At 35.3% G+C, this 61,410-nt stretch overlaps 1 pseudogene; it reads right to left on the reverse strand.

Moving 5' to 3' along the window:
- Positions 1–27,173: 27,173 nt before the first annotated feature.
- Positions 27,174–36,987, reverse strand: LOC140956122 (uncharacterized; annotated as a pseudogene).
- Between the last annotated feature and the right edge of the window lie 24,423 nt (positions 36,988–61,410).

Genomic DNA, 61,410 nt, shown 5'->3' on the forward strand with positions numbered 1-61,410 from the left:
GAAGCTTAATGACTTCATTTTTCACTACTTTCATATTAGGATTAAGTATTCGTTGCATTTCTCTAAAGGGTTTAGCATTTTCCTCCAAATAAATCTTGTGTGTGCAACTCAAAGGGCTAATTCCTTTTATGTCAGCTATGGTCCATCCTAATGCATTTTTGTACATTTTCAGAGTCTGTAATAACTTACCTTCTTAATGTGCTTTCAGTTTGGAAGAGATTATTACCGGAAAAGTTTCATTTTCTCCAAAAAATGAGTATTTGAGATTGAATGGTAACGGCTTCAAATCAGGTTTTCGTGGTTGAACACTTGAAGGTATGGACTCAATTGATCATGGTGGCAATTCTTCAATTTGTGGTCTTCAATTCTTTGACTTTGATTCTTCCTAAAAATAGACCATTTGCAAATCGTCAGGTTCATCAATCTTAGTTTCACTGAAAGTGGTTTGAAATTGATCATGAACTAATTTTTCAATAAAGTCCATTTCCTGTAAATCATTATCATCTCCAAGTTGCTTGCAAATGTTGACAATATTCATCTTCAATGTCATGTTTTCAAATGATAGCTTCATCAGTCCATTCCTATAATTAATCAATGCATTAGCAGTGACAAGAAATGGACGTCCTAAAATGACAGGAATTGAATTACATGCTTCAACAAGTTGTATATCCAATACAACAAAATCTACAAGGTAAATGAATTTATCAACTTGTAATAACACATCCTCAACTATTCCTCTAGGCACTTTTATAGATCTATCAGCAAGTAAAAGAGTTACAGAAGAAGGTAAAGTTGGACAGTCATTGGTTGTATATTCATTTGTTTCACAGATTTGACACACAATGTTTTGAACAGATTTTAATTTACCACTATTTTTCAATTCTAGTGCCTCGACTTTTCTAGCTAATGATGCAAACTTGGTTTGGAGGTCATGATCTTCTCTAAGGTTATACATACCTCCACTAGATGTATAAGGTTTGGTTTTACTTGGTGCCTCATAAGTGCCTGTAGTGTCCCAATTTTGCGCATTTTCAGCTAGCAAGTCTAGGTACTTCATTGCTTCATTAGGGTCTTTATCTTCAAAAGTTCCATTGCACATCAATTCAACCATTTGCCTATCTTTAGGTGTTAACCTTTTATAAAATTGTGAAACCAATCTCCATATTTCAAAACCATAATGAGGGCAAGTATTAAGTAAGTTTCGATACCTATCCCAACATTGGTAAAATGTTTCACCTGGTTTTTAAGTGAAAGCGCTGATTTGTCTTTTGAAAGAGTTGGTTCTGTTAGATGGAAAAAACTTCTTTAAAAATTGTTGTTAAATTTCATCCCAAGCAAGAATGGATCTTGATCTAAGATTTTGGAACCATGTTTTAGCTTTATTTTTTAATGAAAAAGGAAAAAGCTTTAATCTAATGGTATTCATGCTACAATTTAAGTCATTATAGGTGTTATAAACTTCTTCAAATTCTCTCAAATGCAAGTATGGATTTTCTAGATCTAAGCCATGAAAAGAAGGTAAAAGTTGAATAATGCCTAGCTTAAAATTAAAATGAGATGCATCAAGAGGGAAAACTATTTATGAGGGTGCACTTGTTCTTGTGGGATTCATGTGGTCTCTAAGTGTTCTAACACGGTTATTCTCATTATTTAGTGACTGGTTATCTTATTTGGCTATATTTTCTGAAAATGATGAGGATACCTTACAAAGTCTACCACTTAATGTACATGACCAAACACTCATACACACGTAGAAAGAGAATAAAAGGAAGAAAAAAACAAAACAAAAGAAACAAAGTTAGATACAAGAAAAGTGAAAGGTGAAAATAAAATAAATACTATAATTTGTACAAGAATTTACCTCCTCGGCAACGGCCCCAAAAACTTGACATTACCAAAAGCTTGATGTCTTCTTCCAAGTGTAGGAGTGTCAAAGTAATAAATAACCCAGCAAGACCGGGGTCGAATCCCAATGAGGTGAATTATATAAATTATAGACAACAAGAATACAACAAAAACAACAACAACAACAACAACAACAATAATAAAGAAGTTGATGAGAACTTTGAGATGGAAGATTAATGTAAGGAGTAAACAATAATAAAAACAAATGTCAAGGTTAGAGGATCCACTAATGGTATTTCAAACAAGTATAATATAAACTCTTATTATTCAAATGGAAACCACACACAAAAGAGGTTCCAATTGAATGATTTGTCATTAATAGCTCATTATAAATTGTTAACATGATCATATTAATTATCTTATTTAAGTAACACCGAACTTTTAAATATTGTCAAGAATTCAAGATGCTAACTTATGTTAACAACAAATCAAGTTCCTTTCATAGAACAAGTGTAGGTAATACCATATGGTTGGGCTATGAGAGTGCCAAGCATTTGTTGTACCAAGTGTTATACAACACAAATCTAGATTAACCATTTAACAAGAAAGGTATTAAGAATTAGTAAGATAAAAAGATAAGACATGTTAATATTAAACATTAAGGTCCATGTTGAGTTTACACCATACTTATTTTTACACCATTAGTGTAACCTTTTCACCTTGACATAATAAACTTAGCTAAACATAATGAATAAGAGAAACATAAATAAACAAAACAAGAACATAAATAAGATACAAGTTAACTAAGTAAAGGAAAGGAAATGAAAAGCATAAACAAGATATTAATGAAAGCAAAACTTAAGAATTATAAAACAAATATAAAGAGAGAGAGCAAGAGCAAGCTCTTGATCTAAACAACCAAGCCCCTAAATACATGGCAAATGCCTTTTTTTATAGGTCAAAATTTAGAACTATTGATTTGATGAGTAATTGTTAAGTGGGTGGCCAACTCTTGACTTGGTGAAAATCCTTACTTCTTATCTGAATAAAATGTCATTGCTAGCATCAGAAATGGAACCACTTGTACCCATGAAAGATATAGGAAATTGTCTTATCTTTCCAGAGAAAAAAAAATAAAGTCATTTGGACTTCTAGAACTCAAGTATGGGCTGAACACTGAACAGTGTCTGAGTTTCAGGACAGATTCAGACTTCTCCATTGTTGCTATAATTTGGACTTAAAAATGGCCTTTTTAAATCTTAGACTCCACATAAAAGTTGTAGGACTATGTCTTACCAATTTTTTTCAAAAATGTGAGGTCATTTGGACATCTAGAACTCGAGATATGACCCAATTATCGAACAGTGTTCCAGTTTGGACTGCACCAACATCTCTTTTCTAAGTTTGGCCCTCTCTTTGTCCTTTCAATTTCAATACTTAAACTCATCAATCAATCCTTTCATTTATATGATAGACCTGCATTTAAGATGAACATTTACCATAAATTAAAGGTATCTTAAATTATTAGGTATGTTATTATAAAACATGATTTAGTTAAGGAGTTATTGATACTTCAAGTGCAAAATGATGATATAAAATCTTGATAAAAATGCACTTTTAAGTACTAATCAGCTTCCTTTCTTTTTCCTCTCAGTGTTGACAGTGATTATCAATAACACCTAAAGAAAAAACCCACACACAAAGCAGTTGATTTTATCCACAAATATACTTTTCTCTTTTACTCTTCATATAGATATATCAAGCTAGAACTAGGTTTCATTATTGTTGGTGGAGGCTGTTGGTTCATGCTGATGTGAAGAGGACCTACTAGGGGTTGTTGAAAGGAGGTGTTGTATGATGGAAACCGAGATTTAAAAAAAAAAAAAAAGTTACTAGAGGCACTAACGTTAATGGCGACCAATAATGGGTTTGTTGGTTTTGGTTGCCATTGTGTTGAGAAGGGCAACTGCTTCCATAGTGAATAAGGGTGTTGACTATATGGGTGGTGGAAGCTAAAAGAGAGGGTTGTCATTTTGGTTGAAAACGAAAAGAGGCAATAGTTGTATCGAGAAACCTTAAAGGTTGATTTGGGGTTGGTGGCTAATGTTGATTATAGTTGGAGGGGGCAACCTTGGGTATGAAGGAAGGCATTGATGTGGTGATTCAAGTGGATGGTGTGAAAAATAAAAGATGAAGTTATAAGGGTCCAAATGAGCTGAAGGGGCTATTGGTTGAAAAGAAGGAAAGCGATGCCTCAGTTGCTACAATAATAGTGGTTTCGTCATAAACATTTGTGATGGTTACTACTACTTTTCTACTGACATTTTGGATAAAAAAAGATAAAGGTCACAGGTTGAAGCTGTTATAAGTGTGTTGGTAATTACTTATGAAAGAATTGAGGCTAAGGTCGATGCTTATTTGTGGGGAAAAAATAAGAGAGGGATGAAGGATATTAAAGCTATAAACTTGGTATGTGAGGGATCTACTAAGGTTGAAAATGGTGGCTTTGGGTGCACTAGAATGGTGGCGATTAGGTTAAGATGTAAATGTGGGTCAATGTCTTCTACTTTATGAGTGACGATTGGTTGTAAAGATTGGGACTATGTTTTTTTTTTTTTTTCTAGGGAGAGAATGTGGGAACAACTTTTTTTTATTATTATTATTATTTACAGGTCTCCCCCCTCTTTTTTATTGTAAGATTACCATCTATTTAATGGTGGAAAATTTTATCTTTTTCTCCAATTGCTTGGTCCCTAAACAACAAAAATACATTGGTCCCTCATTTTTTTTCCTTTGCATTTTGGTCCCTTTGTTCAAATATTTTTTATTTCTTATTTGTCTTATTTTTTTATTTTTTTAAAAAGGCTTGAAAAAGACAATGTTAACTCTATAAGAAAAATCAATAATTTTAAAAATAGCATGTTAAAAGCTGAAAAGAAATTTGAAATAGTAGTAGTAGTGAAAATAACAACAACAACAATAATAATAATACTTATTAATAACAGTATTAATAGTAATGATGATGATTATGATAATAGTGATAATTTATCATTCAGTGTTAGGTCTTTTTAAGGATTGAGTTTCATTGTTTTTCCATGTATAGTACTCCGAATATAATGTCCCGGGTTATGAGTTTGAAAAGTTAGTATGGTCCAACGTCCTTTTTTTTCTTTGCCTTATTGTTTTTTTTTTTTTTTTCATTTCATTGTTCAACATTAATTTTTCAAATAAAAAAAGGCATTATGATTTTTTTATTTTTTTTTATCAAGTTAAAAAATTATATTAAAAAATTAATATAAGATAGCTTAAGCTGTGGGTTTTATAGGTTAATACAAGTTAGCTAGCACCTTATTACATAGCTTACATCTCTATCACGCTATTTTATATTAACTCAATCTTTTTTTTTATCCAATTACATACTTCTAGAGAGTTTTTTTTTTCAAGTTATTCTGGTGTTTTTTTTATGTGTTTTCTATTGTTGTCAATTTTTTTTTATCTTTTAATAAAAGTAAAATCAATTCATTAAGCCCTATCAAGATATAATTTGAGTAATTTATTTTAATTTTTTTTATTTAAGATGTTCTCGCAACGTCTGAAACATTTTTTTTTTTTTTTACATATAAAAATACAAAATCTATGCTTATCATGGAGCATATCTAGTTTTACCTATATTCTTTGAAATAACATATTCATTCTCCTAAAGGAGAGTTTGTGGGAATGTTATAATTCGTGATGGCAACTTCATTAAAATATTATGTGATTCAAATGAAAAAAATTATGTATGAAAAAACTATTAAATAGTATTATCATGTTAAATAAACAAAAGAAGTGAGTTCAATTTGAAAACATTTTTACATAAAGACGTATATGCATGATATTTTAGATTTCGCTTTTTCACTCAAAAATAAAATACAAAGACAAGGAATCTTTAGGTCGCTTATAGGTCTTTAAGACCAAATAATATAGATTAATGTATTTTCAGCACTTGTTTTCAGCTTGAATTTATTTAACTTAAGCTCATAATTGTTAGTAAATTATGAGTGGGCTTTAGAGCCCACACACATTATAATATTTCGCACATTTTCTACAAGTAAAATATGTCTAGAAACAAAAACAAGGAGAAGAAAAACGAAAATATTCTTTGATGTGTCAACCAAGCACTCTCCCTGTTCATGCATGAAATTCTTCACGCTGAGCATCAAAACTTTAAAGGCGTCATGGTTCACAGTTCACATGTAAGCAAAATGTAAGGTTCTCCCATCGATATATTCCAGAATAAGCAACATTTGGAATCCAAGCTTCCTCGAAATACAAAATTCGATTCGGAAAGGAACGTCACAGAAAATCTCAGGTGCATGAGAAAAGAATAAAGTATGTTACATCTATTATCGAACCACGATCGCAAGAATATGGCAGCTATATGATAAGCCACGCAGATCAACCAGGGCCATTAGGCCAAATTCCAAGTATATATGATGAAGGACAGTAATTACATAAGCCATGCAGCAGCAAGGAACGTGAACAATATTTACATGGACATGCAATTATACAGAAAGAAGAGGAGCGGTTTCAATACAAGACTGGGTCTTGTAATTTATCAGTTATTGCTTTTATTTTAGTTGTTACAGTTGTTGCGATTAATATTCAGTACGTTACAAACTTTTCCTTAATTATAGACGTTATCTGTAACGGCTTTGCTTACTTAAAGCAGCCGGCTTTGCTTATTTAAGGCAGCAAGAATTATGAAGAGGGACAAGAATTTGATATTAAACAATTTGTGGTTCTTTCTCACCCGAAGAGAAACAAACAGTTTCAGCAATTACTTGATAGATAATTGTTGAATCTATCATTGGTATCAGAGCACGCAAAGGATCTAATGGGCACTAATAAGGAACGCATTGAGCAATTGGAGGCGGGGCTGCACCGAATGGAGCTGGGCATGGCTGATAAGCTGCAACATCTGGAGGACACGCTTAACCGACTTTCTGATGTATTGCTTACAAATCAGGAGCCTCCAAACCAAACCAACCAGCAACGTGAAGGACAAGAAGGGGGACGATTAATTGTCTCATCCAAGACAGCAAGGCTTGAGTTTCCTAGATTCTCAGGAGATGATCCCACTGAGTGGTTTAATCGTGTGAATCAATTTTTTTCATTTCAAAACACTCCAGAACTGCAGAAGGTTTCCCTGGCTTCTTACCATTTGGAAGGGGAAGCCAACCAGTGGTGGCAATGGGTTCGACGATTGACTGAAGAAGAAGGAAGAGTTTTATCATGGGCAAACTTTGAAGAAGAACTCGGGGCGCGTTTTGGTCCTTCAGAATGTGAGGACTTTGATGAGAGTCTTTCCAGAATAAGGCAAGGAGGTTCACTGCGAGATTATCAACGTGAATTTGAGCGCCTGGGCAACCGAGTACGCGGATGGACGCAAAAGGCTCTTGTAGGTACATTTATGGGTGGTTTAAAAACAGATATTTCAGATGGAATACGCATGTTTAAGCCACGGACACTGAAGGAGGCCATCAGTCTGGCACGAATGAAGGATGATCAGCTTAACCGACAGCGGAGGTTCATCAGACCAGCACCATCACCACCAATGAGATCCATCATTTCTCCTCCCAGTTTCAATCGAGCTGCCCCACCGGTTCCTACTACACCTATTCGGTGCCTCACTTGGGAAGAAATGCAGAGACGACGAGCTCAGAATTTATGTTTCAATTGCAATGATAGATTTACTGCAGGACATAAGTGTCGTGAGCCTCGCATCTTAATGTTAGAAGGGTACGATGACAGTAATACTCTGTTATGTGATAAGGAAGGTGACGACCAAGCATTTCAGGAGAATGCTGAAACAATAACCGAACCAGAAATTACACTACATGCATTGACAGGTTGGGCTGCACCTAAGACCATGCGCATCACTGCAAGAATTGGATCGAGCGATGTCATTGCACTTATCGACAGTGGATCAACTCATAACTTTATTAGCGAAAGATTGGCCAATGCATTACGTATACCAGTCATGCCTACTGCATCTTTCACCGTGCGGGTTGCAAATGGTGAAAAGTTGAAATGCCAGGGACGTTTTGAAGAAGTCAGAGTGGACCTGCAAGGCACCCATTTTTCATTAACTCTTTATTCTCTTCCACTTATAGGGCTGGATTTGGTGCTGGGCATCCAATGGCTAGAAATGCTAGGTTCTGTGGTCTGTAATTGGAAACAGTTAACCATGGAATTTCAGTGGAAGAACCAACTCAGGCTGTTACGTGGAATGGGTGATGAAGGCATACAACTTGCGTCTATCTCTGAATTAACCAAAGCAATTCACCAGCACAATGCCATTTTTGCAATCTGTTTACAGATTAGTCCTACGAAATCAAAAGTACAGCCAACGCATCCGGATATGGAGGCCATATTGCATGAGTTTGCAGACATTCTTAAAGAACCAACAGGTTTACCACCGGCCAGAGGGGTTGATCACTGCATTTCTCTCAAAGACGGCACAAAACCTATTAATGTTCGGCCATACCGTTATGCATACTATCAAAAGGAAGAGATTGAGAAGCAAGTTCAGGAAATGCTTAATTCCGGCCTTATCAGACACAGTACCAGTCCTTTTTCATCGCCGGTGCTGTTGGTGAAGAAAAAAGATGGAACCTGGCGTTTTTGCACAGATTATAGGGCTCTTAATGCTGCAACCGTGAAGGACCGTTTCCCTATCCCTACAGTTGACGATATGTTAGATGAGCTCTATGGTGCTTCATATTTCACCAAGCTTGATCTTCGAGCTGGATATCATCAGGTACGGGTTAATTCTATGGATATACCAAAAACTGCTTTCCGCACTCACAACGGACACTACGAATATTTGGTTATGCCTTTTGGGTTGTGTAATGCGCCCTCGACATTTCAAGCTATCATGAATTCTATATTTCAACCTCATCTTCGAAAATTTATATTGGTTTTCTTCGATGATATATTAGTCTATAGTCCTATGTGGGACATGCATTTGATGCATGTACGGCAGACTTTTGACATATTACAGCAACATCAATTCTTTGTCAAGGCTAATAAGTGTGCCTTTGGAAAGCAAGAGCTGGAGTACTTAGGGCACATAATCACCAACCATGGCATGAAGGTAGATGAAAATAAAATTGAAGCAATGGTGGCATGGCCACGACCTACTAACATTTCAGAGCTTCGTGGTTTTTTAGGTTTGACAGGGTATTACAGGAAGTTTGTTAAAAATTATAGCATTGTGGCGCGGGCTCTCAACAATCTCCTTAAAAAGGGCCAATTTGGGTGGCATGAGGAAGCTGAAACTGCCTTTCTCGCGCTCAAACAAGCCATGACAACGACACCAACGTTAGCAATGCCTAATTTCAAAGATGTCTTCACTGTAGAGACCGATGCCTCAGGTGATGGTATTGGCGCCATCTTATCCCAGCAAGGCAAACCAATTGCATTTATGAGTAAGGCACTTGGAGTGGCAAAGAAATCTTGGTCTACTTATGCTAAAGAGATGCTGGCTATTCTTGAAGCAATAAGATTTTGGCGACCATACCTATTGGGCCGAAAGTTCTATATTCAGACGGATCAACGCAGTCTGAAATTTTTTCTTGAGCAACGGATCATCACACCAGAGCAACAAAAATGGGTAGTCAAACTCTTAGGCTATGACTATGAGATCAAATACCGGCCTGGTTGAGAAAATGCTGCAGCTGATGCTCTCTCTCGTAAACAAGGAAGTCTTATTCTTCATCATCTTGTGGTGTCTCAGGTTACTTTGTGGGAGGACATAAAACAGGCGGCAAAGACAGATTTATATATACAATCCATGAGTCAGCTCACCGCGGATCAGTCGCACAGCAACTTCGTGTGGCGGAATGGTTTGCTTCGTTACAAGGAACGGGTCATCATTCCTGCAGACCCTTCTCTACGTGCAAAGCTGCTGCACGAAATGCATGATACAAAAGTTGGTGGCCACTCTGGTGTTCTGCGCACTTACAAGAAATTTGGGCAACAATTCTATTGGCCAGGAATGCGTAAATCAGTCGAAGACTATATCAAGAATTGTGTCGTCTGCCAGAAAACCAAATCAGATACATTGGCTCCTGCAGGTCTGCTCCAACCACTGCCCATTCCTTGCCAGGTATGGGAGGACATTACACTTGATTTCATCGAACGTTTACCCGCTTCTCAGGGCAAGGATACCATCCTGGTTGTCGTCGATAGACTCAGCAAATCAGCTCATTTCCTGCCATTAAAACATCCATTTACAGCTAAAAGTGTTGCAGAGAAATTTGTGGAAGGCATTATTAAGCTTCATGGCATGCCAAGGTCTATAGTCAGCGATCGGGATCCAGTTTTTGTGAGTCATTTCTGGCAGGAGTTCTTTAAGATGTCAGGAACAAAGTTGCAGCTCAGTTCTGCATATCACCCGCAAACGGATGGCCAAACCGAGGTTGTCAATCGATGTGTTGAGCAATATTTGCGATGTTTTGTGCATCAGTGGCCAAAGAAGTGGAGTCTCTACTTACCATGGGCAGAATATTGGTATAATACAACATTTCACATTTCAACCGGAATGACTCCCTTTCAGGCCCTATATGGCAGGCTTCCACCAAATATTCCATCATACCATGACGGTCTATCACAGGTGCATCAAGTGGATCAGCAGTTGCAGGAGCGAGATGAGTTACTTCAACAGCTCAAAATCAACTTGGCACAGTCGATTAATAGGATGAAACAACTCGCGGACAAAAAGAGAAGAGATGTCTCATTTGATGTGGGTGATTTAGTCCTTCTGAAACTCCATCCATATCGACAGCATACGGTTTTTAAACGAGAATACCAGAAACTTGCCAGTCGCTTTTATGGACCCTATGAAATTCTAGAGAAAATTGGACCCGTCGCTTACAAACTCAGGTTACCAGCAGAGTCACGTATTCATCCAATATTTCATGTCTCTTTGCTTAAACAGTATCACACCAACACAGAGGATCACAACCACAGCACAGAGATACCGTCCTTCAATGATGATGGAGAAGTTATGCTGATACCACAAGCTGTTCTTGATCACCGCTGGGTAAAACAGGGTGCCCAAATTGTCGAAGAAAGTTTAGTTCACTGGAAATATTTAACTGTCGAAGAGGCCACATGGGTATCTACCAAACAGCTACTGGAACTGTTTCCAGATATCAACCTTGGGGACAAGGTTGCACGTGATGGGGAAGGTATTGATAAGCCACGCAGATCAACCAGGGCCATTAGGCCAAATTCCAAGTATATATGATGAAGGACAGTAATTACATAAGCCATGCAGCAGCAAGGAACGTGAACAATATTTACATGGACATGCAATTATACAGAAAGAAGAGGAGCGGTTTCAATACAAGACTGGGTCTTGTAATTTATCATTTATTGCTTTTATTTTAGTTGTTACAGTTGTTGCGATTAATATTCAGTACGTTACAAACTTTTCCTTAATTATAGACGTTATCTGTAACGGCTTTGCTTACTTAAAGCAGTCGGCTTTGCTTATTTAAGGCAGCAAGAATTATGAAGAGGGACAAGAATTTGATATTAAACAATTTGTGGTTCTTTCTCACCCGAAGAGAAACAAACAGTTTCAGCAATTACTTGATAGATAATTGTTGAATCTATCACTATATATATTTGATTCTCTTTTAATTTTTTATCTAATTAGACGGCACTAGTTTTAATGCATGCTATGTTGGTGTAGTTTTTAAATAAATAATAAATATCCTACATCTAGAATAGACACTCTTTTTTAATCTCAAAAGTGTGGGTTTTTATTGTATAATAAATAAAGCCATGATTGACGAACTCTCTCATTTGACTTCCAGCTATTATATAAATATTTATAATATCAAAAGATAATATTTAGAACTTGAAACTTAATATAAACAATTATATTATTTTATAAATAGTTATATTGTTTCATAAATAGTAATATTATTTGATAAGCAATCATATTGCTTGATAAATAATCATATTATTTTGATGAATAGTTTTAGTGTTTCATCAACAATCATATTGTTTAATGAATAATTATAATGTTTCATTATTATGTTTGAAGTTTATAAAAACATGTTACTACACAGAAAAGGAAACACAATATATATATATATATATATATATATATATATATATATATATAATATTCTTAGTCTTATCTTCTCATTCTTTTAGAAGTTTAGAGGGCTTATTTGTATTATGAAGGTGTTTTCTTCGTGTGAAACAGATAAACGCCTTAAAGAAAGTGTTTTCACATCTTCTAAACCAACTCCATATTTGTTTCTATCCTAAATATTTCTATCACACTGTATAATTAAAATAACTATTTGAAATTTAAATTATGTTAGAAAAAAAATATTTTTCTTGTTAAACTTCTTATATTTTATTTATGCATTTTTTTCACATAACAATGATTTTTAATTGACAGCTAGTTATTTGATTAAAAAAAAAAAAACTTCTAGTAATTAAAGTTAATATCATAAAAAATTGAAAATTCAAATTAAATGGGAAAATATATTTATTTAGCTAAAATTCTCTTTTTATTATTTATTAATTTAATTTAATTTTAATTTTAGCATAAATATTTTTTTTATTAGAAGCATGATTTTCCAAAAAACAAAAACTTATCATTATTTGTAAAACAATTTTACACCAAGAAATAATAAATAATATTTCAAATATTTGTATGCAATCAAAATGAAAAATTAAAACTTAATTAATTTCAAAAACTAATATAAAAATTGATAATAAATATTATTCTATACTCATTGGATATTTATATGTAATTTTTTAAACTTGTGTTTATCAATTTCATATATAATTATAAATAAAGTAAATATAACTATAAAAAGATTAAATATTATTTAACATTAATGGCATAATAGAATAAATTTTTAAATGTTATTTTACTTATTTATTTAAATATAATTTAATTTTAAAAAAATTCTTTTTTATAAGAAAAAAGAGACGGACCTAAAGAATATAGTCCAATCTAGAGCAACAATGCCTAAACAACACGGATAAATTGGTATGTGAAATATTTAGGGATCATATTGGTTTTTTTTTCCATTAAAATAAAAAAAAAAATCTATTTTTTTTGGTATTTTTCATATATTTTGGTCCTTGTTCTTTCCAATATAAGCTTCAATTATGTTTCAAAAAAAAAAAAGTTCTTTAATTCAGTTTGAGAATTTTCTCAAACTATTGAATATGTTATCGCGTGCAAAGAAAAGAAAATTATAAACTTTAAAATGATTATATGACACGACTAAAAGATTAATATCTTCTTCCAAGTGCAAGAATGTCAAAGTAATAAATAATCTGACAAGACCGGGGTCGAAACACAGGGAGGTTAATTGTATAAATTATAAACAACAATAATACAACAACAACAACAATAACAATAATAAAGATTAATAATAAGAAGAAGTTGATGAGAACTTTGAGATAGAAGATTAATGAAAGGATTAAACAATGATAAAAACAAATGTTAAGGTTAGAGGATCCACTAATGGTATTTCAAATAAGTATAGTATAAACTCTTATTACTCAACTGGAAACTACACACAAAGGAGGTTCCAATCGGATGATTTATCATTAATAGCTCATTATAAATTGTTAACATGATCATATTAATTATCTTATTTACGTAACACCAAACTTTTAAATATTGTCATGAATTCATTATGCTAACTTATATTAACAAAAAATCAAGTTTCTTTCATAACATATTTATGTAATACCAAACGGTTGCCCTATAAGAGTGACAATCATTTGTTGTACCAAGTGTTATAGAACGCAAATCTAGATTAATCATTTAACAAGCGAGGTATTAAGAATTAGTATGATAAAAAATAAAACATGTTAATATTAAACATTAAGATCCATGTTGAGTTTACACCATACTTATTCTTACACCATTAGTGTAACCTTTTCACCTTGACATAATAAACTTAGCTAAACATAATGAAGAAGAGAAACATAAATAAACAAAATAAGAACATAAATAAAATACAAGTTAACTAAGTAAAGGAAAAGAAATGAAAAGCATAAACAAGATATTAATAAAAGCAAAACTTAAGAATTGCAAAAAAAATATAAAGAAAGAGAGTAAGAACAAGTTCTTGATTTGAACAACCAAGCCCCTAAATGCATGGCAAATGCCTCCTTTTATAGGCCAAAATTTGAAACTATTGATTTGATGACAAATTGTTGAGTAGGTGGCCAACTCTTAACTTGGTGAAAATCCTTATCTTCTTGTTTGAATAAAACGTCATTGCTAGCATCAGAACTGGATTCACCTATACTATGAAAGTTATAGGAAATTGTATTAGCTTTCCAAGAGAAAAAAAATTGAGGTCATTTGGACTTCTAGAACTCGAGATATGGGTTAAACACTTAATAGTGTCTGGGCTGCAGGACAGATTCGGACTTTTCCATTGTTGCTATAATTTGGACTTGAAAACGGCTTTTTTTAGATCTTGGCCTCCACATGAAAGTTATAGGCATATATCTTACTGAATCTGTGTAAACATTTGAGATCATTTGGACATTTAGAACTCGAGATATGATCTAATTACCGAACAGTGTTCCAGTTTGGACTATACCAACATCTCTTTTCTAAGTTTGGCCCTCTCTTTGTCCTTTCAATTTCAATACTTAAACTCATCAATCAATCCTTTCATTTATGTGATAGGCCTGCATTTAAGATGAACATTTACCATAAATTAAAGGTATCTTATATTATTAGGTATGTTATTATAAATATACTTTAGTTAAGAAGTTATTGATACTTCAAGTGCAAAATGATGATATAAAACATTGATAAAAATACACTTTTAAGTACTAATCACTCTAACATAACATGCGAGGATAAAATTGTATTGAAATAAAGTTTAATGATCAAAATGATAAATAAATAAAACAATATTTTTCATTGAAGAGTGCTAAAATGAACAATAAAAAAACAATACAATAATCAAATTATTTCAACACATTCTAAATAAAACTAGCTATTTGTCACATGGTTCACCAAGGGATGAAATGTTTTTTTTCAGCGGAAAAAATAAATAAATATACGTGCTTTCAATGTATTTTTTTTATTAAAAAAAATCCTAATCATAAATAAAAATAAAAAATTTATGCATACATGTAGTTAAAAAAATCAAGAAACATTTGTGCTAATAAATGAAAAAAAAAAAGTTAACACGTCTATTCAACTCACTTTTTTGTTGGTCAAATATTTTTATTTCTAATGCAAAAGAATGAATGTATAGTTGTTCTTAACATATTTTTTGATGTAAAAAATTGTGAATTAAAAAGTTGATACTTACATATAATATAATAAAGTGAGAATCATATAGATTAATAAATATATATAAAAAAGTTGGAAACGCAAAACCAAGTGTAAGATGTGAAATTAATTTTTACTAAAGTAGAAAAATAAGACAATATTAAAAGTATGTTTTACTATATCATAATTTGTAAGGATACTATTTATGCTAAATGAGATAAATCTTAAAATATATGAACTAATAAAATAAGAAAGATCTGCTAATGCCAATAAAATTCTAAAATAAAATATAATCATCTTTATAAAAGTAAAAGATAGATAATTATGATATTAAACCCCAACTTTCTCCATTAATGCACATGTTTTGTTTTTATCTTAAAGGTCACCTCTTATTACCAATAAAAATTATTTTATTTATATAAAACAAAAAAAAATTATAAATGAAATAAAATAATATTTTTTGAAATATTAAATTCATATAAAATCATTTAAAAAACAACTTCTATTTAAAAATGATAAATGAACAATCTAAAATATAGAGAGAATCAATATAAATTTAAATTAAAAAAAATTATTTTAAAAAATACATATAAAAACAAGTATTAGTTATAAAAAACTCGAAAAAAAAAAGGTTAACCATTTTTAGACATGGCGCACTCCTAAACCATTTTGAAAACAGGCATGTGCGTACACCTACAATGGCAAGCTCATGTGTGTAGACTTTTATTTTTTTATTTGGAAATGGGGCAGACAACATGTTGTCCACCTCATAAGATTGTGAAAAAAAAATAAAGATAAGCAATGCGTCACCTAGTTCTTCCAGTTTCCGACCATAGTGGTGGTCATTAAATCTAAAAAAATAAAGATAAGCAATGCGTCACCTAGTTCTTCCAGTTTCCGACCATAGTGGTGGTCATAAAATCTGGGCTCGTGGTTTTTTGACCTATAAACTTATTTTCAATCTATTTTTTAGTCACTTAGGTGACACTTTCCTCATTAAATAAAACTTATTGACACCGAGATTGATACTTGTTTTTGGGCTAAATCAATATTTATCGAGCCTTTCTTTATCATTAGAATTAGGTAACTTTCTCTCTTATCTCTCAAATAAAAAACTAAAAAGTATTGTTGGATAAAAAATTATAATTTAAAAAATAAGAAGATCAAAGTGAGATTTTTTCTTTATTTTTCAAATTACAACCTTTTTTTCTCATTGGATTACACTTTGGTTCCCCTTCTTTGAATTCCATCTCTCGGTAACACTTCATGATAAGATTGATCATGAATTTTGACATAAAAAGATGTAATAGGATAGAAATAAGGTTTGAGGACTAAATTTTAAAATCATTTTGCTATAGATTTCTAAAGTGAAAACATCACATGTTTTAAAGTATATGTTAATAATATTACAAGTCCCTACACTTGCATTATTAGTACATTAATTCTACATATTTTTTTGATCAAATACATGAACTTTAATTATTTTTTTTTTTTTTGCATTTGAGTACATATACTTTTTAAGATATTTAATTAATTACATCCATCAACCTTTCATCGACTTTTTTCATTATTTGATGACGTGCAATTTACCTCTTATCGAAAAACTAAGTTTAATCTTGTTTATTTTGATACATTAACCTTTTTTTATTATCCCAATAAAATACTTTGATAAATTTTTAATTTTCTACAAGAAGACTTAGATTTATTTATAAATAATTAAAAGTAGTAATAAATTATTAATAAAAAAAAATTATTATTTTTATGTGGCACCTTTACTCACTTTTAAATTGACTAGTTTTTTGTTTACACAGGTAGTTTTTTTATATGTTCTCTCTCTATCATGATTTCATCATGATATTCATTTATATGATTAAAATAATAAATATTTTAATTATATTAATAATGTATTGTTAGTTTTAATTAATTATGAAATAATTTTAATTAATTATACAATGATTTTTTGTATTCATGTAGACAACTTACCATGAATGAAAAGAGTTAACATCTTAAAGTATTTAATTTAATATTTTTTAAAGAATTTATTTTAATTTAAAATATTTTTATTTATTAAAAAAGCTTATTTTAGAGGGCACTTTATTATATATATAAAAAAACATATTAAAAAATAAAAATTTGACTAAACTACTTGTTTGGAACAATATCTTACTATGATTATTCCTAATGTATGATTATTCCTTATATATATATAGTATTTGAGATTGTGGTAGAGATTTATTTTCAAAGTTTTTTTCGCTTGAAATTATATTAAAATAATATTGTTTTTATTTTTTAAAATTTAATTTTGATATCAGCATATCAAAAAAATTTAAAAACATTTAAAAACTCTTTTAAAAAAACTTTTTTTTTAAAGTATGATTGAACTATAAAAAACAAATAAAATCATAGATGGATACAATGTGTTTTCTATTTTATCAATAAAAATAGATGTTTTTTTTATTTGAAATAAAATGTGTGCTGTGATTGAAGTACAAGTGTCTGTTTGAAAATATGATAAAAGTTGTTTTTCAAAGTATTTTTTTTACTCGAAAATACATTAAAATATATTTTTAATTTTTTTTAGATATCAATATATAAAATGATAAAAAAATATTAATTTAAAACTTTAAAATTTCAAAAATATAATTGAATAAACATCACCTAAATATATTAACAAATGATACTAATATAAAAATAAAAATATATGTTGTCAAATAAAATGTGTTAATGATAGGACATGAACCCCATGCTTGAAGCCTTTTGGACTCTTGTTAAAGCCGCCATGTTGTGTTATGAGATTACACATATTAAAATATTGAGTAATGAATTATTATATTGTGTTGTTATTAAAATTAAAATTATAATTAAAAACATAATTTGAATTAACAAATTTATTTTAAAAATAACTAAATTAATTTCTTAAGAAATGAATTATTTCTTAAAGAACGCACAAATATCATAAAAAACATAAATTAAAAAGAAAAAAATAATCAAAACATTACATTTATTTTTTTAATAAATAGAACAACTAAATAATTTAATTAGGATTTATACAAGTTGAGAGCTAATATACTTAAAATAAAATAATCAAGTTTTTTTTAATTTTAAAATATTTAAGGTTGTTAAATATGTAATTACGTACAAAATAAAAATAAAAATGATTGAAGTTAGTTAATTTTAAAATATTTAATATTATTTTTATCTTTTAAAAGAAAACAAAAAACATTTAATTTCTAAAAAATTGCTAATATACATTTAACCTAATTTTATAAAGAATATTTTTCATTCCAAAAATTTAAATAATTAATTTTTAAAATCTTAATTAATCACTTATATATTATTTTAAAACAAAACACTAAAAAGTGTAAAAAAAACAAGAAGATAGACGAACTCTTGCGACGATGAGTGTATGCTCCTTATCCTCAAAAGAGAATATAAGGAAACCTTATCTCTAAGGATATTGTGCCAATTAAAAAAGAAAGTTCCACGTGCGTGCTTTGTCTAGTTAAAAAAAGTAAAAGAAAAAAAAAGCATTTGGTATTATACAATAGCAATTTTTTTAAAAAATATTTTTTATTTAAAAATATATTAAAATAATATTTTTTATCTTTTAAATTTATTTTTGATATGGAAAATAATATAAAAATAATAAAAAAATAAAATAAAAAGTATTTTTTTAAGTATTTTCAAAAAGTAAAAGCAAATATGCTATATTTTTACACTGGAGGCCCATCAATATTCCTTTCCCATCCTTATAGTGTAAAATAACCCAATATTGACCATAAACTTAATGCTTCCCCTTTTTACTCCATAACTAAGAAAAACTAACCTTTTTTATTCATTTTTTTTCAGCATCGCTTTTTAGTTTCTCATTTTCCCCTCTCAAATCTCCATGTAAGCTATAATATCACAAAATAACCTAAGAAAAAAACACAAACAACTTTAAAAAAAGAGATTGTTTACTGGATAGATGTCGCATTTAAACTCTTGGAAACTATGAGGATAAATTTGAATTAAAAAAAAAAAAAAAACTATAGAGGAAGAAATGGAACACTAACAAATCTACAGTGGAAAAAATGAAGTTTACTGAAGAAAAAGAATAAAGAGGGTAGGCATATATAACCAATAATAGGAAAAGTTAATGGACTATTTAGGTCAGTCCACTGTCAATCAACTATTAAGCTGATCTGTAATCCACAACAATGAGGAATCTAGCCAGTAGGAATAGAACATGACAAGACCCCATTAACTCTCTCAGGCCATTTCGTTCTTCATTTCTTCTATATATACATGCGCAAGGTCCCTCCCTTCATCTAATATCTTACCCTAAATAATTAGTATAATATCACAAAAAATATCCATTCATTCATTCTTTTGTAATTATCAAGATGAAGCCACATAATCTCTCCAGCGATGGTTCTCTTCCTCGTGATTCGAAGAGAACAATTGCAGAGAGGCTCAAGCAGGCTATGGATGCGGCTACTGTCTCCATGGCCATGGCTCGGAACGGGGCTGGTAAGGGAAACAGTGCTCTTTTATATTCAAAAGAAATTGAAAGACGAAATTGGAGCTCTCAGGCAGAGGACCCTATAAGAACTATGATGTTCTTAGGGTCATGGGGCCACACATGAACAAGCTCTCTTGCTTGACTTTGATCAAACCAAATATTGTTAAGTTGGATCACCATGGATGATTAATTGGTGTTCAAGATCAACAAGTCATTTAACTAATTGAATATGTATGTAAATAATTATGTGTATGATATGGCTGATGCTTGGGAAAGAGCAAGTGGACGTGTTTCAGCCAAAGCTTTCAAGAACTATTAATTGAGCTGTAATGCCCAAAAGAGAACGATTTCTTGATCTGTTGTTCCGGTAAAATGAAATATGTCGCCTTTGCTTGATGCTATGTGACAATTGCTACCATAAAGTTGCTGCATCTTTGTGACCAATATTTTGAAGTATAAACAGCTTGAATTCTCTCTTCTGTTTCTCCTTTTCTTCTTGTGTACTTGTGAACAAAATTTGGTTGAAAAGGTTTGGATTATCTTTTCAATCCCACAATTGGTACTTGTTTTCTACTTGTAAAAAAAGAAGAAGAAGCTTTTAATGTACTTCAGCTTAAGGGAATTAAGGGGAGCTATTAACCCTTCCATAAGCCCGACGATGAATACCTCAAATTGTTCTCTTTTGGATCCTAGAGTAGACGACCAAAACTTATCATTGCAAATGAGAAAACGTTTAAGTGGAAATTCCTTGTTAGACTTGGCAAAGTAAATGAACAAATCTACGAGTTCAATACAACAATTTGAACACTCTTAAGTTGTTAATATGTAATTGTAAACCCACAGGAGGAGCCTGTGGTTTGACAAGATCATGGTTCGACTCTTGCCTTTGTGAGCTAGGGAATTTTCTTTCCACCAGGCCGTTTGCCCTTAAACCTGCGGGTTCGCATCCTATCATGGAGGACGCCTCGAAGGAATCCACAAATACAGCTCTATGTTAAGAAAGAAAGAAAGAAAAAAGTTATTAATGAGCAGGAGCACAAAACCAACGTTATAACTTATCAATTTTATTTTGATAAGTGTTTTGTTTTTTTAATTAGAATGAAATATTTTAGTTTTGAAGTATTTTGACGTGTCGTTTTAAGGTTATATTGTTTATATATATATATTCAACAAAACATACTCCAAATTCAAGATAAATTAATTATAAATTATGCAATACAAACACAAAACCAAACAAATTTAATTTTAAATTTTAAAATATTTTCTAAATAGTCAAGATTAAATAGATTTTTAACTTAAAGTAATTTAATTTAAATAAAGTATTAAAATATTATGAAATTAAAATGTTTTAACACAAATATTTTAAATATAAAGCCAGGTCAATCTTATCAAGGCTAATATGATTTAAAGCATTTCTTGTTTTGCTCAAATTCCTACAAAGCATAAACTTGAAAAACAACAACATAAATATAAACCATATATATTAGTGATAAATCTAATTTTAAAAAATTAATATCATTGTTAAAGAAAAAAATAATAATAATTTTTAATATTATTATTAATATTATTGTTATTGAAAATAGTAATGAAAAAGAGCTTTTTATACTTGGGTGGTTTAATTAATTAAATTGAACTATGTTCAATTTGATTCAATGGTTTTTCAAGACCGGAACAAAACATGTGAAATGAAACCGGAACATTCCAGACGGAATTTAGTCGAAAAATCCAGAACGGACCGAGATTTGAAATGAGATGAAAATTCTTTCGTTTTGTTCTGTTTTTTGAATTGGTATGAAATGTTTCAACCATTCTAGACAAAACAAAATGGAATTGACAACCTTGGTTATAACCCGTTTTTACCATTAATTTATTTTTTTGAATGGTTATAGTACGTTCAAAAACATTAAAAAAACAAGAAAATCCAAATAAATATTTTAAAGTTGGATGGTTTAAAATTTTCAGGCACAATAAATTTCTTAAGTGTATAATTAAACTTGAAACTAGTTTTAATTGAGATGATTATAGGACTAATGACTAAAATTGTTAGTTTGACCAAATTTGAAAGGTATTATTAATTCAATCAGGGGTTTTCTTAGACAAATCTTGGGTTTTATAACTTATTTTCACTTCAAGTGCAAATATTTTAAAATCCTAAGGGCCATTTTGGGAAAGGCAAAGAAATTGAAGGGTTTATTTAAACTCGGTTAGGGGTTCAATTGAAAGATTTAAATTTCTTGGTTTGATTTTGGGTCATATTGAGAAGTCAAAGCTTCAGGGTACTAAATTTAAAAACACACTGATATTGGAGGACCACATTGAATTTTTATCACACTGACAATGTCGTTTTGAAAATATGGTATAAAAGTTTCTCTAATTTATTGTCTTATTTCTCAAGAGCACTTAGTTGAACACTCACCCCACTATTATTTTTACTAATCTTGGTGTTGTTTCGCTTGACCTCTAGTGTGAGAGTTGCCTCATTTGGTTTTTTAACAAAATAATCAAAACTATAGCATACATGCATTTTTGGGTTTTGAAACCAATTTGCAAGGTTCAATAGGTTTCAACACACATAAAAAAAGGCTATTTGGGCCAGCACTCCAAATCTTTCAAAAACCGTTTCTTATTTTTTTTTAAAAAAAAAAACAAAAACCATGTCCAATTTTTTTTTGTTATTCACTCTTGGTGTTTGAGATAAATAGAGTCAATATAGGCTATTATTTTGGACACTAAAAGGAGTAATACACTTCCTTTCCAAATCAAAATGAGTCTTAAAGTTTTGAAGCCCAATATTCACCAAGTAATTTGGAAGTATTGATCTCTTTAGCAATTTTATATATATATATATATATATATATATATATATATATATATATATATATAAACAATAAATTAGTCACTAGTCATAACACTGATATGTACGTAATGAGGGGCAACAAACAAACAAAAAATTGAATAATAAAAAAATAATTGTTTAATAACAAACTTTAAGACAAATGAATCCCAAAAAAAATCATTTTCAAAACCAAGTTCTTAAAGGACCTTAATGTCACTAGTTCATTTTCTAGGTAGATGAGCCTATACGGGTCAATGCTTGGGTTTTCAAGACCAGGGAATAAAAACCTCATTTATCAAATATTATGAGTGAATTTTAGTACCATATAAAGTGAACCTTAACAAGGCATTATTTATGGATCTTGTTGCATAAACTAAGTTTAACAATATTGTTTCCTTAAAATTGGGTTAAGTTCAATGAACCCAATATAAATCTATTAATTATTCATTGACATAGATTCATAAATTACTAGTGACAAGTCATGATCGAGAGTAACTAGTTTTAGACATGTCAATTCATTAGTTGTTATAAAAATGGTAGCAATTAAGGATGGTAAAAATTACCCAATCTTAGAATGATTAGGATAAAAAATGGTAGCAACTCTAGTAGTAGACTTGATATCACCAATATAAATAATGTAGTGCCCCATTTGTTTTTGTTAATACTTGTATTAGTCCATACAAAACATGACTAACACAAACATACACTTCATGCACTCTTCGTACTCATTATCATTACATACACTATTTTTCTCATATAATTTACTAATTGAAGTATGAGATGGTCTCTTATCCTAATAGGATACTTGTTTTGACAAGAAAGTTTAGAATAACCAAACCCATACACTTCTATCAATAATAAAGTTATTTTTTAAAAAAATATAAAGAAAAAACATATACATCTATATTTTGAGAAAATATAGAAAACCAAACCCAAACACCTCTATCAATAATACAACTATCTTTTAAAAAAATATATATATAGAAAAGCATATACATCTATATTTTGAAATAGAATTTCTATTATTCAAACAATTAAATATTAGAATATTTCATTATTTTTAAGGATAAAATAAACACTATAATTTTCTATAAGTTGGTCAATCAATTGTTCAGCAGTAGTAGCAGAGATTATGATTTATCGTGCTGAAGATGTTAGAAATTCCTGTTCCACAGCTTGATCAAGGAAAGACAGCAACTTATCATAAAAACCATTAACATTTAACAAACCTATAGGTTTATGGTGAATGTGCAGTTGGGCCCAAGATGAAATATGAAAGATCTCTTCCAATGTGCCCAGACCACCTGGTAAGGCAATGAAGGCATCAACATGGCTAAACATGACATTCAGTCGATCAGACATTGTTGGAACATGTAGTTCCTCTCCAATTGTTTTTCCAATGATGTCCCCATTTGCTAAAGCTTTGGGGACAACCCCCAAACTTGACTGCCCCCTAAAAATACAGCCATTGTGATACGGTTCAGCCCTGTGATACGACCCAAGTAAGGTCAGATTCGGATTTTGGCGTAAAAAGCGCAACAGTCCAAGTTTACGGCAACAATCATAATTCTCAATCTGACCGTTGGATCGAGCTAATATTTTATGTGGACTCTCCAGACATATCTTACTACCTTGGGTTAAAATTGCAGGTCAATCGGAGTTCGGGAAGGCACCCCAATACTGGTCAATAGAGGCTGTACGGATTTTGTTATTTACTTCCATTTGACTTGTGGACTTCCTATTTGATTAGGATTCTTTTCTTCCAAGGATGTGGGAGCTGGTTTTGGGAATTTCCTAGTTCCACAAGGATCTTTAATGAGCTGCAATATAATCTACAAGTGTGGCAGTGATTCATTAATGTTTCAGAATCCTTTTCTTATAAGGATTCCTTATTCATCCTAGCTACACAAGGAAAGAAGGGCTGGTGGTATTTAATGACAAGTTACTTATTTTTATTATTTTCTTTCATGTTTGGGCTTAATTAATAGTTTGTTTTCAGCTAGGATCCAAGGCTTGTTTGGATCAGGTTATGGGCTTTTTAGTTTAGGGTTTTGGGCCAGTTTTGAGTGGACCTCATATAAGTCCACATAAGAGGTCCATTAGGGTTAATTTTTCAAGAACTATTTAAACTCATGTAAGCCACAATTTCGGCAGCTTTGGATGATTATTATTCTGAATTTTTCAGTTTTAACGTGTGAGAGTGATTCTTGCATTCTTCAGTTCTTGAATGAACTGAATTTGACTTTATCGAAGATTAACTGGCTTCGTGGCGTCATTTTACTCATTCCAATAGTGTTGGTGCCTTGGGGCAGGTTTCCATTGTGTCACACTCCTATCAGACCTCTTTCGGCTTTCCGGGATCAGATCTCAATCTTGATTGTGGAATGATACGGTTCAGCCCTGTGATACGACCCAAGTAAGGTCAGATTCGGATTTTGGCGTAAAAAGCGCAACAGTCCAGGTTTACGGTAACAGTCATAATTCTCAATCTGACCGTTGGATCGGGCTAATATTTTATGTGGACTCTCCAGACATATCTTACTACCTTGGGTTAAAATTGCAGGTCAATCGGAGTTCGGGAAGGCACCCCATACTGGTCAACAGAGGCTTTACGGATTTTGTTATTTACTTTCATTTGACTTGTGGACTTTCTATTTGATTAGGATTCTTTTCCTCCAAGGATGTGGGAGCTGGTTTTGGGAATTTCCTAGTTCCACAAGGATCTTTAATGAGCTGCAATATAATCTACAAGTGTGGCAGTGATTCATTAATGTTTCAGAATCCTTTTCTTATAAGGATTCCTTATTCATCCTAGCTACACAAGGAAAGAAGGGCTGGTGGTATTTAATGACAAGTTACTTATTTTTATTATTTTCTTTCATGTTTGGGCTTAATTAATAATTTGTTTTCAGCTAGGATCCAAGGCTTGTTTGGATCAGGTTATGGGTTTTTTAGTTTAGGGTTTTGGGCCAGTTTTGAGTGGACCTCATATAAGTCCACATAAGAGGTCAATTAGGGTTAATTTTTCAAGAACTATTTAAACTCATGTAAGCCACAATTTTGGCAGCTTTGGATGATTATTATTCTGAATTTTTCAGTTTTAACGTGTGAGAGTGATTCTTGCATTCTTCAGTTCTTGAATGAACTGAATCTAACTTATCGAAGATTAACTGGCTTCGTGGCATCATTCTACTCATTCCAATAGTGTTGGTGCCTTGGGGCAGGTTTCCATTGTGTCACACTCCTATCAGACCTCTTTTGGCTTTCCGGGATCAGATCTCAATCTTGATTGTGGAATGATACGGTTCAGCCCTGTGATACGACCCAAGTAAGGTCAGATTCGGATTTTGGCGTAAAAAGCGCAACAGTCCAGGTTTACGGCAACAGTCATAATTCTCAATCTGACCGTTGGATCCGGCTAATATTTTATGTGGACTCTCCAGACATATCTTACTACCTTGGGTTAAAATTGCAGGTCAATCGGAGTTCGGGAAGGCACCCCAATACTGGTCAACAGAGGCTGTACGGATTTTGTTATTTACTTCCATTTGACTTGTGGACTTCCTATTTGATTAGGATTCTTTTCCTCCAAGGATGTGGGAGCTGGTTTTGGGAATTTCCTAGTTTCACAAGGATCTTTAATGAGTTGCAATATAATCTCCTAGTGTGGCAAGGATTCATTAATGTTTTCAGAATCCTTTTCTTATAAGGATTCCTTATTCATCCTAGCTACACAAGGAAATAAGGGCTGGTGGTATTTAATGACAAGTTATTTTTATTATTTTTCTTTCATGTTTGGGCTTAATTAATAGTTTGTTTTCAGCTAGGATCCAAGGCTTGTTTGGATTAGGTTATGGGTTTTTTAGTTTAGGGTTTTGGGCCAGTTTTGAGTGGACCTCATATAAGTCCACATAAGAGGTCCATTAGGGTTAATTTTTCAAGAACTATTTAAACTCATGTAAGCCACAATTTCGACAGCTTTGGATGATTATTATTCTGAATTTTTCAGTTTTAACGTGTGAGAGTGATTCTTGCATTCTTCAGTTCTTGAACGAACTGAATCTGACTTATCGAAGATTAACTGGCTTCGTGGCGTCATTCTACTCATTCCAATAGTGTTGGTGCCTTGGGGCAGGTTTCCATTGTGTCGCACTCATATCAGACCTATTTCGGCTTTCCGGGATCAGATCTCAATCTTGATTGTGGGTTGCGTGACCACGTGATCACGAGGTTCGCATCACATTGACACACCTCCTATTAACCCAAGGCTGCCTCCCCCATACACTAAATGAATCTTTCTCTCAGCTAGTACCTGACCAAGATGATTTGCTGATTCTAAAAACTCTTTTTCTTTCCCAGGACTGGATCCACCGAAAACACAAATATTTCTTATCTGATGACTTGAGGAACCTACCATTTCTACACGCTTCTATATTTGATGAATGTATGGGATGAGTAGAAATGAAGGGAAGGAAGAGAAGAATTTATAGATGAAAACGTGAAAATGCAATCATACCACCTATATGTAGGCCAGCTGTAGTCTCACACTCTCTCTCTTTATTTATTTATTTTGACAAAGCATGTATGTACAGGTAGTTGTGATTGTGGCTCACATCTTCCCTTGGTTTTACGTTCAAGAACGGCTTAAACGTCCTTTATGGGTCGGGGATAGGCTTCCCATCCAGTTTTCTTAAAAACTGGCAAATAGGGTCTTTTTTAGTCAGATTCCCAAGACTAAGTCGATCATGTTCTTTGTGGAATTGTGGCCATAAATCATGAATTACACGATGCACATCTCCACTAGGATGCGTCTCAAGGGTCAACAAAAGATTATCTAAAGACCCCTTACTCAGGCCATTCTTAATGAATTGTATTTTATCTTCATGGTTTACAGATACCATTCCTAAAAAATGACATGTCGCATTACAAGTCCATCTGGCATATCTGTGACAGACTTTCAATCGTTTTGCACGATGTTTCTTTGCAAAAGTGCTTTTACTTGTTCCAGGCATGTGTGAAATGAAAGAATTGGAGGACTCACCTGATAATCGGACATTTGCTTCAATCAGCCAACAAATATCTTCAGGAATTCCATGGTTCATTAACAACCTCAATCTTTCACACCTAGCACGGTAAATTTTTGTAATCGCATTCTGAGGCAGAGCGGGAAAATAATTTTTCAATTTTTCAAGAGTGGTGTTGATGCGAACCTCATGAACACGTGGTCACGCAACCCACAATCAAGATTGAGATCTGATCCCGGAAAGCCGAAACAGGTCTGATAGGAGTGTGACACAATAGAAACCTGCTCCAAGGCACCAACACTGGAAGAACAGAGTTTATAACTGGAAGAACACTGATTTAGATTCGAGATTACGAATCTGACTTTTGTTTGGACCAGAACTTATCGGAAAAAAAAAAAAACAAATGTGAAAGTGATGAAAAGGACTCAAACAACAGCCAAATATCAAAATATGATGACAGTATAATGGCAGGAACGAAATCAACAAAAACAAAACAAGTTTTGAAAGATAACACCAAACAGACCTGTTACGACAAAACAAGACCCAGTTAAGGAATCTAAAGAAAAAGATATCCAAACGACCTTGAATTTAATATCTAGTATTAAAATACTATGAAAACACCAAAACTCAATTTATAGGTCGTTCTCTTATTTCTAGGTACCCAAACTCCTTGTATGATCAGTTTGCGGCAGAATTGAACCTCCAATTAAAACCTCCAGAAGTCGATATCAAAATAAGCCCAAATTTAATATATGGTGCTATATCATCCCCAAAACACATAATATGAAGTTTCAATTGATTCTAAGGTGGTTTGCTTATGGTTCACTAATAGTAGTGTTTTTGCGGCAGAATTGAACCTCAAATTAAAACCTCAAGCAAATAATATCAGAATGAGCCCAAATTTGACATATGATGCTATCCCACCCCCAATAGACTGAATATGAAGTTTAAATTGATTTCGGAGGTGGTTTTCTTATGGTTCACCAAGATTTACGTTTCTGCGGCAAAAATTGAATGATCCTTCAAATTTCAACTAATCACTCTTCTCTCTATTTCTTTCTTTCTTTCCTTTTCTTTTTAACAAACTGGTATGATTAGAGATAGTAACAAGATGAAATATAAACCTTTTTTTTTTTTTTGCTTAGATGACACAGACACGAAGAACAAGAAGATGGATGCAAATACTGAAAAACTTAAGGGACACAAAAAAAAAAACGAAAATAACATAATGATATGACCTTGTTTCGGAGCCTAGCTCTGATACCAACTGATGCGAACCTCGTGAACACATGGTCACGCAACCCACAATCAAGATTGAGATCTGATCCCGGAAAGCCGAAACAGGTCTGATAGGAGTGTGACACAATGGGAACCTGCTCCAAGGCACCAACACTATTGGAATGAGTAGAATGACGCCACGAAGCCAGTTAATCTTCGATAAGTCAGATTCAGTTCGTTCAAGAACTGAAGAATGCAAGACTCACTCTCACACGTTAAAACTGAAAAATTCAGAATAATAATCATCAAAGCTGCCGAAATTTTGGCCTACATGAGTTTAAATAGTTCTTGAAAAGTTAACCCTAATGGACCCTTTATGTGGACCTATATGAGGTCCACTCAAAACTGGCCCAAAACCCTAAACTGAAAAAGCCCATAACTTGATCCAAACAAGCCTTGGACCCTAGCTCAAAACAAAGTTTTAATTAAGCCCAAACATTAAAGAAAATAATAAAAATAACTAATTTGTCATTAAATACCACCAGCCCTTCTTTCCTTGTGTAGCTAGGATGAATAAGGAATCCTTATAAGAAAAGGATTCTGAAACATTAATGAATCACTACCACACTTGTAGATTATATTGCAGCTCATTAAAGATCCTTGTGGAACTAGGAAATTCCCAAAGCCAGCTGCCACATCCTTGTCGGAAAAGAATCCTAACCAAATAGCAAGTCCACAAGTCAAATGGAAGTAAATAACAAAATCCGTACAGCCTCCGTTGACCAGTATTGCGGTTCCTTCCCGAACTCCGATTGACCTGAATTTTTAACCCAAGGTAGTAAGATATGTCTGGAGAGTCCACATAAAATATTATCCCGATACAATGGTCAGATTGAGAATTATGATTGTTGCCGTAAACCTGGATTGTTGCGCTTTTTACGCCAAAATCCAAATCTGACCTTACTTGGGTCGTATCACATGGTTGAACCGTATCACTCCCTTCCTCTTCAAGAAGATTCGCCCTCGAATCTTGAATACGATTAATAGTGACTGCAGTAGCCTCTTGTTTAAGCCTTCGGAATCCCCTTCTTGCTAACACCTTTCTCCAACAATACTGTATAGAAGTAGTGACTGACAAGAATTTCAAATAAGCACGCCGTACTAACCACTTGCGTACATACTTTTGAATGATAACCACAGCGACTCTCCTTCGTCTTTCATCCTTTTGGCGTTGTACCTCTTTTTCCCATGAAGCTTGAAGATCATAGACTAATCTTCTACACTTATCAACTTGTCGTTCTAGAACCCCCAAACCATGGCTTAGTTTTTCACATCGTTGATCTACAATCCTTCTTTGTTCCCTCTCCCTTAGTGAATACATGACATAGATAGGGAAAAAAAAAAAGACGACGAAAAGAATAGAGTTTATAACTGGAAGAACACTGATTTAGATTCGAGATTACGAATCTGACTTTTGTTTGGACTAGAACTTATCGAAAAAAAAAAAAACAAATGTGAAAGTGATGAAAAGGACTCAAACAACAGCCAAATATCAAAATATGATGATATTATAATGGCAGGAACGAAATCAACAAAAACAAAACAAGTTTTGAAAGATAACACCAAACAGACCCGTTACGACAAAACAAGACCTAGTTAAGGAATCTAAAGAAAACGATATCCAAACGACCTCGAATTTAATATCTAGTATTAAAATACTATAAAAACACCAAAACTCAATTTATAGGTCGTTCTCTTATTTCTAGGTACCCAAACTCCTTGTATGATCAGTTTGCGGCAGAATTGAACCTCCAATTAAAACCTCCAGAAGTCGATATCAAAATAAGCCCAAATTTAATATATGGTGCTATATCATCCCCAATACACATAATATGAAGTTTGAATTGATTCTAAGGTGGTTTGCTTATGGTTCACTAATAGTAGTGTTTCTGCGGCAGAATTGAACCTCAAATTAAAACCTCAAGCAAATAATATCAGAATGAGCCCAAATTTGACATATGATGCTATCCCACCCCCAATAGACTGAATATGAAGTTTAAATTGATTTCGGAGGTGGTTTTCTTATGGTTCACCAAGATTTGCGTTTCTGCGGCAAAAATTGAATAATCCTTCAAATTTCAACTAATCACTCTTTTCTCTATTTCTTTCTTTCTTTCCTTTTCTTTTTAACAAACTGGTATGATTAGAGATAGTAACAAGATGAAATATAAACCTTTTTTTTTTTTTTTTGCTTAGATGACACAGACACGAAGAACAAGAAGATGGATGCAAACACTGAAAAACTTAAGGGACACAAAAAAAAAAAACAAAAATAACATAATGATATGACCTTGTTTCGGAGCCTAGCTCTGATACCAACTGATGCGAACCTCGTGAACACGTGGTCACGCAACCCACAATCAAGATTGAGATCTGATCCCGGAAAGCCGAAACAGGTCTGATAGGAGTGTGACACAATGGGAACCTGCTCCAAGGCACCAACACTATTGGAATGAGTAGAATGACGCCATGAAGCCAGTTAATCTTCGATAAGTCAGATTCAGTTCGTTCAAGAACTGAAGAATGCAAGACTCACTCTCACACGTTAAAACTGAAAAATTCAGAATAATAATCATCAAAGCTGCCGAAATTTTGGCCTACATGAGTTTAAATAGTTCTTGAAAAGTTAACCCTAATGGACCCTTTATGTGGACTTATATGAGGTCCACTCAAAACTGGCCCAAAACCCTAAACTGAAAAGCCCATAACTTGATCCAAACAAGCCTTGGACCCTAGCTCAAAACAAAGTTTTAATTAAGCCCAAACATTAAAGAAAATAATAAAAATAACTAATTTGTCATTAAATACCACCAGTCCTTCTTTCCTTGTGTAGCTAGGATGAATAAGGAATCCTTATAAGAAAAGGATTCTGAAACATTAATGAATCACTGCCACACTTGTAGATTATATTGCAGCTCATTAAAGATCCTTGTGGAACTAGGAAATTCCCAAAGCCAGCTGCCACATCCTTGTCGGAAAAGAATCCTAACCAAATAGCAAGTCCATAAGTCAAATGGAAGTAAATAACAAAATTCATACAGCCTCCGTTGACCAGTATTGCGGTTCCTTCCCGAACTCCGATTGACCTGAATTTTTAACCCAAGTTAGTAAGTTATGTCTGGAGAGTCCACATAAAATATTATCCCGATACAATGGTCAGATTGAGAATTATGATTGTTGCCGTAAACCTGGATTGTTGCGCTTTTTACTCCAAAATCCAAATCTGACCTTACTTGGGTCGTATCACATGGTTGAACCGTATCAGGTATCCATTTTCAAATGAGAATTGGATGGGAGATTCAAAGAAATAAGAAAGATCAGAGAATTGCACAATTATATACACAGATATCAGTTATCATGGGAAATTGAAAGAACCGACTTAAGAGTCACGGAGTACCGTTATCCGCCATTTGACCGGGGCGAGAGAAACTAGCAAAACAAAAGATACACCAAAACAAACACAAAACAATGTAAGAAAAAGAATTAATCTTTATATACAGGATCACTCAATTCAGTAGAGTCATTTTCAACTGAAAAATTGTCAAAATAAACTTTCAACCGATGCCCATTTACCTTGAAAACATTGCCATTCTTTGGATTCTCGATATCACAGGCCCCATATGGATACACATGTTTCACAATAAAAGGACCGCTCCATCTTGATCTTAGTTTTCCAGGAAATAAATGGAGTCGAGAATTATAAAGCAAGACTTTTTGACCAACATTGAATGTTTTTCTTAGTATTTTCTTGTCATGAAACTCTTTGATTCTTGCTTTATGAATTCTTGAATTGTCATATGCATCATTTCTAATTTCCTCAAGCTCATTTATTTGCAATTTTCGCAGCTGACTAGCATAATCAATGTTTGAATTGAAAGCTTTAATAGCCCAATAAGCTTTATGTTCAATTTCCACAGGCAAGTGACAAGGTTTTCCATAGACTAGTCTATAAGGTGACATACCTAATGATGTTTTATATGCAGTTCGATAAGCCCAAAGTGCATCATTAAGTCTTGAAGACCAGTCTTTCCGATTAGGGTTCACCGTTTTCTCCAAGATCTGTTTGATCTCCCTATTAGCAAGCTCTACTTGTCCACTTGTCTGAGGGTGATAAGGGGTGACACCTTTGTGTGTGATTCCATATTTCTTCATTAAAGAAGCAAATGGCTTGTTGCAGAAATGTGTTCCACCATCACTTATTATGGCTCGAGGAATTCCAAATCGACTCAAAATATTGTCTTTCAAAAACTTTATCACTGTTTTGTGATCATTGTTTCGACTTGGAATTGCCTCTATCCATTTTGAAACATAATCTACTATGACTAATATGTACACGAAACCAAATGATGGAGGAAATGGACCCATGAAATCTATACCCCAACAGTCAAAGATCTCAATGACAAGAATAGGATTTAAAGGCATCATGTGATGTTTTGAAATAGATCCCAACTTTTGACAATTTTCACAAGTCTTGCAGAATGCATGTGAGTCTTTGAACATGGTGGGCCAATAAAATCCAATTTGTAAGATTTTTGCATTGTATTTCTTGATGAGAAATGACCCCCACACGCCTCAGAATGATAAAATTTAATGACACTACTTACCTCATTGTCAGGAATGCATCTTTGAAATATTTGATCAGGATAATATTTGAATAAATAAGGGTCATCCCAATAAAAGTTCTTCACTTCGTTCAAGAACTTTTTTTTGTCTTGGGTACTCCAATGAGCTGGAAATTGTCCTGAAACAAGAAAATTAATAATATTAGCAAACCAAGGCATCGTACAAACAGAAAGTAAAGATTCATCGGGAAAATAGTCATCGATTGGTGTGATGTCAGATTTCAAATCTGTTGTCAATCTTGACAAATGATCTGTAACAACATTTTCGGTGCCTTTCTTGTCTTTGATTGTGATATCAAATTCTTGAAGTAACAAAATCCACCGCACCAATCTAGCCTTAGAATCTTTCTTAGAAAGAAGATATTTCAATGCTGCATGATCACTAAAAACAACAACAGGTGAGCCAACTAGATAAGACCTCAATTTATCACAAGCAAATACTACTGCAAGTAATTCTTTTTCAGTGGTGGTGTAATTCATTTGAGCACTATTTAAAGTTTTACTTGCATAGTAAATCACATAAGGTTTCTTATCTTTTCTTTGTCCCAAGAAAGCACCCACGGCATAATCACTAGCGTCACACATTATTTCAAAAGGTAATGACCAATCAGGAGGTTGAATGACAGGAGCAGAAGTAAGTAAGTTTTTAAGTTTAACAAAGGCTTCTTCACAATGTTGAGTCCATTCAAAAATATTATCCTTTGTTAGAAGGTTACTCAAGGGCTTAGATATTACACTAAAATCTTTGATGAACCTTCTGTAAAAACCAGCATGTCTTAAGAATGATCTAACATCTTTAACAGATTTTGGTGTTGGTAAGTTGGCAATTAACTCGATTTTAGATTTGTCAACCTCAATTCCTTTCGATGAAACAATGTGACCAAGTACAATGCCGTTTGTTACCATAAAGTGACATTTTTTCCAATTCAGTACAAGATTCTTTTCTTCACACCTGCTCAAAACCTTTTCTAAGTTAGTCAAACAATCATCAAATGAATCATCAAAAACAGAAAAATCATCCATAAAAATCTTAAGAAAACATTCAACCATATCACTGAATATGCTAAGCATGCATCTTTGAAACGTGCTTGGTGCATTACATAATCCAAAAGGCATCCTTCGATATGCAAAAGTACCAAATGGACATGTGAAAGTAGTCTTCTCTTGATCTTCCAATGCAATTTCAATTTGATTGTAACCTGAATAGCCATCTAGGAAACAATAAAATTCATGACCTGCAACTCTTTCTAGGATTTGATCCATGAAAGGTAAAGGGAAATGATCTTTTCTAGTCATAGAATTAAGTTTTCTATAGTCAATGCACATGCGCCAACCAATAACAGTCCTAGTTGGAATTAACTCATTTTTCTCATTCGTTATCACAGTGACTCCAGACTTTTTGGGTACAACTTGGGTAAGACTTACCCATTTGCTGTCAGAAATAGGATAAATGATTTCATTATCTAGAAGCTTAATGACTTCATTTTCACTACTTCTTTCATATTAGGATTAAGCATTCGTTGCATTTCTCTAGAGGGTTTAGCATTTTCCTCCAAATAAATCCTGTGTGTGCAAATCAAAGGGCTAATTCCTTTTATGTCAGCTATGGTCCATCCTAATTTATTTTTGTGCATTTTCAGAGTCTGTAATAACTTACCTTCTTGATGTGCATCAAGTTTGGAAGAGATTATTACCGGAAAAGTTTCATTTTCTCCCAAAAATGAGTATTTGAGATTCATTGGTAACGACTTCAATTCAGGTTTTGGTGGTTGAACACTTGAAGGTATGGGCTCAATTGATCGTGGTGGCAATTCTTCAATTTGTGGTCTCCAATTGCATGCCTTTGATTCCTGAAAGTAGACCATTTGCAAATCATTAGATTCATCAATCTCAGTTTCACTGGAAATGGTTTGAAATTGATCATGAACTAATTTGTCAATAAAGTCCACTTCCTGTAAATCATTATCATCTCCAGGTTGCTTGTAAATGTTGAAAATATTCATCTCCAATGTCATGTTTCCAAATGATAGCTTCATTAGTCCATTCCTACAATTAACCAATGCATTAGAAGTGGCAAGAAATGGATGTCCTAAAATGACAGGAATTGAATTACATGCTTCAACAGGTTGTGTATCCAAGACAACAAAATCTAAAGGGTAAATAAATTTATCAACTTGTACTAACACATCCTCAACTATTCCTCTAGGCACTTTTACAGATCTATCGGCAAGTAAAAGAGTTATAGAGGTTGGTTTTAACTCACCTAGATTGAGACTTTGAAAGACTGAATATGGAAGTAAATTCACACTAGCTCCAAGATCAAGTAAGGCTCTTTCAGTTTTATGTTCTCCAATAAAGCAAGAAATTGTAGGACAACCAGGGTATTTATATTTCAAAGCATTATTGTTTTGAAGAATGACACTTACTTGTTCGGCTAAAAAGGCTTTCTTTTTCACATTCAGTTTTCTCTTCACAGTGCACAAATGTTTCAAAAATTTAGCATAGGAAGGAACTTGTTTAATAGCATCCAACAAAGGTATATTGATCCTTACCTGTTTGAAAGTTTCAAAGATTTCAGAGTTGTGATTGACTTTCCTTTGTTTGGTCATGGCATGAGGAAATGGAAGTGCTGGCGGGGAATCAGCCTTCTCTTTGCAATGTTCAGGTTCAACCCCTTCCTTACCCTCAGAGATAGACTCATCATCTTTCTCACAAGGTTCAAGAATGGGTTTTTCAATAACCTTACCACTACGAAGAGTGATGACTTATTTGACTTGATCCATGTGTTGGCTTCCAGAACTACTCGCATTTGCATTGTATTGCCCTTTTGGATTTTGCTGTGGTTGAGATGGAAACTTATCTTTCTCTTGGAAACTGAGAGCAGATGTTAATTTTGCAAGAGCATCTTTAAAATCTGTCATGCTTTGAGCAAGTTGAGTGTTGATTGTCTCCTGCTTTTCAATGAATGCATGCAATGTTTCCTCAAGATTTCTTCTAGGAGGTGGAGCATAAGGAGGTGCATATCCATGAGAATTTTGAAAATTATGGTGTGCTTGAAACGGTGGTTGTGAAGTTTGTGCATTATTGTTATCACTCTTCCAACTGAAATTTGGGTGATTTCTCCAACCAAGATTGTATGTTTGCAAGTATGGGTTATCATTGGGCCTTTGGAAACTGTTTAAAGCATGGGCTTGTTCATGGAGGCATTCTTTGAAAGAAGGTAAAGTTGGACAGTCATTGGTTGCATGTTCATTTGTTTCACAGATTCGACACACAATGTCTTGAACATATTTTAATTGACCACTCTTTTTCAATTCTAGTGCCTCGACTTTTCTAGCTAAATATGCAAACTTGACTTGGAGGTCATGATCTTCCCTAAGGTTATACATACCTCCACTAGATGTATGAGGTTAGGTTTTACTTGGTGCCTTATAAGTGCTCGTAATGTCCTAATTTTGAGCATTTTCGGCTAGCAAGTCTAGGTACTCCATTGCTTCATTAGGGTCTTTATCTTTGAAAGTTCCATTGCACATCAATTCAACCATTTGCCTATCTCTAGGTGTTAAACCTTCATAAAAATATGAAACCAATCTCCATGTTTCAAAACCATGATGAGGGCAAGTATTAAGCAAATCTCGATACCTATCCCAACATTGGTAAAATGTTTCTCCTGGTTTTTGAGTGAAAGTGATGATTTGTCTTTTGAAAGAGTTTGTTCTATGAGATAGAAAAAACTTCTTTAAAAATTGTTGTTGCATTTCATCCCAAGCACGAATGGATCCCGGTCTCAAATTTTGTAGCCATGTTTTAGCTTTATCTTTTAATGAAAAAGGAAAAAGCTTTAATCGAATAGTGTTCATGCTACAATTTGAGTCATTATAGGTATTACAAACCTCCTCAAATTCCCTTAAATGCAAATATAGATTTTTTAAGTCTAAGCCATGAAAATATGGTAAAAGTTGAATAATGTCTGGCTTAAAATTAAAATGAGATGCATCAGGAGGGAAAACTATGCATGAGGGTGCACTTGTTCTTGTGGGATTCATGTGGTCTCTAAGTGTTCTCATACGGTTATTCTCATTATGAAGCGATTGATTATCTTCTTCGGCCATATTTTCTGAAAATGATGAGGATACCCTACAAAGTCGACCACTTAATGTACGTGACCAAACTCTCATGCACGTGTAAGAAGAGAATAAAAGGAAGAAAAGAAAATAGAAGAAAAAGAAACAAAACAAAACAAAGAAAACAAAAGTTAGATAAAATGAAAAGTGAAAAGAGAAAATAAATTAAATATTATAATTTATACAAGAATTTACCTCCCCGGCAACGGCGCTAAAAACTTAACACGACCAAAAGCTTGATGTCTTTTCCCAAGTGCAGGAGTGTCAAAGTAATAAATAACCCAACAAGACCGGGGTCGAACCACAGAGAGGTTAATTGTATAAATTATAAATAACAAGACAACAACAATAACAACAACAATAATAGTAATAGTAATAACAATAATAAGAATAATAATAATTATTATAATACTCAGTACGTGGCGTTGTTATACCTGAGAATGATCTAAAAGATTGGGTCACAGGTTTCCAGCCTATATACTGAGTTTATGAAAAGATCAAAGATATATATTATATAATATAAACAGAATGTAAACAACAACAACAACAACAACAACAATAGTAATAATAATAATAATAATAATAATAATAATAATAGAAAGAAGAAGATGATGAAGAAATTAATGAGAACTTTGAGATGAAAGATTAACGTAAGGATTAAACAATGATAAAAACAAATGTCAAGGTTAGAGGATCCACTAATGGTACTTCAAACTAGTATAAACTCTTATTACTCAATTGGAAACCACACATAAAGGAGGTTCCAATCAGATTATAAATTGTCAACATGATTACATTAGTTATCTTATTCGAATAAAGCTAATACTTGTAAATGTTGGCAGACATTCATGATTATAACTTATGTTAACAACAAATCAAGTTCCTTTCATAGCTCAGGTGTCGGTTATACCATACAGTATGGGCTATGAAAGTACCAAGTATTTGTTGTACCAAGTGTTATACAACATAAATCTAGATTAACCATTTAACAAGCAAAGTATTAAAAGTGAACAAGATAACACATATAAAACATGTTAGTATCCAACGTTAAGGTCCATGTTAAGTTTATATTATATTTATTCTTACACCATTAGCATACCCTTTTCACCTTGACATAATTAACTTAGCTAAACATAATGAAAGAAAGAAACATAAATGAACAAGATAAGAACATAAATGAGAAAGAAGTTAATTAAGTAAAGGAAAGGAAATGAAGTGCATAAACTTGATATTAATGAAAGCAAAACATAAGCAATACAAAGAGAGAAAGCAAGAGCATGATCTTGATCTGGAAACCAAGATGCCTCAATACATGGTAAGTGCCTCCTTTTATAGGCCAAAATTTAGAACTATTGATTTGTTAATTAATTGATGAGTGGGTGGCCACATCTTGACTTGGTGACAATCCTTATCTTCTTGTCTGAACAAGACGTCATTGCTAACATCATAATTTTCCTAGAATCCTCAGGAATGTTCTAGGAAATTGTCTCAGCTTTCCAACAAAAAAAAGATGAAGTCATTTGGACTTCTAGAACTCAAGATATGGGCTGAACACTAAATAGTGTCTGGGCTGTAGGACAGCTTCGGACTTCTTCGTTGTTCCTTCAGTTTGGACTTCAAAACGGCCTTTTCTCTGCATGAAAGTTGTAGGCCTTTGTCTTACCTTTCCATCTATATAAAATGGACCTAAATCCGAGATCTAGAGCTCCAGATATGATCCAATTACCGAGCAATGTTCCAGTTTGGACTACACCGGCATCTCTTTTCTAAGTTTGGCCATCTCTTTGTCCTTTCACTTTCAATACTTAAACTCATCAATCAATCCTTTTATTTATGTGATAGGCCTGCATTTAAGATGAGCATTTACCATAAATTAAGGTATCTTATAGTATCAAACTTGTTATTATAAAACATGCTTTAGTTAAGGAGTTATTGATACTTCAAGTGCAAAATGATGATATAAAACCTTGATAAACATGCACTTTTAAGTACTAATCAGCATACTTAGGAATTTGCTTGATAGCATCAAGCAAAGGAATGTTGAGTTCTACTTTCTTGAAAACCTCTAAAATTTCTTTTTCTTTGTCCTCTTTCTTTGACCTAGAAGAACTCACAGGAAAGGGAGGAAAGGGTGGAATTGTTTTAAAAATAGAAGTCATTGATTGAGGAGTTACCTTTGGAGTGTTGGTCTTTGTTTCAGTTTGTGGAGAAGGAGGATGTTCCTTCTTTGTACTGAATTCAATTTCTATCTCTTCTTCTTCCTCCATCTCAATTTGTTTTAACCTTTTCTCTTCAAGTTCTTTCCCACTTTGTAGCATGATCGCACTAACATTTTTTTTATTGCATTCAATGCATGGGAGGGCAATTTTCCATTCATTTGTGCTTCCAATTTCCCCACACTTGAAGCTACTTGCCCCATTTGCTTCTCCAAGTTGTCAATACTTGACCTTGTTTCCTATTGAAAATACATGATATTTTGCTGCAAAGTCATAGTGTTAGAAGCCAAAGTTTTCATCATCTCACGAAGATCATCACTAGATGACGACCCCATAACATTGGAGTTTGTGAATGGAGGGGGTTGTCTTGCTTGATTATTTTGTTAGGGCTGAAATCCATTGGGATGGAATTGTCGGCCTTGATTGCCTTATTGAGGTTGGTTTCCATACCGTAGGTTAGGATGATCTCTCCATCCAGGATTGTACATGTGGGAAAAAGGATCATACTTACGCTGAGGCTGTCCATTAAATGCTCCATCAACTGCATTAGCTTGTTCAATGTAATCTTCTTGCATTGTTGGGCACATATCTGAAGCATGTCCTTGTAAAGAGCATATGCTACAAGCTTTCACCTGCTGTACATTGCCACAAGCCAAAGAACGCACAAGAGCAATAAGATCATTAACTTTATTCTCAATGTTAGAAATACTTACCTCATTTACTCGTTTGTTTACGAAGTCTCCATGGGTGCTAAACTGTTTCGAGTTAGCTGCCATGTTTGAGATCAATTGGCGTGCAGCCTCGGGTGTCTTATATACCAATGCCCCTCCACTTGCAGCATCGATGATACTACGGTCAGTAGGCATCAATCCTTCACCCAACTCCATTGAAATGAGCAGCCTCGGGTGTATTTAATGACCTTTTGACCCGGTACTCTAGTCGTTTCGGTGGTATGGCCTGACCGGACTGCGTCGCCGTATCGTACTGATTTCACCCAACTCCATTAAAAATAGCCTTCGAAAACTCATGAAAAAATTTGATCGCGATCCAACGGTCGGATTTGTAGATAAGGACCTTTGGACCCGGTACTGTGGTGTTGTCGGTGGAATGGCCTCGACCGGACGCTATCGACGTGTAGTACCGATTCCATGCAACTCCATTGAAAACAGCCTCTGAAAACTCGTGAAAAAATTTGAGCGTGATCTAACGGTCGAATCTATAGATCCTTCGGAGACGGTACTCTGATGTTGTCGATGGAATGGCCCCGACCGGACGCCGTCGACGTGTAGTACCGATTCCACGCAACTCCATTGAAAACAACCTCCGTAAACTCGTGAAAAAATTTGAGCGCGATCCAACGGTCGGATCTGTAGATAAGGACCTTTGGACCTGGTACTCTGGTGCTCTCGGTGGAATGGCCCCGACCGGACGCCGTCGACGTGTAGTACAGATTCCACGCAACTCCACTGAAAACAGCCTCCGGAAACTCGTGATAAAATTTGAGCGCGATCCAACGGTCGGATCTATAGATCCTTTGGACCCGGTACTCTAGTGTTGTCGTTGGAATGGCCCTGAGCGGACGCCGTCGACGTGTAGTACCGATTCCACGCAACTCCATTGAAAACAGCCTCCGGAAACTCATCAAAAAATTTGAGCGCGATCTAATGATCGAATCTATAGATCCTTCGGATACGGTACTCTGATGTTGTCGATGGAATGGCCCCGACCGGACGCTGTCGACGTGTAGTACCGATTCCACGCAACTCCATTGAAAACAACCTCCTTAAACTCATGAAAAAATTTAAGCGCAATCCAACGGTCGAATCTGTAGATAAAGAACTTTGGACCCGATACTCTGTTGCACTAAGTGGAATGGCCCCGACCGGACGCCGTCGACGTGTAGTACAGATTCCACGCAACTCCACTGAAAACAGCCTCCGGAAACTCGTGAAAAAATTTGAGCGCGATCTAACAGTCGGATCTATAGATCCTTTGGACCCGGTACTCTAATGTTGTCGATGGAATGGCCCCGACCTGACGCCGTCGACGTGTACTACAGATTCCACGCAACTCCAAAGAAAACAGCCTCCGAAAACACATGAAAAAATTTGAGTGCCATCCAACGGTCGGATCTGTAGATCCTTTGAACACGGTACTCTGGTGTTGTTGATGGAATAGCCCTTACCGGACGGCGTCGACATGTAGTATTGATTCCAGGCAACTCCATGGAAAACAGCCTCCGAAAACTCGTGAAAAAATTTGAGCGAGATCTAACTGTTGGATCTATTGATCCTTTGGACATGGTACTCTGGTGCTGTCGGTGGAATGGCCCCGACCGGATGCCGTCGACGTGTAGTACCGATTCAACGCAACTCCATTGAAAACAGACTCCGAAAACTCGTAAAAAAATTTGAGCACCATTTAACGGTCGGATCGGTAGATCCTTTGGACACGGTACTCTAGTGTTGTCGATGGAATGGCCCCGACCGGACACCGTCGACGTGTAGTACCGATTCCATGCAACTCCATTGAAAACAACCTTCGGAAACTCGTGAAAAAATTTGAACGGGATCTAACAGTTGGATCTGTAGATAAGGAGGACCTTTGGACCCGGTACTCTAGTGCTCTAGGTAGAATGGCCCCGACCGGACGCCGTCCACCTGTAGTATATATTCCACGCAACTCCATTCAAAACAGACTCCGGAAACTCGTGAAAAAATTTGAGCGCCATCCAACAGTTGGATCTATAGATCCTTTGGACATGGTACTCTGGTGTTGTCTATGGAATGGCCCCGACCGGACACCGTCGACCTGTAGTACCGATTCCACGCAACTCCATTGAAAACAGCCTCAGGAAACTCGTGAAAAAATTTGAGTGCGATCCAACGGCTGGATCTCTAGATAAGGACCTTTAGACCCGGTACTCTAGTGCTCTCGGTGGAATGGCTCCGACCGGACGCCGTCGACGTGTAGTACTGATTCCACGCAACTCCATTCAAAACAGCCTCCGGAAACACTTGAAAAAATTTGAGCTCGATCTAACGGTCGGATCTATAGATCCTGTGGACACGGTACTCTAGTGTTGTCGACGGAACGGCCCCGACCGGACACCGTCGACGTGTAGTACTGATTCCACGCAACTCCATTGAAAACAGCCTCCGGAAACTCGTGAAAAAATTTAAGCCCGATGTAACGGTCGGATCTATAGATCCTTCGGACCTGGTACTCTGGTGTTGTCGATGGAATGGTCCCGATTGGACGTCGTTGACGTGTAGTAGCGAGTCCACGCAACTCCATTGAAAACAAACTCTGGAAACTCGTGAAAAAATTTGAGCGCCATTTAACGATTGGATCTGTAGATCCATTCGACACGGTATTGTGGTGTTGTCGATGGAATGACCCCGACCAGACACCTTCGACGTGTAGTACCGATTCCACGCAAGTCCATGGAAAACAGCCTTCGGAAATTCATCAAAAAATTTGAGCGCGAGCTAACGGTCGGATCTATAGATCCTTTGGACACCGTACTCTGGTGTTGTCGATGGAATGGCCCCGACCGGACACCGTCAACGTGTAGTACCGATTCCACGCAACTCCAGTGAAAACAACCTTCAAAAACTCGTGAAAAAATTTGAGCGGGATCTAACGGTTGGATCTGTAGATAAGGACCTTTGGACCCGGTACTCTAGTGCTCTAGGTAGAATGGCCCCGACCGGACGCCGTCCACCTGTGGTATATATTCCACGTAACTCCATTCAAAACAGACTCCGGAAACTCGTGAAAAAATTTGAGCGCCATCTAACGGTCGGATCTGTAGATCCTTTGGACTCGATACTCTAGTGTTGTCGATGGAATGGCCTCGACCGGACGCCTTCGACGTGCAGTACTGATTCCACGCTTATCCATGGAAAACAGCCTCCGGAAACTCATAAAAAAATTTGAGCACGAGCTAACAGTTGGATCTATAGATCCTTTGGACACGGTACTCTAGTGTTGTCGATGGAATGGCCCCGACCTGACGTCGTCGACGTGTACTACCGATTCCACGCAACTCCACTGAAAACAGCCTCCGGAAACTCGTGAAAAAATTTGAGCGCGATCTAACGGTCGGATCTATAGATCCTCTGGACCCGGTACTCTAGTGTTGTCGTTGGAATGGCCCCAAGCGGACATCGTCGATGTGTAGTACCGATTCCACACAACTCCATTGAAAACAGCCTCCGGAAACTCATGAAAAAAATTGTGCTCGATCCAACGGTCGGATCTCTAGATAAGGACCTTTGGACCCGGAACTCTAGTGCTCTTGGTGGAATGGCCCCGATCGGACGCTGTCGACGTGTAGTACCGATTCCACGCAACTCCATTGAAAAGAGCCTCCGCAAACTCGTGAAAAAATTTGAGCGCCATCTAATGGTCGAATCTATAGATCCTTTGAACACGGTACTCTAGTGTTGTCGATGGAATAGCCCCTACCAGACGTCGTTGACATGTAGTATCAATTCCACGCAACTCCATGGAAAATAGCCTCCGGAAACTCATGAAAAAATTTGAGCGGGATCTAACGGTTGGATCTTTTGATCCTTTGGACATGGTACTCTGGTGCTGTCGGCGGAATGGCCCCGACCGGACGCCGTCGACGTGTAGTACCGATTCCATGCAACTCCATTGAAAACGGACTCCGGAAACTCGTGAAAAAATTTAAGCGCCATCTAACGGTCGGATCTGTAGATCCTTTGGACACGGTACTCTGGTGTTGTCGATGGTATGGCCTCGACCGGACGCCTTCGACGTGTAGTACCGATTCCACGCAAGTCCATGGAAAATAGCCTCCGGAAACTCATGAAAAAATTTAAGCGTGATCTAACGGTCGGATCTATAGATCCTTTGGACATCGTACTCTGGTGTTGTCGATGGAATGGCCCCGACCGGACACCGTCAACGTGTAGTACCGATTCCACGCAACTCCATTGAAAACAGACTCCGGAAATTCGTGAAAACATTTGAGCGCCATCTAACGGTCGAATCTGTAGATCCTTTGGACTCGGGACTCTGGTGTTATTGATGGTATGGCCCCGACCGGACGCCTTCGACGTGTAGTACCGATTCCACGCTTTTCCATGGAAAACAACCCCCGAAAACTCATGAAAAAATTTGAGCGCGAGCTAACGGTCGGATCTATAGATCCTTTGGACACAGTACTCTAGTGCTGTCGATGGAATGGCCCCGACCGGACGCCGTCGACGTGTACTACTGATTCCACGCAACTCCACTGAAAACAGCCTCCGGAAACTCGTGAAAAAATTTGAGCGCGAGCTAACGGTCAGATCTATAGATCCTTTGGTCACGGTACTCTAGTGTTGTCGATGGAATGGCCGCAACCTGATGTCGTCGACGTGTATTACCAATTCCACGCAACTCCACTGAAAACAGCCTCCGAAAATCATGAAAAAATTTAAGTGCAATCCCATGGCCGAATCTGTACATAAGGACCTTTGGACCCGGTACTCTAGTGCTCTCGGTGGAATGGCCCCGACCGGACACCGTCGACGTGTAGTTCATATTCCACGCAACTCCATTGAAAATAGCCTCCGGAAACTCGTGAAAAATTTGAGCGCGATCTAACAGTCAGATCTATTGATCCTTTGGACCCGGTACTCTGGTGCTCTCGGTGGAATGGCCCGGACCGGACGCCGTCGACGTGTAGTACATATTCCACGCAATTCCACTGAAAACAGCCTCTGGAAACTCTTGCAAAAATTTGAGCGCGATCTAACGGTCATATCTATTGATCCTTTGGACACGGTACTATGGTGTTGTCGATGGAATGGCTCCGACCGGACGCCTTCGACGTGTAGTACCGATTCCACGCAACTCCATTGAAAACAGCATTCGGAAACTCGTGAAAAAATTTCAGCGGGATTTGAACGGTCGGATATACAGATCCTTTGGACACCGTACTTTGGTGTTGTCGATGGAATGGCCCCGACCGGACGCCTTCGACGTGTAGTACCGATTCAACGCAACTCCATGGAAAACAGCCTCCGGAAACTCCTGAAAATATTTGAGCGTGATCTAACGGTCGGATCTACAGATCCTTTGGACACAGTACTCTGTTGTTGTCGGTGGTATGGTCCCAACCGGATGCCGTCGACGTGTAGTATCGATTCCACACAACTCTATGAAAAACAACCTTTGTAAACTCGTGAAAAAATTTGAGCGCCATCTAACGGTCAGATTTATAGATCCTTTGGACGCGGTACTCTGGTGTTGTCTATGGAATGGCCCCGATCGGACACTGTCGACGTGTAGTACCGATTCCACGCAACTCCATTGAAAACAGCCTCCGAAAACTCGTGAAAAAATTTGAGTGTGATCCAACGCTCGGATCTGTAGATAAAGACCTTTGGAGCAGGTACTCTGGTGCTCTCGGTGGAATGGCCCCGACCGGACGCCGTTGACGTGTAGTCCATATTCCACGCAACTCCACTGAAAACAGCCTCTGGAAACTCGTGCAAAAATTTGAGAGCGATCTAACGGTCAGATCTATAGATCCTTTGGACGCAGTACTCTTGTGTTGGCGATGGAATGGCCCTGACCGGACGTCTGCGACGTGTAGTACCGATTCCACGCAACTCCATGGAAACAGCCTCCAGAAACTCATGAAAAATTTTGAGCGCGAGCTAACGGTCGGATCTATAGATCCTTTGGACACGATACTCTAGTGTTGTCGATGGAATGGCCCCGACCGGACGTCGTCGACGTGTACTACCGATTCCACACAACTCCACTGAAAATAGCCTCCGAAAACTCATGAAAAAATTTGAGTGCCATCCAACGTTCGAATCTGTAGATAAGGACCTTTGGACCCGGTACTCTGGTGCTCTCGGTGGAATGGCCCCGACCGGACGCCGCCGACGTGTAGTACATATTCCACGCAACTCCACTGAAAACAGCCTCTGGAAACTCGTGCAAAAATTTGAGCGCGATCTAACGGTCATATCTATTGATCCTTTGGACCCGGTACTCTGGTGCTGTTGGTGGAATGGCCCCGGCCGGACGCCATCGACGTGTAGTACCGATTCCACGCAACTCCATTGAAAACAGACTCCGGAAACTCGTGAAAAAATTTGAGCGTGATCTAACAGTCGGATCTATAGATCCTTTGCACATCGTACTCTGGTGTTGTCGATGGAATGGCCTCGACCGGACGCCGTCGACATGTAGTATATATTTCAAGCAACTCCACTGAAAACATCCTCCGGAAACTCGAGAAAAATTTTGAGCGCGATCTAACGATCAGATCTATAGATCCTTTGGACCCGGTACTCTGGTCTTGTCGATGGAATGGCCCTGATCGGACGCCGTCGACGTGTACTACCGATTCCATGCAACTCCACTGAAAACAGCCTCCGGAAACTCGGGAAAAAATTTGAGCGGGATCTAACGGTGGGATCTATAGATCCTTTGCACGCAGTACTCTGGTATTGTCGATGGAATGGCCGCGATCGGATGCCGTCGACGTCTAGTATCGATTCCACGCAACTCCATGAAAAACAGCCTCCGCAAACTCGTGAAAAAATTTGAGCGTCATCTAACGGTCAGATCTATAGATCCTTTGGACACGGTACTCTGGTGTTGTCGATGGAATAGCCCCTACCGAACGCCTTCGACATGTAGTATCGATTCCACGCAACTCCATGGAAAATAGCATTCGGAAACTCGAGAAAACATTTGAGCGCGATCTAACGGTCAGATCTATTGATCCTTTGGACGTGGTAGTCTAGTGTTGTCGATAGAATGGCCCGACCGGACGTTGTCGACGTGTAGTACCGATTCCACGCAACTCCATTGAAAACAGACTCCAGAAACTCGTGAAAAAATTTGAGTGCCATCTAACGGTCGGATCTGTAGATCCTTTAGACTAGGCACTCTGGTGTTGTCGATGGAACAGCCCCGACTGGACGCCGTCGACATGTAGTACCGATTCCACGCAACTCTATTGAAAACAGCCTCCGGAAACTCGTGAAAAAATTTGAGGGCGATCCTACGGTTGGATCTCTAGATAAGGACCTTTAGACCCGGTACTCTGGTGCTCTTAGTGGAATGGCCCCGACCGGACGCCGTCGACATGTACTACCGATTCCATGCAACTCCATTGAAAACAGCCTCCGGAAAGTCGTGAAAAAATTTGAGCGCGATCCAACCATGGGATCTGTAGATAAGAACCTTTGGACCCGGTACTCCGGTGCTCTTGGTGGAATGGCCCCGACCGGACGCCATCGACGTGTAGTGACACGACCAAAAGCTTGATGTCTTCTCCCAAGTGCAGGAGTGTCGAAGTAATAAATAACCCGGCAAGACCGGGGTCGAACCACAGAGAGGTTAATTGTATAAATTATAAATATCAACGCAACAATAACAATAATAACGATAATAATAACAATAGTAGTACTAGTAATAGTAATAATAATAATAATAATACTCAGTACGTGGCGTTGTTATACCTGAGAATGATCTAAAAGATCGAGTCATAGGTTTCCAGCCTATATACTGAGTTTATGAACATATAATAATAATAATAATAATAATAATAATAATAATAATAACAACAACAACAACAATTATAAGGAAGAGAAGGAAGAAATTAATGAGAACTTTGAGTTGAAAGATTAATGTAAGGATTAAACAATGATAAAAATAAATGTCAAGGTTAGAGGATCCACTAATGGTACTTCAAATAAGTATAGTATAAACTCTTATTACTCAATTGGAAACCACACATAAAGGAGGTTCCAATCATATTAAAAATTGTTAACATGATTACATTAGTTATCTTATTCGAATAAAGCTAATACTTGTAAATGTTGGCAGGCATTCATGATTATAACTTATGTTAACAACAAATCAAGTTCCTTTCATAGCTCAGGTGTCGGTTATACCATACAGTATGGGCTATGAAAGTACCAAGTATTTGTTGTACCAAGTGTTATACAACATAAATCTAGATTAACCATTTAACAAGCAAAGTATTAAAAGTGAACAAGATAACAAATATAAAACATGTTAGTATCCAACGTTAAGGTCCATGTTAAGTTTATATTATACTTATTCTTACACCATTAGTGTACCCTTTTCACCTTGACATAATTAACTTAGCTAAACATAATGAAAGAAAGAAACATAGATGAACAAGATAAGAACATAAATGAGAAAGAAGTTAACTAAGTAAAGGAAAGGAAATTAAGTGCATAAACTTGATATTAATGAAAGCAAAACATAAGCAATACAAAGAGAGAAAGCAAGAGCATGATCTTGATTTGGAAACCAAGATGCCTCAATACATGGTAAGTGCCTTCTTTTATAGGCCAAAATTTGGAACTATTGATTTGTTAATTAATTGATGAGTGGGTGGCCACATCTTGACTTGGTGACAATCCTTATCTTCTTGTCTGAACAAGACGTCATTGCTAACATCATAATTTGCCCAGAATCCTCAAGAATGTTCTAGGAAATTGTCTCAGCTTTCCAAAAAAAAAAGATGAGGTCATTTGGACTTCTAGAACTCAAGATATGGGCTGAACACTAAATAGTGTCTGGGCTGCAGGACAGCTTCGGACTTCTTTGTTGTTCCTTCAGTTTGGACTTCAAAACGGCCTTTTTAAATCTTGGGCTCCGCATGAAAGTTGTAGGCCTTTGTCTTACTTTTCCATCCATATAAAATGGACCTAAATCCGAGATCTAGAGCTCCAGATATGATCCAATTACCGAGAAATGTTCCGGTTTGGACTGCACCGGCATCTCTTTTCTAAGTTTGGTCATCTCTTTGTCCTTTCACTTTCAATACTTAAACTCATCAATCAATCCTTTTATTTATGTGATATAGGGGTGTTCAAAAAAACCGATTAACCGAGAAAACCGAAAAAACCGATGAAAAACCGATTTTTAAAACCTTAAATTCTTGCCGGTTCGGTTCGGGTTCGGTTTGGCAACAAAAACCGGTAAACCGAACTGACTAACCATAAAATAAAAGAACTATAAATACTACAGTCTACACTTTGCAGTTAACCTAACCCTAGTAATAACATTACACTGAAAAGTCGCCGCCCAGTAGAGACTAGTTTTCGCTTTCTTCCTTTCCCTTTCAATTTTCATCCACTCTGCGTCTCAGCCCCTTGCATCTATCTCTTCTCCACCCGAACAAAAACCCATACTCGCAACAGAAGGAGAAGGCTCCTCCATTAGTGAAAAGACGGCAAGGTAAAGTAACATCTGTTTCAAACTTTTATGCTTCTTTGGCCTTCCTATCACTACTTCCTCGCTCTGACCTCTGCTTCTCCTTTTCTATCCTCTTGTAGGTAGGGTTTTTGCATCTTTCTTCAGGTTTGACCCCCCTGCCTTCTCTCCTTTCTCTTGTTTTAGTCATGCCTTTGTCGATTTTTGTTTACTGTTGATCTAATCATTTTGGATGTGCATTCTCCCTAGATTGCTGTCAGATCTCGTCTCTTTTTTCCTTCTCTCTCCATGCTTTACTTAATGTGAGCTGTGGTAGTTGGCTATTGTTTTTCTCCTGAGATAGATGCTTGTGGACCCATCTATGATTGCATTCCTTCTAGTTTGTCTTATATGGTGATCAAGATCTGCATTTCTATTTTAAATCTGGGCAAACATTATTTTCTTTAACTTATAGTTCTAGGGTTAAATTTGTTTTCTTTTCCTTGTAGAAGTTGTTTTGGCATGGCTACATATACTCCGAAGAACATCTTATCAATATGTTTTATCTTGATTGTCAGTGCCTTTTATTTGCCTTAAATTGATAGGCTATTTTATGGGCAAGATTTTGTTGTTGTTTTATGGATAGATTGTTTTAATAAAATCATCGAGTTGGTAGAAGCTTGTTCAACTATCAATTTTGGCAGCATAACTGATGACTGATGTAGTGGGACAATGGATAGGTTACAAAGTTGGTTGCAATGTGAAAACATGGTTGTCGGGTACTATGTTAGATTTATAATAAGTTCAAGTTCACTGTTTATTTTGTTAGCTTCATGATTTGTTAAATTTTTAGATATTGATTGCTCTGTTCAGTTAAAATTATTGTGTGTTTTTGCAAAACCTTTTCCATGAAAATATTTGATGTTGAATAAATCAAGTAAAACAGATCAATTGGTCCATTACAGTGTAATTATATGAACCATTGGTCCATTATGATCTGTTATAAACCATTGGTCCATTACAATGTAATTATATGAACCTAATATGATGCTCAACTTCTGCTTGATTCACCTGAAGGTTTTTTTCTTACTTTTGCATTAACTGGCAGAATAGTGGACAATTAGACAGAGTAGTGGGCTTTTTTCTTGCTTTTGGAATTGGAAATAATTGTTGGTCCTTAAATCCTCTTTACAATTCAATGTGTTAGCTACTTAACTTTAAGATTCATGCTGTTATTTTGTAATTTCAGATGGATAATCAACGTCAAAACCTTCATGGATTATATTGAAAATTATGAGATGATTGAATCAGGTAATTTCTTTTACAAATTTAAATGTTGTTATTTTATAATATCATTTATTTACATATGTTTAATCTAACATTTTAATTTATGTCTTTGAAGAATTTGGTGAAAGTTTAAAAATTTCAATTGATTGTTTGTAAGTTGTATTGATGATGTTAGTGTAATCTTGGAATATAATTGTTTTGGGTAATTAATTTACTTTACCTTGTTGATTCCTTTTAAAATTTTGCATTGTTACTTTTTTTAATAGTTGAACTCTTATATGTTGCTAATTTGCTAGTGTTTTTTTATAGCATTATCCTTGATGGAACTTTTAGCTTTTGCTGTTGCTGGAAGTTTTGGATGCAGCTGTAGTGTTGGTGCTGGATTTTTTTCTTCCAATTATGCTGGATGTGTATATAATTTATTACTGGTTGTATCTTTTGCTAATGTAAATTTTTTTAGTGTTTGATCATGCATCTTGCATATTGCATTGATTTGAATTTTCATAGCCTATTTCTTTGCATATTAAAGATAGCAAGATGTGAAGCATTTCAAATTTATTGTTACTACAAGCATTTCAAAAAAATATCAATTTTCTAATTTGATTAAAAAGCTTATAACAAACTAAACCAAATTAGAAAATTTTAAAGAGTTTTGATTAAAAAGCCTATAAATTTTGCCCAACAAGAAAATTTAAAAGCCCAATTTAGTGTAAGTTCATTTAAAAAAAAATAAAAAAAGCCCATTAATTTGATGATTAGGTTTTCCGGTTTTAAAGCCAAAAAACCGAATTTAACCAAACCGAACCGGTTCGGTTTGAACCGAAATTCGGTTCGGTTCGGTTTGAATTTTTAAAAATTTGAGTTAACAGGTCCGGTTGGTTTTTATGGTTCGAACCGAACCGTGAACAGGCCTAATGTGATAGACCTGCATTTAAGATGAGCATTTACCATAAATTAAGGTATCTTATAGTATCAAACTTGTTATTATAAAACATGCCTTAGTTAAGGAGTTATTGATACTTTAAGTTCAAAATGATGATATAAAACCTTTATAAACATGCACTTTTAAGTACTAATCACACCCCCTAACCAGCTTATTACTAGTCCCTAGTAATCTAAAGCGTTAAAATAGAGAAACAATTTGCAAGTTTCACAAAGCAAGACATTCATCATTCAACTTCCATTAATCTATCCAGATAAACAAACTCTCATTAAATTTATATTACTGCTTCATACTTCTTAAATAAGATATTAATAAACCTTCTTTTTATGTGCTCAATATATGAAAACATAGATGATGGGGCTTTTGTTGGAAGAAAACAATATTATGTTCAAATGTTTAAGGTGAACTTCCTTGGGTTGGGATTATTATTATTATTACTTTTTTTTCTTTTTTTTTTTTTATTTATATACACATACAACTTAAAACACAATGTATCTTTAACCCATGTAACGAGTTTTAGGCTAATGACTCCCAGACCAGTTGGTCTTAGGGCATTAGGTGTTGAGACACCCCTACGAGCTTAACAACTCGGGTTGCAGATACTAATACGTAGATAGTGCAATGTTTGATTCCCTTAAGCTTTTCTCCTTAACCCATGTAACAAGCTTTGGGCCAATAGCTCCCAAGTCAGTTGACTTTAGGGTATTAGGTGTTAAAACACCCCTTCGGGCTTAATTGCTTAGGTTAGGGAGGCTACGAAACCAAGCTTATCTACGTTTTTATTATCATCAATATTATCTTCTTTTTTTTTGCAAATTATATACTATCCCTTTCCCTTAGTTGTTACCTTCAACAAAAGAACATAAATAATGAATCCAATGTGCAACCCACAATCATATGTTAAAGTGTGTGTGTGAAAATGAAGGTTTAATAATACTTGTTAAATGAGTATATGAGCATAATCAAGTGATAACAATGCGAGAGTTTGTAAACCTGAATATTTCAAGAAGTATTCTAATAGGCCTTGTTATGAATATTGCAAATAACCATTAGAAATTTTTTACTAAGATGCGTCTCAAGAATAATTCCTCTTTACTCTGCCATCCTAGTAATAACAGTTTTGCCAAATGGTTTTTTAAAAACAACAACAGTTAGTTGGTTAGTTTTTTTTTTTTTTTTTAAACTACTACCTTCTCCCCCCAACCAAAACGAGACATTGTCCTCAATGTCCTAAGGTAGAAAGATAGAGTATAGAAGACATCACCTGAAACAACGAACAATGACAAACCTGAAACACACTTAAACAAATATAAGAAGTAACAAAACAAAATAATATGCTATTAATAAAACCAAAAGACACAAGGTTTCACAGATGAAGGCTCAAATCTAATCTAAGCTTTTTACGGCTTTCCTTAGCTGACCAATCTAGGCGACTTATGCAAGGATCAATGACAGGGATGAAAGATTGTAGTTGGTCAATCAATTGTTCAGCAGTAGCAGTAGAGATTATGATTTGTCGTGCTGAAGATGTTAGAAATTCCTGTTCCACAGCTTGATCAAGGAAAGACAACAACTTATCATAAAAACCATTAACATTTAACAAACCTATAGGTTTATGGTGAATGTGCAGTTGGGCCCAAGATGAAATATGAAAGATCTCTTCCAATGTGCCCAGACCACCTGGTAAGGCAATAAAGGCATCAGCATGGCTAAACATGGCATTCAGTCGATCAGACATTGTTGGGACCTGTAATTCCTCTCCAATTGTTTTTCCAATGATGTCCCTATTTGTTAAAACTTTGGGGACAACCCCCAAAACTTGACTGCCTCCTAAAAATGCAGCCATTGAAACACCTCTCATTAACCCAAGGCTGCCTCCCCCATACACTAAATGAATCTTTCTCTCAGCTAGTACTTGACCAAGATGATTTGTTGATTCTAATAACTCTTTTTCTTTCCCAGGGCTGGATCCACCGAAAACACAAATATTTCTTATGTGATGACTTGAGGAACCAGCCATTTCTACACACTTCTATATTTGATGAATGTATGGGATGAGTAGAAATGAAGGGAAGGAAGAGAAGAATTTATAGATGAAAAAGTGAAAATACAATCATATCACCTATATGTAGGCCAGCTGTAGTCTCACACTCTCTCTCTTTATTTATTTATTTTGACAAAGCATGTATGTACAGGTAGTTCTGATTGTGGCTCACATCTTCCCTTGGTTTTACGTCCAAGAACGGCTTAAACGCCGTCTATGGGTCAGGGATAGGCTTCCCATCCAGTTTTCTTAAAAACTGGCAAACAGGGTCTTTTTTAGTCAGATTCCCAAGACTAAGTCGATCATGTTCTTTATGGAATTGTGGCCATAAATCATGAATTACACGATGCACATCTCCACTAGGATGCGTCTCAAGGGTCAACAAAAGATTATCTAAAGACCCCTTACTCAGGCCATCCTTAATGAATTGTATTTTATCTTCACGGTTTATAGATACCATTCCTAAAGAACGACATGTCTCATTACAAGTCCATCTGGCACATCTGTGACAGACTTTCAGTCCTTTTGCACGACGTTTCTTTGCAAAAGTGCTTTTACCTGTTCCAGGCATGTGTGAAATGAAAGAATTGGAGGACTCACTTGATAATCGGACCTTTGCTTCAATCAGCCAATGAATATCTTCAGGAATTCCATGGTTCATTAACAACCTCAATCTTTCACACCTAGCACGGTAAATTTTTGTAATCGCATTCTAAGGCAGAGAGGGAAAATACTTTTTCAATTTTTCAAGAGTGGTGTCCATTTTCAAATGAGAATTGGATGAGAGATTCAAAGAAAGAAGAAAGAGTAGAGAATTGCACAATTATATACACAAATATCAGTTATCATGGGAAACTGAAAGAACCGACTTAAGAGTTACGGAGTACCGTTATCCGCGCCATTTGACCGGGGTGAGAGAAACTAGCAAAACAAAAGATACACCAAAACAAACACAAAACAATGTGAGAGAAAGAATCAATCTTTATATGCAGGATCACTCAATTCAGTAGAGTCATTTTCAACTGAAAAATTGTCACAATAAACTTTCAATCGATGCCCATTTACCTTGAAAACATTGTCATTCTTTGAATTTTCAATATCACATACCCCATATGGATACACATGTTTCACAATAAAAGGACTGCTCCATCTTGATCTTAGTTTTCCAGGAAATAAATGGAGTCGAGAATTATAAAGCAAGACTTTTTGACCAACATTGAATGTTTTTCTCAGTATTTTCTTGTCATGAAACTCTTTGATTCTTGCTTTATGAATTCTTGAATTGTCATATGCATCATTTCTAATTTCCTCAAGCTCATTTATTTGCAATTTTCGCAGCTGACTAGCATCATCAATGTTTGAATTGAAAGCTTTAATAGCCCAATAAGCTTTATGTTCAATTTCCACAGGCAAGTGACAAGGTTTTCCATAGACTAGTCTATAAGGTGAAATACCTAATGTTGTTTAATTGTATAAATTATAAATAACAACGCAACAATAACAATAATAACGATAATAATAACAATAGTAGTACTAGTAATAGCAATAATAATAATAATAATCAGTACGTGGCGTTGTTATACCTGAGAATGATCTAAAAGATCGGGTCACAGGTTTCCAGCCTATATACTGAGTTTATGAACAGATAATAACAACAACAACAACAACAACAACAACAACAATAATAATAAAGAAGAGAAGAAAGAAATTAATGAGAACTTTGAGTTGAAAGATTAATGTAAGGATTAAACAACGATAAAAATAAATGTCAAGGTTAGAGGATCCACTAATGGTACTTCAAACAAGTATAGTATAAACTCTTATTACTCAATTGGAAACCACACATAAAGGAGGTTCCAATCAGATTATAAATTGTTAACATGATTACATTAGTTATCTTATTCAAGTAAAGCTAATACTTGTAAATGTTGGCAGGCATTCATGATTATAACTTATGTTAACAACAAATCAAGTTCCTTTCATAGCTCAGGTGTCGGTTATACCATACAGTATGGGCTATGAAAGTACCAAGTATTTGTTGTACCAAGTGTTATACAACATAAATCTAGATTAACCATTTAACAAGCAAAGTATTAAAAGTGAACAAGATAACAAATATAAAACATGTTAGTATCCAACGTTAAGGTCCATGTTAAGTTTATATTATACTTATTCTTACACCATTAGCATACCCTTTTCACCTTGACATAATTAACTTAGCTAGTCATAATGAAAGAAAGAAACATAAATGAACAAGATCAGAACATAAATGAGAAAGAAGTTAATTAAGTAAAGGTAAGGAAATGAAGTGCATAAACTTGATATTAATGAAAGCAAAACATAAGCAATACAAAGAGAGAAAGCAAGAGCATGATCTTGATCTGGAAACCAAGATGCCTCAATACATGGTAAGTGCCTCCTTTTATAGGCCAAAATTTGGAACTATTGATTTGTTAATTAATTGATGAGTGGGTGGCCACATCTTGACTTGGTGACAATCCTTATCTTCTTGTCTGAACAAGACGTCATTGCTAACATCATAATTTTCCCAGAATCCTCAGGAATGTTCTAGGAAATTGTCTCATCTTTCCAACAAAAAAAAGATGAGGTCATTTGGACTTCTAGAACTCAAGATATGGGCTGAACACTAAATAGTGTCTGGGCTGCAGGACAGCTTCGGACTTCTTCGTTGTTCCTTCAGTTTGGACTTCAAAACGGCCTTTTTAAATCTTGGGCTCCCCATGAAATTTGTAAGCCTTTGTCTTACCTTTCCATCCATATAAAATGGACCTAAATCCGAGATCTAGAGCTCCAGATATGATCCAATTACCGAGCAATGTTCCGGTTTGGACTGCACCGGCATCTCTTTTCTAAGTTTGGCCATCTCTTTGTCCTTTCACTTTCAATACTTAAACTCATCAATCAATCCTTTTATTTATGTGATAGGCCTGCATTTAAGATGAGCATTTACCATAAATTAAGGTATCTTATAGTATCAAACTTGTTATTATAAAACATGCTTTAGTTAAGGAGTTATTGATACTTCAAGTGCAAAATGATGATATAAAACCTTGATAAACATGCACTTTTAAGTACTAATCACACCCCCCAACCAGCTTATTACTAGTCCCTAGTAATCTAAAGCGTTAAAATAGAGAAATAATTTGCAAGTTTCACAAAGCAAGGCATTCATCATTTAACTTCCATTAATCTATCCAGATAAACAAACTCTCATTAAATTTATATTACTGCTTCATACTTCTTAAACAAGATATTAATAAACCTTCTTTTTATGTGCTCAATATATGAAAACATAGATGATGGGGCTTTTGTTGGAAGAAAACAATATTATGTTCAAATGTTTAAGGTGAACTTCCTTGGGTTGGGATTATTATTATTATTACTTTTTTTTTCTTCTTTTTTTTTTTATTTTTTATTTTATTTATATACACATACAACTTAAAACATAATGTATCTTTAACCCATGTAACGAGTTTTAGGCTAATGACTCCCAGACCAGTTGGTCTTAGGGCATTAGGTTTTGAGACACCCCTACGAGCTTAACAACTCGGGTTGCAGATACTGATACGTAGATAGTGCAATGTTTGATTCCCTTAAGCTTTTCTCCTTAACCCATGTAACAAGCTTTGGGCCAATAGCTCCCAAGTCAGTTGACTTTAGGGTATTAGGTGTTAAAACACCCCTTCGGGCTTAATTGCTTAGGTTAGGGAGGCTACGAAACCAAACTTATCTACGTTTTTATTATCATCAATATTATCTTCTTTTTTTTTTTTTTGCAAATTATATACTATCCCTTTCCCTTAGTTGTTACCTTTAACAAAAGAACATAAATAATGTAATAATCCAATGTGCAACCCACAATCATATGTTAAAGTGTGTGTGTGAAAATGAAGGTTTAATAATACTTGTTAATGAGTATATGAGCAGAAACAAGTGATAACAATGCGAGAGTTTGTAAACCTGAATATTTCAAGAAGTATTCTAATAGGCCTTGTTATGAATATTGCAAATAACCATTAGAAAATTTTTACTACGATGCGTCTCAAGAATAATTTCTCTTTACTCTGCCATCCTAGTAATAACAGTTTTGCCAAATGGTTTTTTAAAAACAACAACAGTTAGTTGGTTAGGTTTTTTTTGTTTTTTTTTTTTTTTTAAAACTATTACCCTCTCCCCCCAACCAAAACGAGACATTGTCCTCAATGTCCTAAGGTAGAAAGATAGAGTATAGAAGACATCACCTGAAACAACGAACAATGACAAACCTGAAACACACTTAAAAAAATATAAGAAGTAACAAAACAAAATAATATGCTATTACTAACACAAAAGACACAAGGTTTCACAGATGAAGGCTCAAATCTAATCTAAGCTTTTTACGGCTTTCCTTAGCTGACCAATCTAGGCGACTCATGCAAGGATCAATGACAGGGATGAAAGATTGTAGTTGATCCGGTACTCTCGTCTTGCCGGTGGACTGGCCCCACAGGACGTCGTCGCAATTTCAGCTCGATTCGACGCTACTCCATGGAAACAGCCTTCGGAAACTCATGAAAAAAATTTCAGCGCGATCCAACGGTCAGATCTATAGATAAAGACCTTTTGATCCGGTACTCTCGTCGTGCTAGTGGACTGACCCGACAGGACATCGTCGCAATTTCAGCTCGATTCGACGTTACTCTATGGAAACAGCCTCCGGAAACTCGTGAAAACAATTTGAGCGCGATCCAACGGTCGGATCTATAGACATGGACCTTTTGATCCAGTACTCTCGTCTTGTTGGTGGATTGGCCCGACAGGACGTTGTCGCAATTTCATCTTGATTCGAAGTTAGTCCATGGGAAACAGCCTCCGAAAACTCGTGAAAAAAATTTGAGCGCGATCCAACGGTCGGACCTAAAGATATGGACCTTTTGATCTGGTACTCTCGTCTTGCCGATGGACTGGCCCCACAGGACGTCGTCGCCGTATTGTCTCAATTTGACGCTCCTCCATGGGAAACAGCCTCCGGAAACTCGTGAAAAAAATTTAAGCGCGATCCAACAGTCGTATCTATATATATGGACCTTTTGATCCGGTACTCTCGTCTTACGGGTGGACTGGCCCTACAGGACATCGTCGCCGTGTCGTCTCAATTTGACGCTCCTCCATGGGAAACAGCCTCCGGAAACTCCTGAAAAAAATTTGAGCACGGTCCAACGGTCGTATCTATATATGTGGACCTTTTTGATACGGGTACTCCTCGTCTTGCTGGTGGACTGGCCCGATAGGACGTTGTCGCCATGTCTTCTCTATACCACGCAACTCCATTGGAAACAGCCTCCGGAAAACTCGTGAAAACAATTTGAAAGAGCGATCCAACGGTCGGATCTATAGATATGAACATTTTGATCCGGTACTCTCTTGTCTTGCCGGTGGACTGGCCCGACAGGACATCGTCGCCGTGTCGTCTCTATACCACGCAACTCCATTGGAAACAAGCCTCCGAAAACTCGAGAAAAAAATTTAGGAGCGATCCAACGGTTGGATCTATTGATATGAACCTTTGGATCCGGTACTCTCGTCTTCCCGGTGGACTGGGCCGACACGACGTCGTCGCCATTTCATCTCGATTCGACGCTAATCTCCATCGGAAACAGCCTCCGAAAACTAGTGAAAAAAATTTGAGCGCGATCCAACGGTCGGATCTATAGATATTGGACCTTTTGATCCGGTATTCTTGTCTTGCTGGTGGACTGGCCCGACAGGACATTGTCGCAATTTCATCTCGATTCGACGCTACTCCATGGGAAAGAGCCTCCGAAAACTCGTGAAAAACATTTAAGCGCAATCCAATGGTCGGATCTATAGATATGAACTGTTGCGATGTCGCGGTCGCACAAATTTATTACCCTAGCTTAAAACACACAAGATAGTATAGAGCAAGCAAGGGGTCGATCCCACGAGGAAGTTTGAAGTTAGATTTTTATGTTGTACGTTATGTAATTGGGGGGGATTGATTTGAAATGATTTAAACTATGGCAGAAATTAAACTAGCAAACAAAATCAATTGAAACTGAAATATATCAAGAAAACAAACCTTGGTTGCAAGCACACACCACCAACGGAAATTAGAACATCCTTGAAACGAAACTCCAGTTTATATTATGAATTTTATCTTTTCTTAATATTGGTTAATTAACGGATTCCGCCGTATAAGCTAAGCCCTAACCAACAAACAATCACAGTGTCCGCACTAATGATTTAATCCAATGGCAGCCTTAAGATCCAGATAAATTCATTAATCATTAAACAACCAAGTTGTCAATTTGTGTTGCTATGATCGAATGTTCTCCCTAAGTTTAATTAACGTAGTTCCGCTACAATTATCAAGCTTAGTTGCTTCACAAGTTTATATACACAACTCCGGTTTTGATATCAAACTTAGCAATAGATTGTTTCACAATAATAAGCTTTAGAGTCCGCTCTAGCAATTAGATAAACAATCATAGGAAATATGCATAGGAAAACAAACATATCTCATTCATAACATAAAACTGAAAAATAAAAGGAGAGAATAAATCTCACAGTTTCTTGAAATCCGAAGGTTTGTTGTGTGCCTTGCAAACCTAAGAAACGAGCTTTAGCCATTTTTTTTTTTTTTTTTTTTTTTTTTTTTTTTTTTTTTTTGGTTTTTTTTTTTTTTGGTTTTTTTTTTTTTTTTTTTTTTGGGCGGGTTTTTTTTTTTTGTTTTTTTTTTTTTTTTTTTTTTTTTTTTTTTTTTTTTTTTTTTTTTTTTGTTTTTTTTTTTTTTTTTTTTTTTGGGTTTTTGGGTTTTTTTTTTTTTTTTTTTTTTTTTTTTTTTTGTTTTTTTTTTTGTTTTTTTTTTTTTTTTTTGGGGGGTAAGGTTTTTTTTTTTTTTGTTTTTTTTTTTTTTTTTTTTTTTTTTTTTTTTTTTTTTTTTTTTTTTTTTTTTTTTTTTTTTTTTTTTTTTTTGCATATCTATTGGAAGCAACTACTCTAAAAGATGAAAGAATCTATTTCTGATTTGTAGAGGAGAGATTTGTGTTTCCTCCTCCTTCTTCTTCCTTCTTCTTCTTTTCTCTCTACTCTCTTTCTACTCACCCTCCTATTTATACACA

The sequence above is a fragment of the Populus alba genome, chromosome 11, assembly GCF_005239225.2.
Source record: "Populus alba chromosome 11, ASM523922v2, whole genome shotgun sequence".
NCBI classification, from domain to species: domain Eukaryota; kingdom Viridiplantae; phylum Streptophyta; class Magnoliopsida; order Malpighiales; family Salicaceae; genus Populus; species Populus alba.